Source organism: Medicago sativa, chromosome 7 (genome assembly GCF_051527215.1).
Source record: "Medicago sativa cultivar Bolivia chromosome 7, Bolivia_mono, whole genome shotgun sequence".
NCBI classification, from domain to species: domain Eukaryota; kingdom Viridiplantae; phylum Streptophyta; class Magnoliopsida; order Fabales; family Fabaceae; genus Medicago; species Medicago sativa.
Genome location: NC_140755.1, coordinates 24,768,837 through 24,830,785, shown reverse-complemented (window position 1 = coordinate 24,830,785; position 61,949 = coordinate 24,768,837). Strand labels below are relative to the sequence as shown.

Genomic DNA, 61,949 nt, shown 5'->3' with positions numbered 1-61,949 from the left:
AGGAGAATGTTGTGTTAAAAATGTTGTAAGACTATCTTAAAAAATATGGTTAAAACTCGGTGTTGGTGGTTTGGGCATGCAGAAAAAAAACCTTCAAATTTTGTAGTAAGGAAAGATAGTCAAATCACTAGAGGTAAATGAATGTTTAGAAAAATTGTATGAGAAACTATAAAAAAATATTTAGAGAATCTGGTAGATAGATATGTGTGGTTTTGTCTGATGTGCACAAGCAACTTAGTATTGTACCATGCACAAACTTATTTTTCATCGTTGGATCATCAAATTTCAACATATTTCATTTAGTTTAATAGTATTGATAAAATAGTAGAAAACTTTATATATTGTGCAAGTCATATGTGCTTTTTACATCGTATGTTGTTATTTGATCGCGCTACTTAGTAGAGTAAGATTTGAATGTTTTGGTTCCTTTCCAGAGCATGTTTTATACTCTCTCGTTCTTATTATAAGGAAAAACCAAAAAATCATCAAAATTAATGCTATCATTACTTATTGTAACTTTTAAACATTTTAACAAATATACCCTTCTAAAATGTTTTGAAACATTAAATACATCCACTAATATTAAAATGACAATCATTAAATGAGGGATAAAAAAAGTAATTTAAGTAATTACATCTTAAAACTTTTGACATTTTCTTATAAATAGAATCAAAATGTTATTTGAAAATTTTCTTATATTAAACACCGCAGGGAATATTATCGTAATAATCTACTAATCACGGGGCAAAATGTTTCGACAAGAAAAGAAAAATAAGAAGAACAAACCAAGAAGATCCTTTGTAAAGCATAATAATTTTAGTTCTTTGAATAATATTAAAATAATCAATGGGTACCCTTTGTTTAAGACATTCAACAAACCACCACGTCCAATAAATTATTTCCAACCTACTTTACTCGTTTGACAATCAATTGACATACACTAAAACGAGGGAATTAGTCTTCCAACGCTGACTTCCCGACGTGGAGTTTCATTGCTTTGCAAATAATATATTTTAATAGAAAATTGAGCAAGAAAATATTTTATTAATTAAAGCGACGCTAATTATCATTTTACAACAAATCTCAAGTGAGTTTGAACTAAATACCTTGAGGTTACGAGATTAATATTTTGCCAATACGAGATAGAACGTAAGTGTTTTTTTTTTTTTGTTAGGTAGTCTAATAAGTGAAATATTCGAAGTTTGAAATACGCCTCATAAATAAATTATGCAATGTACCTACCAACTGAGTTAAGTTTACGGCACAGATAAAACGTAAGTGTTATAAATAATGGTATTCATATCATCATATCTATGGTATATCTGTGGATTACCGACAAGGAAATTCCAACCATCAGGATCCAACAGTTGAAGAAAGCATCCAATTTAAACGGTTGGACTAAAAAATAAACTAATAGATGCAAGATACACAAAAAGCACATGGTTTCTATACCATGTTAGTAGTTAAAGAATATATTATTCTGGAAGCAATTGCTAATGGCTATATATACATGGAAGAATCCAACTCTTCTCATCAAATTACAACCATTTGCAAACACAAAACTCTAATTGTCAATACAAACTACTTTCCATTTTTGACATCAAGTAGAAGAGAAAGATGAGTGTAGAAATTTTGGATGGTGCCACAATTGTCCACTTCCTTGAAGATGAAGAAGCATTTAATAGCTCGGTAGGAAATCGGTTTGCTCGGCTCGACACAAATAAAGATGGTATGCTCTCCTATGATGAGATGTTGAAGGAGCTCAAGAGCTTGCGGGTTTTTGAAACACACTTTGGTATTGATGTGGATTCAGACCCAAATGAGCTTGCTCGTGTTTATAAATCTTTGTTCATACAGTTCGATCACAACTTGAATGGCATAATTGATTTGGAAGAATTCAAGAAAGAAACTAAGCAGATTATGCTTGCAATGGCAGATGGGATGGGTTTCATGCCAATTCAAATGGTCTTGGAAGAAGACAGCATCCTCAAAATAGCTGTTGAAAGAGAGTACAATAAAGTGGCAGCTTAAGTGCTACTCCAATCATGCCTAGATTTTTAACTTATTTTGCTTGTATTGTAGTATTATAATATTCTGCTTAATTTGTTGTTATATTGATACCTTTGAAACTCCTTAAACTGTTTTGTTATGGATTCCGAATGTATTCATGAAATAAACCATCATAATCTGAGCTTTTACATCTTTGTTATATGGATTTCAAATGTGTATTGTCAAAATAAAAGTTATGAAGAATTTTGACAATTTTTTTATTGACTATTACTTTTTCCACCCTGCTTGTTTCTAGCGCGTCTTTTTTTTTTCAAAAATACCCCTCGTCCGAATTATATTATCTGAACTACTTTTGAATTATATAATCCGAAACTTTTCGAGCCTTTTGGAGCTTGTAGCACCTTGAAGGATCGTTATACTAAAGTGCATTCATTGGGTTCAGATTATATAATTCGAACTAGTTTTACACATTCTGGATTATATAATCTGAAATGTGTCAAACACCTCAAAAAAAGTCAACATTTGGGGTTAAAAAGGAGGTTTCTGGATTATATAATCTGGAATGTGTAAAACTAGTCTGGATTATATAATCCGAACCGCATCAGCACAGAGGCAGAAGTGATATGTTTTGGTTGAAACATGTTTGTTTTGGCGCATTTAGGTTGCTTCTAAACGACATACCATGCATTGACCATATTCAAAACAAAAAATTTAATTCAAAACAGAAACTAACAACACAACGTAATTTTCAAACACAGCATTAATCAAAAATAAAAATTATCCAAATGTTACATCACCAAATATTCAAACATAACATAATCAAAAATAAAAATTATCCAATGATTACACCCCTGCCCCTAACATTACGCCTACGACGATAAACCTTCCTTCCATGAACCTCTCTCAAGACTTCCTCCAAATGACGTGATTCCTCAGACCCTTTCGGCACCACACCACTGGACATAACAACATATACATGGTCTCTGATACGGTCCAACCTTCCGCCCAACACCAAGAACCCATGCTTTCCATCCTCCTCAACAGCAATCTCATAAAGGGCATCTCGCTCTGGTGGTTTCGGCACCTGAACCTCCTGGTTTGGAAGAATCATGCGTGGATGAGAGACGAGATAAAACCATCTAATGTATTCCTCTTCCGCCTCATTGCCCTACATTGCACGGTGACCCAACTGCTAAGGAGTCAGCGCATGATCAAGATGGTGCTAAAAGCGGTAGGTGAGATCCACTAAGGTTGCCTGGCGAGGTTCACTCTCATGTGGATGTTTGGGGACGGTCTTCTAGTACCCAAACTGACAAAGCACCTGCGTCGGCATATATCTCACCTCGCGGTTACCATATCTGAGCCATTCAGAGTAAACACTGACCCGCTCAAACGAACATGCCTGACGGTGCTCTTCAGATGGAGTCATGACAACGCCCGCCAGATCCAGCCAATCCGGATGCCCTTTGTACTCGTCTGGTGCAGACATACCCACCCGTGCTACAAAAAGCACGGTGTGTGGATGTTGATGTTCCTGATATCCATCCCAAGCATCCTTGTTGCCTATACCCCTGAAATGTTGATACACTCAAGCCTGCAACAAATACAATCACATATAAATATACAAACAATCAACACTAACAAATGAAAAAACAAACATAATTAACAAATTCATGTATCTTGACAGATGTTTGGTGTTGTAATGGGAAGCATTATTAAGTTCCATATACAAGTGTGATAGTGCAGCAGCTCCCCATGAATAAAAGCAACCACCTCCAGGTCTCTGAAGTACCTCAGATAGACAACATCCACATAGTGAACGCTCTTGTCAGTGAAGAGCGTGATCTCGACCAAGTACAACAAATATATACGGATAGCATGCGCCCGTAACTTTTGCACCTCCTCCTTGATATCACCGTCATTATCAGCCTCCAACTGCTGCAATAGACGTTACTTGAAAATTATCCTTAAGTACTAAAACAGTACATGTGCACCTCTGGTGTCATTCACCTCCTCAATAGTATCTCCCAAACTAGACCCCAAATACCGAATCATCATCTCCACCACATCGTCCCTTGAAATACTCTCAAGGGACAAAAGCATACCATCAATGGGGAGATGCAGCAGATAGGACACATCATCAAGTGTCACTACCATCTCCCCAAACGGAAGATGGAAGCTCGAAGTCTCTTCGTGCCACTTCTCCACAAATGCAGAACATAGGTCGTGGTCAATCTGGTTGTAGCTGGTATCCTGAAGCCAAGTAAGATCGGTGACACTCAGTCCATCGCGCCAACACTGTGCTGCCATTATCCTCTTATTCTCGTCATCATGTATGCATCAATCTTCTTCCTGTTTTTGATGCATTTAAATTGCGTCACCACTGCAAAAAATTAAAAACAAAACATTAACAATAGTTTATCATCATTAAAGTATCACATTAATAGGTACCTCGCCCTCAGCCGCCTTCCTGGCCACATGAACATGGTACCTCGTCAGCAAAGTAGTGTCGTGTAGGCCATCGGGATAGTCATCAAGAGGCTCAGGCTCCGACACATGCTTCCCCGCCGTCGCTGCTGCTGGCCATCATCCACATCCTCCTTAGCCTCAGCATCACCCAAATCCTCCTCAGCATCATCCTCCACCTGATGCTTAATGTCCATGTCCATCTGATCCTCCACCTGAGGCTCAGACTCGTCGTCATCATCAACACGACGTGCCCTGCCACCCCTACGCCTGGGTGAAGGTGAGAAAAACACAAGAAGGGGGGTTGAATTGTGTTTTAAAAAATTCTTCGTTTCTCCTAAGTTGAAACACACTGATCAGAAGCAAAGTGAGACTGCTTCTGATGTGGGATTCAAAACTAAGATGCAGCTGATAAAAACAGATAGAGAGAAGAAGAAAGACACAAAGCAATTATACTAGTTCCTTCCACAAACCGGAAGTAGTCCAGTCCCCCTTGCACTTCCAAGGATAGTTCACTAAAATGTAATGTCAAATGACAACTGCTCACTGTTACAACTAGCAATAGACTTCAAATTGCTCAAGCACACAAGCAAGAGACTTCCTATGCTCAAGCACACAAGCAAGAGACTTCTAATCAAACAAAATTACACAGAAAAATGTTTGAGATTGAACACTTGATATACAATCAGAGGTGCTCACAATACAAAACAGATACAGACTCTTAAGACTTTAGAATTTCTAAGATTTGAACTTGAAAACAGAAATTCTAAGTGAACTTTTGAAAGCAGAACAATTTTAGCAGAGTTTTGGCACTTGTAAATTGTAGTTGAGTCTTGTGTTTTGCATTACCAAACTCTAAGTCTTCACTCCTTTATATAGAGGTGTGAAAGAGACGTTGTGAAATTGCCAGCACATCAAAAAGAGTCCTTTGAAGCTTTGATCAATAACCAATGATCTTTTGCCTGATATGGTTGATGTCATATGAAAAACCAATTTCAAATCCATTCCCATTGTGAAGGAACATCGTTGCAGGCAGAGCTGTATTCTGTAGCTGTTTTCTTGTCTTGTAGCGTGGCACTGCAGAGTAGTGGAGATAGTGGTTGTACATTTCGTACAATTGTACTTTCTCAACGCCTATTGAAGATAAGCATCCAAAGCCTTCAAATCTTCACAAAAACATTGTTGCTTTATATTCCCATACTTCTGCATTGCTTTCGAAGCCATTGAACAACTTTTGAAGTATTAAATCTTGAATCTTCAGCTTCTGGTGATTTTCAGCTTCTGATGAAGTCACTTCTGAACTTGCTTCTGATGAACTTCAGCTTCTGATGACGTCATCACTTCAGGAGTGCTTTGTCTTCAGGAGCACTTTTTCACTTCAGGAGCACTTCTCTTCAGATGCTTGAAGCTTCCTTTTTGTTGATTTTTAAGCTCTCTTTTGTTCTTCAGAACCCATATATGATGTAAAATTTTTAACTATGGTCTTGTACACTTGAACAAATATTAGCTAGTCCAATTGACAATTTTTAATACCTTGTTATCATCAAAACTCTTAAGGTTTATTGTTAAACACATTTTGTTCCAACAATCTCCCCCTTTTTGATGATGACAAACAATAGTATTTAAAAATGTGCAATTGTTGTTAATCTAATTAACAAGTTGACTTTAAGGGTTTGAGGTTTGCAAGCTCCCCCTGAGTCTAATATTCCTTAAGGTGAGTTTTGTAAGCTCCCCCTGAGTTCTATCCAAGTTAATTAAATTCATCATTAACAACGTAATAACTCTCAGAAATATTCTCACATTGAATTATACTAAGAGATAAGAAGATGGTCCTATTAATTTAAATTTTTAATTATAAATTAATGGGGCTCAGAGCCTATAAATACTATACATACTACTCCCCCTTTTGTCATCAGCAAAAAGTTTTTAAAGAAAAACCAAAGACAACAAGAAAGAAGTAAAAAGAATAGTGAGAAAAACAAACAAATAGAGAGCATAAACACAATAACTAGAGCATAACACAATCAGAGCATGAATATGTATACGTATATCAGAGAAAGCGAATATAAAGAGCAGTGCAATATGAATTCAGAAGCATATAAATATATTCAGAAGCACGCAGATGTTCAGAAGCACAATGAAGTCAGACGCATAAAAATATTCAGAGCGAAGATTAGAACAAGATATATAAACTAAACAAGCTAAATGTGTGCAGCTAAGGTTGGACTTGTTTGTTCATCATATCCATCATCATCTGCAACATCAAGTTGGTCTGCTCTTGCTGCTTCTGCATATCCTCTTGTTTCTTGTGCATAGCTTCCTGCTGACTCTTCATCTCAAGCTTGAACTCTTCATTACTCTAAATCAGATTGTCCTATCTGATTTTAGCTTCCCTCAATGCTTCTTTAGCTTCTTCTAGCTTGGCTTCTGTAAAAGTCTTGTATTCTAGCATGAGTAGCTTCTACTCTATCAAATCCTTATCTAGCTTCTTGACATGCTTTTCCAAGATAATGTTTCTTTGAACCAAAGCTAGATCAGGAGATGCAATCTTCAGATTTAGCTTGTTAAGGAATGACATATCAAGTTCTCTTGGATGCACACTTGAAGGGATGAAGTCTGTAACTTCTCTACCCTTGATACTTGGAGGACTCTCTACCCAGGACCTAAGAACCTTGACTTCCTGCAGACTACTATCAATACCCTTCAGCCAATCTTGAAGCTTCTGCTGAGCTTGAGCTTGAGAATCTATGCATGTTGATTGGAGTGCAGACAAAATATTGTCAACTCTTTCCTTAAGTTTGCTCCATCTCTTCTCATAGCTCTCTGTATGCACCAGATCCTCTCTTGACTGGATAAGTTGAACCAATTCATGTCTAATATTCTCACAAACATTTTGTAATAATGTAGAATCAAGAAATATGGTTGGAGGTGTGGGTAGCTTTGTAGGTTTTGGTTTAGCTACTGGTACAATGGCTAGAATTGATGATGATTGTCCATTTGTAGTTTGAAAGTTGCTGGATGAAGGTTGATCAGAGACAGTCTCAGTAACTTCGGTGGATAAGGAGTGATCAATCTCCATATCAGTTGCCTCTGATGTGGTTATGTTTTCAGGTGACTTTGATGAAGATGGTTGATTAGGGTTAGGTTGTGGATTGATGTGATCATCTTCAGAGTCAGAATCCATAGATGTGGTTATAGAAACTGTTTTATCAATGCATGTTGGTTTAATGAAGGTTAGTTTGATGAAGGTTTTATGTAAATGAGTGGTTTGCTCAGGTAAGATTTGATCAGAGTTAGTTGAAGAGGCCATTTGTAGGTTAGGTGCTTGTTGTTAGGGGCTTTCTGAAGCAGCTTCCTCATAAGCAACTTCAGAGGCTTTCTCTGTAGTTTGGCTAACCTCTGGTAATTCACCAGAATAGTGATTTACCAGATTGTCTAGGACAGTTGTGTCGTCTGTTTGGTTGGTTGAGATGATGAAGATTCAACATGTACTTCATCAGGAGCAACCATGTTCAGGGGTTGAATGACTTGAGGTTGGAAAAGGTGATGGAGGTGTAGTCTTTCACAGATTTGGTTTCTCATCTCAGACATTTCACCTATCCTTTCATTAATAGTAGGGTACATAGGCTCAAAGGGAATTGTCTGAGAGGGCTTTTTGTAAGTTTTGGTTGTTGTTGGCTGGCTTTTTATGAGTTTTGGGTAACGTTGTCCTAAGGGTTTATCATCATCAGAATCAGTGGATGATGATGATGAGGATTGGGAGGATGAAGGTGAACTTGATCCTACATCTATAACAGAATTAGTAGGTGAGACAGGATTACCTGAAGTAGCTTCTGGTTCAGTAGATTCAGTCTCAGCAGCATTCACAATCATTATTAAGTTCCCAACTTCTGAGGTCACTTGCTGTTGAAGATCCTCAGTAGTTTGAATAGCTTCTTCAGCAACAACAGCTGCATCTTCTCTAACAATGTTAGATGCAGGAACCTCAATCTTCTTTGAAAGCTCCAAGGCCTTCTGAAGAGCTTTAGCAGTAACATCTTCAGCCTTCTTCTTGTTCATCTCCCTTATAACCAAGTATGTTGAGGCTTCAACACCTTCCACTTCCTCAACAACATAAGGAGACTCTTTAATCTTCCTTAAAGCAGGCTTCCTTTTCTTCTTAGGTACTGAAGGTTGATCAGGAGCAATCACATTTGAAGAAGCAGCAGCCTTCCCACTTCTAGTTTTCATGTTCAGGACCACATCAGTGTCCAGGTCCTCAACCTCTTCCTCAATTGATGGCATTCCAGAGCCACCAATCTTTAATTTGTCAGAAGCAACTTTCCCTTTCTTTGCTTTCTTTGCAGGTTGTTCAGCTTCTAGGTACTCTTCCTTAGTGGTTGCTTTCCTCTTGGACATTCTGCCTTTTGCAAGTGGCAGAGCACCACCATACATTTCTTCAGGTACATCTTCCAACCTGATGACCTTATTATATGTCTCATAGTAATCCTTGATGAAATGTATCTGCACATCAATAGGATCCTTCTTGCAGATGGGTGGAAAGTCTCTCATTAAATCAGACTTAGCTCTGGATTCACTCAAGTCAGAATTGAGCTTGGTGATAGAGTTGATCAGCTTCATATGCTTGAGTGTATGAGCATTGATGAACTTCCCAGTCTTAGTGTCAAGCAGCTCGTCTGAGAAGGCTTCAACACTACTGAGTAAGTCCAAAATCCCTCCTTGATGAAGGATTTCTGATATGAGTCTTCCATAAGGCACCCAACATCTTTTCTCCGTTTGACTCTTCCTCAGCTTATTAATCATATACTTGAAAAGGTACTTAGGCACATTCACCTTTTCCTTCTTAATAAAGTGATGAAGGAAGACTTTCTGCCCCAGTGAAGGTTGATCACTACCTCCACCTTTTGGAAGCAGATTCTCATTCTGAATCTTCAGAAGAGGCTTCTTTTCTATGCTCAGGTCAGCATACTTTCCTGGCAACTTGGAGTTGTACATAGTCATGTTTACTTTTTCGTTCCAGGGGCTGTTCCTAGCATCTGGAATATCCATTCCCGAGTATTTATCAGAATCATCTAATCTGAGTACAGATGCTATCTGCCATTCATCAATAAAAACTGAAATTCCATAGACGCTTGACCTAATTTCCATGCCAATGTATGGTTCAAGTCCATTTCTTCTCTTGATTTCCCAGCCAAAGTAAGGTCAAGAAGGATCTTCTGCTTCTCTTCAGCTTCAAAAGCAGCTTTATCATAAATTGATGCTCTTACCCAGAAGTGCCTTACCAAAGCTTCGTATGTTGGTCCATTCAACATATTGAAGTACGTCATGAGCCCTTGTGCTTCGTAGTAACCTTTAATATCACACCCATGGTATTTTAAAGAATCAAAATCCACAGGATTCTCTGTTTGAATCCTTAAATCCCATTCTTCTAATTACATGGTTCTTCCCTTAGATTCTTAGGCAGGAGCTTCTTGTGAAGTAGATTCTGGAGCCCCTTGTTGCATGTTGGAAGTTGATGCCATTGATGAAGATGATGATTTTAGGGCTCTAGGTTTGAAGATGCAGAGAGATTGCGCTTACTTCGCAAAGAGAGGTTGAAAGAAGAAAATGTTTGTTGTGAAGTGAGTAGTGTGTGAATTGACTAAGTGTTTTGAGTAAAAACGTTTGCAATTCAAAAACGACAAACAAACACAACATTAATTACAAAGGGGGCGCGTGTAAGTACATTCAAAGCTTATAATCATCATTGCCCTATTAAGTTATACACCAATACAAATAAGCCACGTCAGAAGTTCTCAGAGTAACTGCCAAGTTAGTGGGCCAGATGCTACCATAAAGTAACTTCCAACGTTTCCACTAACTCTGATATTCAGAAGCACAAAATCCAGCTTCTAGACTTCAGATGTTGACGTCATCATCAGAAGCACATTTTCCTCAAAACCTCAATAAAGAGCTTCTGATGGACCACAGCTTCTGAACAGACTTCAGAACCTAAAATCCTATTCAGGAGCAAGCAAGCTTTTAATCAGACACAAAGTGCATGTTCAAATTTTTCTTTATAAAATCAAATTTTTCAACAGTTAAAGGCTTAGTAAATATATCAGCCCATTGACTCTCAGTATCAATGAATTGTATATCTAAAATTCCTTTTTGAACATAATCTCTGATAAAATGGTGTTTGATTTCAATATGTTTAGCTCTTGAATGCAAAATTGGATTTTTAGACAAACAAATAGCAGCAGTATTATCACAATAAATGGGAATACTGTTAGCAATAATTTGATAATCTTCCAACTTATTTTTCATCCAAAGTAGTTGTGTACAACAACTTGCAGCTGAAATGTATTCTGCTTCTGCTGTAGACATAGCAATAGTTGCTTGTCTCTTGCTAGCCTAGGATATAAGATTATCACCCAGAAATTGACAATTTCCACTGGTTGACTTTCTTTCAACCCTATCACCAGCATAATCAGTATCACAAAATCCAACCAACTGATAATCTAAGGATTTCCTATAGAGGAGTCCAAGATTAGTTGTTCCTTTCAGATACCTAAAGATTCTCTTAACAGCTGTTAAATGAGATTCTCTTGGATCTGATTGGAATGTTGCACACAAACATACACTAAATAAAATATCTGGCCTAGATGCAGTGAGGTATAACAGAGAACCAATCATACCTCTGTACAGATTCTGGTCTACTTTTGTTCCAGTATCTTCTTTGCTTAAAAGGCAGGTTGGATGCATTGGAGTGTTCATTACTTTACAATCCTCATGCGTGAACTTCTTCAGAAGCTCCTTAGTATACTTTGTTTGATGAACATAGACTCCATCTTTGCTTTGATTAATTTGAATCCCAAGAAAGAACTTCAGCTCTCCCATCATGCTCATTTCAAATTCATCCTGAATTAACTTAGAAAATTCCTTGCAAAGAGATGCATTAGTAGAACCAAATATTATATCATCAACATATATCTGCATAACAAGAATATCTTTCTCAAGAGTCCTTCTGAAGAGTGTTGTGCAACTTAGCCTCTTTTAAAATCATTTTTAATCAAGAAATTACTTAGTCTATCATTCCAAGCTCTGGGAGCTTGTTTCAAGCCATATAGTGATTTCTTAAGTTTATAAAAATGATCAAGATGCATAAGATCCTCAAAACCAGGAGGTTGTTTGCATACACTTCTTCTTCTATGACACCATTAAGAAATGCACTCTTGACATCCATTTGATATAATATTATGCCATGATTAACTGCATAAGAAAGAATTAACCTGATTGCTTCCAATCTTGCAACTTAAGCAAATGTTTCAGTGTAATCAATACCTTCTTGTTGACTATAACCTTGTGCAACAAGTCTTGCTTTGTTTCTTGTTACTTCTCCTTGCTCATTCAACTTGTTTTTGAATACCCATTTTGTTCCAATAATGTTTTTATACTGAGGTTTGGGTACCAGATCTCACACATCATTTCTTTGAAATTGATTCAACTCTTCTTGCATAGCTAAGATCCATCCATCATCTGAAAGTGCTTCATCAACTGTTGTAGGTTCAATCATTGATATCAGTGCAATCATTGACTCTTCTTGTCTGAAGTATGATCTTGTTCTTCTAGGACTATCTTTGTTTCCAATGATTAGATCCTCAGGATGTGAAGACTTGTGCTTGAATGTGTTCCTGGATTGAATAGCTTGCTGAGAGCCATCTTGAGCTTCATCAGAAGCAACTTCATCATGTGCTTCTGAGGTGGGTTCAGCTTCTGGACTATCTTCAGATTACGCTATCTGATCAGGTTCTGGAGTATCTTCAGGAACCTGTATCTCTGCAAAACTTTCATCTTGCTTTGGAGTTTTATCCCCAAGCTCTTTGTCATCAAATTTAACGTGCATAGATTCTTCAACACAGAGTCTCTGAATTATACACTCTGTATGCCTTTGACCCTTCAGAGTATCCTAAGAAGATTCCTCTTTGGGCCTTGGCATCAAATTTCTTTAGGTAAAGCTTATTTTTCAGAATGTAACATGTACATCCAAATTGATGAAAGTAAGAGATATTGGGTTTTCTTCCTTTAAAGAGTTCATATGCTGTTTTCTCCAGGATAGGTCTGATATAGATCCTGTTCTGGACATAACATGTTGTATTCACTGCTTCTGCCCAAAAATGTTTTGCTAAATTGTTTTCATGAATCATGGTTCTAGCCATTTCTTGTAAAGTTCTATTCTTTCTCTCTACAACCCCATTTTGTTGTGGAGTTCTAGGAGAAGAGAATTCATGGACAATTCCAAGTTTTTCACAAAAAGCTTCAAATGGCTCTGTTATTCTGGCACGTTAGACTTACGATGTTCCAAACAATGTTCCAACACAGGACACAGATACACAGATGTTGTATATGATGTTTAGAACATTAAGCTCACAAACACAAACATAATAAAGCAAATAATAGACAGGAAAGAAAAGAGGCACAGAGAAAATGTTAACCCAGTTCGGTGTAACGTCACCTACATCTGGGGGCTACCAAGCCAGGAAGGAAATCCACTAGTGCAGTCCATATTCAAAAGCTCTCAGCAAATCACGTTTTCACTTGTGACCTAGGACCTACCCCAACTAGACTTCAACCTAGGAACTCCTAGATTTGAGATCCCATCTCACTCCCTTACAACAGATCACAATACCCTGTGATTCCCAAATTATAGACTCAATTCAAATGAGGTTACCCTCAAAAATAACAACTTGCAACCTTGCTTAAAAGCTTAGATGCAGTTCACAATCTACCTAGCTCCTTGCTTAAAAGCTTCGGAGTAGTGCACAGTATTACAACTCAAAGCACAGTCCTAAACATGTACCAAGATGATACACGAAAGGCTCATAATATATAAGACTCAAAACCTAAACAAAACTCTATTTGTAAACCAATGTCTTGAATGATTCTTCAGGTCTTGCAGCCTTCTTTATATACCGAAGCAAGGCGTGTCAGTCCTTCAATCATGCTTCAGATCAGATCAGTGACTTATTGATTAAGCAATATGGACGAATATGGAAACTCCTTGATAGTATGGTTATTAAAAGTCACCTTAAAAACACTTTCCTAAGTCATTTTAACAATTCCTTAAGAAATCACATTTGTTCTGATCTCATCATAATTGCACACGGTTCATACCAACACATGCTGGTGTGGATTCCTTCAATTTAGCAAACGCGTGCGTAATCATAGGCAAAGCACAAAACGTACAGACCAGGTCTGGATGTTGGAACATTGTGTTCCACATCTGAAGTGAATATTTGTTTTAGGCAAAAGTGAAGCCAACATATAAATATCCAACAATCTCCCCCTTTGGCAAATTTTTGGCTAAAACAAATTCAGCCCACACCTGTTAAAACAGAGAGATAGCACACGCAACCTTTCCTTCAATCTTCACAATTAAAATCTTCCTTGAAGAAAGGTTCACATTCTCAGACTTCCAAAAGATACCAAAATATAGTTCTTCAGTCATCACACATAATCTTCAGGACTAGAAGAATTAAATTACAGGTCTCAGATTCTGCTTCCATTATTTTCTCACAACAATTAACATATGGAATTATGCAGACAAGAGAAACTAAAAGGTATCAGAGAGAAAATCAGAGTCTTGCAACAGAGGACGTATAAGGAAAAATAAATTCCTGTACATCCTAAACAGACAGTCAACTGTCACAAACACGCTACTTAGAGAAATATAGGAATACAGTAATCAGTAGCTCAAACCATCAGGATGTTCCAACATCCACAGGAACATTCAGGGACAAAATTTTACTCCCCCTCAAGGAGCACAAACAGATATCTTTTACTCCCCCTGAATACATGCACAAATTTTTTTTATTTTTTTTATTACACAAACAAGAAGGCCAGAAAACCAAAATAACCAGAAGGCCAGAACCGGATGTCTCAACATCCTCAAGCACATAGTCAGTTAATAGTCAGATACAGCAAGGACATACCTACTCCCCCTTTTTAGCCATAAAATATGCCAAATTGAGATATGGTAAAAGCATAAATTATAGCTAAAAGTACCTGACACTTTGAACAGTGGTTGCTATTCCTCATGGATGCAAACACCCAGCTTGCTCCGTAGTTTCTCAAATTGCTTGATATCTAAGGCTTTTGTGAAGATGTCAGCCAGTTGTTCTTCAGTTGTTACATGCTCCAGAGTTACAATTTTGTCTTCAACAAGATCTCTAATGAAGTGATGCCGTATGTCAATGTGTTTTGTTCTGCTATGTTGTATAGGATTCTTGGAAATGTTGATAGCACTTAGATTGTCACAGTACAATGTTAGAACATTTTGTTGAACATCATATTCTTCCAGCATTTGCTTCATCCAGACTAACTGAGAGCAGCTACTACCTGCAGCAATATATTCTGCTTCTGTTGTTGATAGAGACACAGAATTTTGTTTCTTGCTGAACCAAGACACCAAATTGTTTCCAAGGAAGAAACAGCCCCCTGAAGTACTTTTTCTGTCATCTGCACTACCTGCCCAATCTGCATCACAATACCCAATCAACCTGTAGTTTCCACCGTGAGAATAGAGAATCCCATAGTCTGTGGTGCCATTTATGTATTTCAGAATCCTTTTAACTTGAACAAGATGACTCATTTTAGGATCTGCTTGATATCTAGCACAGACCCCTACAGCAAAAGTTATGCCAGGTCTGCTTGCTGTAAGATATAGGAGACTTCCAATCATGCTTTTGTACAGGCTTTGATCAACAACTACACCATTTTCATCTTTGGATAGCTTTACATGAGTGGCTGCTGGTGTTCTTTTATGACTGGCATTATCTAGCCTGAACTTCTTCACAATATTCTTGGCATACTTGCTCTGAGAAATGAAGGTTGTATCTTCCATCTGTCTGACTTGCAGACCAAGAAAATAAGTCAGTTCTCCCGTAAGACTCATCTCAAATTCAGACTGCATCTGATGAACAAAATGTTAAACCATTTGATTCGACATTCCTCCAAACACAATGTCATCAACATAGATCTGTGCAATCATGAGTCGTCTTTTGTCCTTCTTAACAAACAAGGTCTTATCTGTACCTCCCTTCTTGTATCTTTGATGTGTCAGAAATTCTGTGAGTCTTTCATACCAAGCCCTAGGTGCTTGTTTTAGTCCATACAGTGCCTTCTTCAACTTGTACACATGATCAAGAAAATTTGGATCAACAAATCCTTTTGGTTGTTCAACATAGACTTCTTCATGGAGATATCCATTTAAAAATGCACTCTTCACATCCATCTGAAACAATTTGAACTTCACGATACAAGCCACTCCCAAAAGTAGCCTAATAGATTCCAGTCTGGCCACAGGTGCAAATGTTTCATCAAAGTTTAATCCTTCTACTTGTGTGTAACCTTGTGCTACCAGTCTTGCCTTGTTTCTGGTAACAGTGCCATTTTCATCTGACTTGTTTTTGTAGATCCATTTTGTTCCGATGACATTTATGTCATTTGGTCTAGGCACTAGGTCCCATACTTCACTTCTTTTGAACTGGTTGAGTTCCTCTTGCATGGCTTCAATCCAGCAATCATCAGTGAGAGCTTCCTTAACATTTTTCGGTTCAAATTTTGACACAAAACAAGAGTTGGAGACAACCTCATTAGATCTCCTGGTTCTGATTCCCTGATCTAGATCTCCAATAATGAGCTCTTGAGGATGATTCTTTTGAACTCTGATTGAAGGTCCTTTACTTGATTCTGCATTCTCTAGATCAATATCTTCAGAGTTAGTCTGAGGTTCTTCATCAGCTTCAGGCCTTACTTTCTCTTGAACAGATGTTTCAGGATATGCTTCAACACCAGGTACAACTTCAAGCATTGGTTCTTTAACCATATCATCTACCACTACATTGACGGATTCCATAACAACTTGAGTTCTATTATTAAACACTCTATAGGCTCTACTGTTAGTAGAGTAACCAAGAAAAACTCCTACATCACTCTTTGGATCCATTTTTCTTCTGTAGTCTCTATCTGCTAGAATGTAACATTTGCTACCAAAGACATGAAAGTAATTTACAGTAGGCTTTCTCTACCTGTTCTTAGTGTGACTCTGTTATGAACATGACAAGCTGTATTCATAGCTTCAGCCCAGAAATAAAGAGGTAGGTGTTTAGAATGTAACATGACTCTGGCAGATTCTTGTAGAGTCCTATTCTTCCTTTCCACCACTCCATTCTGTTGAGGTGTTATGGGAGATGAGAATTCATGCCTGATTCCTTCTTCTGCACAAAATTCATGAAACCTGGAGTTTTCAAATTCTGTTCCATGATCACTTTTTAACCTGACAATACCTCTATTTTTCTCTCTTTCTAGTTGGATACAGAGTTCCTCGAGTGATTCAAAGGTATCAGATTTTTCTCTGATGAAGTTCACCCAGGTAAATCTTGAAAAGTCATCAACAACCACCAGAACATACTTCTTTCCACCAGTGCTAGCTACTTGCATGGGTCCCATTAAATCAATATGAAGAAGCTCAAGAGTTTTTGTGGTTCCATGATGTTCCAACCTAGGATGGGACATCCGAGTCTGTTTACCAACTTGACATTCACCACAAATATTTCTATCAGTGATTTCCAGTTTGGGTATACCTCTGATTGCTTCTAGAGAGATAGCTTTCTTTATTCCTTGCATATTCAAGTGACCTAGTTTTTGATGCCACAGTGTTACCTCTTCAGCTTTGCTCAGCATGCATGAAGATATGAGAGCCTGTTCTTGAGAAATGCATAAATAGCAGTTATCCTTAGACCTAGTACCCTTCATACTCACCTTACCCTTTTCATCTATGATCTGGCACTCAGTTTTACTAAAATTTACACTTAGCCCCTGATCACATAATTGACTAATACTAGTCAGATTTGCAGCCAGCCCTTTGACCAACAAGACATTATTCAGTCTTGGTGATCCTTCACTAACTAAGTCTCCAATCCCCACAATTTTTCCTTTAGCACCATCCCCAAATGTGACATAACTTTTGGAATAAGGTCTGACATTTCCTAGAAAATTGTCCATCCCTGTCATGTGACGAGAACACCCACTATCAAAGTACCAATCTTCACTGGAGGATGCTCTCAAGGAGGTATGGGCTATTAGACCTAAGCATTTAGGTTTCCACTCCTTCTTGACCCCTTTCCAGGTTGAACTAGGTTGATATTGTCTAGGTGCACCATACAGATCAAAACAAACAGATGTTTTAAGACCCTGTATGTGGCAAAAATGACACTTCCAAGGGAGATTCTCTTTTACTGAGTCAGTTTTAGGATGTTGTACCAAATGTTCTAACATTGGACCTCTATCAGTGATGGTATCTGCTTTAACTGAGGCTACAAACTTAATTTTCTTAACAGGCTTTCCCTTCTTGGCCTTATGATAGTGTTCTAAGGCCTGAATATAGCTACTATTTTGTTGTTCCTGTTTCAGGTGTTCATGTGTAAAGCCTATGCCATTTGGTTTGCCTATCACTTGACCTTCTAACATCCTATCTAGAACATCAGTTCCAGTGGTCATCATTCTAACTTGTTTGAGGACATTATCAAGTTGAGAATTTAGTAACATTACCTCTTTGTTTAGATCAGAGATTTTAATCAGATGACTAATCCTTTCTTCCTGGAGATGATCAATGATTTCTTCCTGCTCCATCATACGCCTGGAAGTGCTGCCATCATGAATGTCTTGATAACCACAAGACACAGTTACTTTCTCATAATCAGAATCTTCATTTTCAGATTCAGGTTCCACTCTCCCAGTCATAGCACTGACACGTTTAGCAACATCACTATCAACATCTCCATCTGTTCCTTCATCATCAGACCAGGACACAATCATCCCTTTCTTTTGCTTCTTAAGGAAAGTTCCACATTCAGTTCTGATGTGACCATAACCTTCACACTCATGGCATTGCACACCTTTGTATCGACTGTTTTTCTCTTCATTTTTCTCATACCTTTGATTAGCTTGTTGCCTGTCAGTGTTCCATCTGATGTTTCGCCCATTCCCTCTGGATCTGCTACTTACTTGTTTGAGAATTTTGTTAAACTGTCTCCCTAGCATCACAAAGTCCTCTGGCAGATTCTAATCCTCAATGCCTTCTTCCAGTCCTTCATCATCAGCAGTGTTTGCTGTGAAGGCTATGCCTTTTCCCTTCTTCTCAGATCTGTTATCAACCACAAGCTCAAAGTTTTGAAGAGAACCTATGAGCTCTTCCACCTGCATGTTGGATACATCTTGGGCTTCCTCAATGGCCGTGACCTTCATGTCAAATCTCTTTGGTAGAGATCTGAGAATTTTCCTTACCAACTTTTCATCTGATAGTTTTTCTCCAAGAGAATCAAATGAATTGGCAATGTCAAGGACATTCATGTAGTAATCCTGTATAGTCTCATCCTCTTGCATTCTTAGGCTTTCAAATTTGGTTGTCAGGAGTTGAATCCTTGAGCTCTTCACCTTGGAGGTACCTTCATGAGCGGTCTTTAGGATGTTGTTATACCCTAATTTTGGACCTAAAAATACTTGTTCAATTCTTCTTTTCTTGCATTATAAGTCATTTGATATGTCTCTGATCAATTGCATCTTTCTCTGCATTTTATTTCAATGTTATCTGCAAAATTCATGTAAAAGGGTATTTTAGTCATTTCCTGCATTTAACTCATTTTTATCCTTGAAAATTGTTTGAGTCTTTTAAATTGGTTTGTATAAGTCCTTGTTTCAATCTCATGTCAAAATTCATTTCAGAAAAGATTCGGTTGAGTCATTTTTTAGTCATTTTAGCCCCTAGGGGCATTTTAGTCATTTCATATGTTAAAATTCTTTCAGTCTTTTAAAAATTTGTTTGAGTCCTTTCAAATAGTGTGAATAAGTCTTCATTTCAATTCTATGTCAGAATCCATTTCAAAAATTGCATTTAAAGTCATTTCGAGTCAATTTTGCCCCTAGGGGCATTTTAGTCTTTTCACATGTTAAAACCCTGTTTAAATCCTAAAAATTGTCTCTGAGTCTCTTAATTTTGATTGTATGAGTCTTTGCTTCATTTTCTTGTAAAAAATCCATTTTAAAATTTCATCTGAGTCTTTTTTAGTCGTTTTAAGCCTCCAGGGGCATTTTGGTCATTTCACATAATATTTCCGATTCGTTTTAATCTGCTTTGTTGTTTTTAATCGTCTCGCTTTACGTTAATTTTTCAATTCACTTTTTCAATTCAATTTTAGTTTTAATTTTCATTTTAGTCCGCGCACTTTTGTTATTTACGTTTTAATCCCTTTAAGTTCGTTAGAGTCCAAGTGCCATGTGTCCAAATGTTATTGGTTCTTAAGAGTTTGTTACAAGTCTAGTGCCACATGTCTCTATCCTATTGGTCCAAGGTCTATGACTTAGCCTATAAATTGGTCAAAGGGTCAATTCATTCATTCACCAATCATTTTTTCCACAAAATTCATAAAAAATCACAAAATAATTTTTTTCCTTCCCTCTTTTTCCTTGCTCAGCCGTAACAAATTAGCACCACCACCATAACAACCTTCTTCCACCACACCTCCTCCCTAACAACCCTCTCTCTCACCTCTAACTAACTCAAACCACCACAACAACCTCTTTCTTCCACTACCAACCTTCAAATCCACCACCCTTTCCACCATAACCGATTCATTCATCCTTGTTCAAGCCCCAATTTCGGCCAAAAATCATCACAACACTGCTGGTTCCTTCAAAATTTCTACATCCACGGTTCAATCAATCCATTTCCGATCATCCATACCACGCAATAGCAAGTCCAAAATCGCAAAGAACACGGAGCAGAAATTGTGAAGCAAGAAGGAACATACCAGTAGCGATTTTGGCAAACAACATCAATTTGCTAGATCGCATTTTCGAACGGTAAAACTGCAGAAAACGGAACGTGCTTGGATTGAGCTTTCATCGAAGTTTTTCAGCGCCAATTGCATCGATTTCTCCAATTTTGATTCAGGTATTCTTTCTTCATCAATTGTTATATGCGCATGTTTCAAATTGCTGCGTTGATTGCTATCTGTTCCTTTTCTTTGCGAATTTTGTTTGAGCTGTTTCGGTGAGTACGCGTACGTTTGGTGTTAGCGAAAGTGAGAGAAGATCAGATTCGGAGGAAGTTTTAGCGAACTCTGTCGCGATGGTGCCTGCGGCCACCACCGTGCCGGAGCTATAAAGCTTCGCCGGATTCTGGCTTTTCTCACGGAGAGGTCAAATCAGTTTTTAGAGGTGAGGAAGAAGAGGTTTAGATTTAATTTAAGGATCTTAAAAGAAAGAGGAAGTTCAGGCGGCGGCGCCGCCACCCCTGGCCGGCCAACCGCCGCCGAATATGGGTTGGAGAGGGACGAAGTTTAGAGTGGTGAGGGAGGGAGTTCACGCGAGAAGGAGAAGAAAGAATTGGCTTCAGGAAAACGTACATCCACACTTCTTTCAATCATGTGTACCAAAGTCTTAATCCAGACCCATGCCCATGGGTCCAACCCGCCCCAGCCTCTTGCAGCCCATTCCTGCATGCCTGTGTTTTTTTTGATACGCGCACCCCCCTGTTCCTGCATTTCTTGCTGTAAAATTGCTACATACACCCCTATTTGCTTAATCTTTTCATAAAAAGTTCCTAAAAAATTCCTATGTGTTCTTAATCATTTTCTTGATATTTTTGTGATATTGTCATATATTGAATCTTGGTTAAAAATGTGTGTGATATTCTCCTTGACAATTGTTTACTATTTTGGTTAAAAATTGTGCAATTTTATATGATTTTGTGTCTAAAAATGCCTTAAAAATTCTAAAAATTCTCATACACATTCCTTGATAGTTTTGTGGTATTTTTGTGATAATTGTTGCATGATAAAATTGATAAAAATATATGTGGAGTTTTCTTGTGATTTTATGTTACTTTTTTGTTAATTTCTTGTGAAATTCTTGCATGTTCTTGATCCCAAAATCTTGATATGGTATATTGACCCTTGATATGAGAATTTACAATGTGTATGCCTCTGATTTGGTGCTATTCTTTACTGTTTTGGAGTTTGATTTGTTAATTTCTTGTTTTACAAGTCATGTAAATAATTGTTTATGGGATTAAAGTGTGAAACATGCTTAAAAGATGTCATAATTCTTGGTTTAATATTGTCTTATAAATTTTCATGTCATAGCTGAAATAAAATTCTTTGAAGATTATCATGGCATGAAAATTATAGGCCTTATATTTGTGGGAATTTTATGACAAAGTTTAGGCATATTTTACCACTTTTGTGTGCTAAGATTTTGTTACTTTTTTGTCAAGTTTCATTACTTTCCTATGCTATTTGCATCTATTTCAATCCTTATTATTCCTTATGCCACTAACCATTTTGTTTCATGTTTCATGCATCACCACAAGCATACTTCATTCTTCCATTATAGTTTCATTTCTTGCACTTTAATTCCCATATTAATGCTTAGAATGTAAAGGTTTAGGAATTCTTGTAATATTTTACTTTCATGCTTTTAATTTCTTGGCAAAGAGGCCATAGAATGTATCTAGGCCAATGATGTAATAAGGACAATGGACTCTAATAATGTACACCGACACAAGCACCGACACATACACACACACCACTTTAGGTATATAGCTAGAATATGCATGTTTAGATGTATGTTTAGGATTGTATGTTTAGATGAATGTTTAGGCTCTATACTTAGAAAAAACCAATTTTCCAAAAAAATATAAACAATATCACTCAAGCTTTTTTCTTAATAAACCTTGGGGTCAAAACCCCATTGATTTTCCTTTTCATTTTCTTAATCAAATTTCAACAAATTTTAATCATACTTTGACTTGTTTTTGCAAATAACTAATCAAACCTCACCTTTTCTAAATCTCATGCCCTTGAGGCCTCTTTCTATTCTTCAAACTCCATTTTCAAACTTAAAATCAACCAACAAAAACAAAAACATTTTTGGAAGAGAACTACGGTGGATTTGATCCCTTAAACGGGTACGTAGGCAAGGAACAAAATTCCTTCAATTCAAATAAAATAAAAATCCAAAAACATTCTTCTCCCTCCAATTCTTCACTTAGAAACTCTTAGGTTTAATAAATACTTTTCAAAATAGCATTTAAAAATAAAGCGCGCGCGTAGAAATTAAAGACGGTTCCTATAGGATACTATAGTCGTTATGGGTGCCTAACACCTTCCCGTAGCGAAAACAACTCCCGGACCTCGATTCTCAAGGGTTTTGCTTACTTTTTCCCTTCCCAAGAAAAAATAAGATATCACCGGTTAGAAAGGTTCAAACGTAATCAATGTTTGACACCCGAAAACCAGGATAAAACAGCTGGCGACTTCACTGGGGAGATTCGAGAGTTACGCCTAGTCTTTATTTCCACGCTTGCGCTTGTATTTTTACTTGCTTCTTTTACTTGCTTTCCTATGTGAATAAATGTTTAAATTCTTGCAAACGTGTGGGGTGAGAATATCAAAAGCCCTGCACCCGGGCTGAGTGAACTTAGGATTTAGGAGGGATATAGTCGACAATTCATTCCGGGGGTTGCCTCGTGTTTTGGATTATGCGATCAATCCCACATAGCTGAGGCATTTTGGGGGTGATGTTGTCGGCGCGTGTTGTCGCGTTTAGGCACTTTACTTCTAATTGCTCTATGACGCTATGAACCGTAGATAACCAAACCCATCCATGGCCATTTTCTAGGACGTAGTGCGGAGGCTAAACCGAGTGTTGTCTCGAGTTTTAGTCGTCACGCGATACTACACTCAAGTTAGACCTTCCACGTATAATCTTGGAGCGAGTGTTGTCTCGTAACACCATGATATACGTCGGAGAGGTTGCAGCTTGGGAATCTTTTTAGAACCCGGTTACTATTATCCTAAAGCCCTAGTTTCACCGGACACCGTGTCCACCCATGACTCCTCGACTTTGAACTTCAACCCACCATGTTTTCTCCGAACTTGAACATAACCATGCATTCATGCATACATGCATACATGCATAAACTTTTTCCATGCATTGTTATCGAAGGGCTTAGACAAGTTGAATTTGTAAACATTGTAGGGATGAAGATGACTAAGTCCTACAAGTTCAAGGAAGTGGATTTGGCTAGTTTGAGAGATTTGGCACTCAAGGTTAAGGATCCGACCGGTTTCCGACATCGTTACGGGGCTTTACTTCCTATTCTTCATACTAATGTGGATGAGAAGCTTGTGCACACTCTAGTGCAATTCTATGATCCGAAGTATCGGTGCTTTACTTTTCCAGACTTTCAGTTGGTGCCTACTCTAGAGGCTTATTCTTCCTTGATGGGTTTATCTATTGCTAAGGGGGTACCTTTCTCAGGACTTGAGCCTCCTCTTACTCCATTGGTTATTGCTAAGGATCTCTATCTCAAGACCACCGATGTCTCCAAGAATCTTGTCACTAAGGCTCGTATCCGAGGGTTCACTTCAGAGTATCTTCTTGGGAAAGCTCACCTCAATACCACTTGTCAGGACACTCTCGAAGCTATTCTTGCACTTCTCATCTATGGGCTTATTCTCTTTCCGAATCTTGATGGCTTCGTGGACATGAATGCTATTATGATCTTCCACTCCAAGAATCCGGTTCCTACTTTGCTAGCTGACACGTACCATGCTATTCATGATCGTTCCGGCAAGGGTCGTGGCTACATCCTTTGTTGTGTGCCTCTCCTCTATAGGTGGTTTATTTCGCACCTTCCGGAGTCTTTCCATGACAATCCGGAGAATTGGTCTATTTCACAGAGGATTATGGCTCTCACTCCTAATGAAGTGGTTTGGCTCACTCCCGCTTCTAGGGTTAAGGAAATTATCTTTGGTGGTGGAAAGTTTCTTAATGTACCTCTTCTTGGTACTCGGGGTGGAATCAACTATAACCCGGAGCTTGCTTTGCGACAATTTGGTTTCCCGATGAAAGATAAACCCATCAATCTTGCTACAGCTCCCTACTTCTTTCACTACTCCAATGCTCCCACGGGAATTAGAGAGGATTTCATGGAAGCTTGGACTAAGCTTCGGAAGAAAGAAGTGAAGCATATGGGTGTAAGGTCCGGTATTGCTCATGAGGCCTATACACAGTGGGTGATAAACCAAGCTGAGGAGATTGGTATGCCTTACCCCCCTATGAGATATGTGTCTGCATCAGTTCCTACCATGCCTTTGCCTCTACTCCCACCTACCCAGGAGATGTATCAGGAGCATCTAGCTATGGAGAGTCGGGAGAAACATCAGTGGAGGTCTAGATACTATGAGGCTGAGAACTTGATCATGACTTTGGATGGAAAGGATGAGCAGAAGACTCATGAGGTCTTGACACTGAAGAAAGAGTTAGCTAAGGCTAAGAGGGAGATTGAAGAGAAAGATAGGTTGCTTATGAGAGACTCCAAGAGGGCTAGGGGTGCCCGTGACTTCTATGCACGATACTGCAGCTATGAGTCTGAGTCTGAGGACGATGCTTCCACTTCCTTTGCTTGAGGATCTCCATTTCCTGTTGTTATTTCCATTTTGTGATTGATCTACATTTCAAAGTATATCCCTTGGCTTAGCATTTCAAAGGGAATCGTCTTGTAAAAACTATATGTTGGTTATTTGTTTCCCGTTCATGTTAATCGTTGTTTAGTAATGTTTACAAGTTTCTAATTTGTCTAAAAACCCTTCGATAACACGTAAAAAGAATCTTTTTGCATATGCATTTACACATTTCATGCATCATATGCATTCATTGGTTACAAAAAGCTTCTCTCGTGCTCATTGCCTCCTGGTTTTGTCTGCCGCAGTCTGAAAAGTGGCTCGTGGTCGCAAGATTTACCAACCAGATAGAGTGCATCAAACAAGATTTCACAAGAGAAGGATTATGGCTAACTTTGAAGAAGAAAATGCTCGGCTCCTTGCCGAATTGGCTGCTATGAAAGAAGACTTGGCTAAAGCTCATGACACTATGTCTGCTTTGCTGGCTGCACAAGAACAACCAGCCACATCTGTCCCAGTTTCTACTGAAGCAATTCCATCTATCCCACTATCTACTGTGGCTACTGATGCTCGTTTTGTTATGCCCAATGGGCGTCCTTATGGTCTCTCAGCTTACTATTCTCCCAATACTGCTGCTGGTGTCTCTGGTTTTGCTGGACAAGGACAGATTCCTGTATCTACTGCTATGCCTCAGGTGACTACTGTTGTTACCGACCCTGTTGTACACACTGTGCAACAGGTAATTGATGTCGATACTCCGCGTGGACAAGATCCCGCAATGGAAGCTATGAGAAGACAGTTGATGGAGTTAGCTGGAGAACTCCGTGAGGTCAAGGCTAGCCGAGGAAACAATGGTGCTCCTGCTAAAGCTCGTGATCTATGCTTGGTGTCCCGATTTGAGGTTCCTAAGAAATTCAAAGAGCCAGAATTTGACAAATACAATGGAACTTCTTGTCCGCACAACCATGTTATCCGGTATGTCCGAAAGATGGCTAACTACGCAGACAATGATGCACTAATGATCCATTGCTTCCAGAGTAGCTTGACAGATGATGCAGCAGATTGGTACACTAGTTTGAGCAAAGACAACATCCATACTTTTGAGGATCTGGCTGCTGCTTTTGAAGGTCAATATGAATTCAACACTCGTCTGAAGCCAAATAGGGACTCTCTTAAAGCCTTGTCTCAGAAATCAGATGAAACCTTCCGAGAATATGCTCAGAGATGGAGAGGGGCAGCTGCCCGTGTTTCTCCTCGACTTGATGAGGAAGAGTTAACACAGACATTCCTGAAGACTCTGAAGAAGGAATATAAGGAGAGAATGATAGTCTCTGCCCCAAACAACTTCTCTGATATGGTTACAATGGGAACGCGTCTAGAGGAGGCCGTCCGAGATTGTATTATTGTCCTAGAGAAAGGTGAATCTTCAAACAGTGCATCAAAGAAGTATGGTAATGGTCATCATAAGAAGAAAGAATCTGATGTGGGGATGGTGTCTGGTAACCCATCTGCAGCTGCCACACAATTACCTATGCCTTATCATTACATGCAGTACTCTCAGCATCCTTTCTTCCCGCCATTCTACCAGCAATATCCTCTGCCACCGGGCCAACCACCAGTGCCTGTCAATGCCATCGCCCAGCAAGTGCAACAACAGCCTCCTGCTCAACAGCAGCAACAACAGGGTCCCCGACCCAAACCTTCCTTTCCACCAATACCAATGCGGTATGGTGAGCTGCTCCCAACTCTACTGGCCAAAGGACACTGTGTCACTAGACCAGGCAGGCCTCCGCCTAATCCATTGCCTCCCAGGTTCCGACAGGATCTAACATGTGAATTTCATCAGGGTGCTCAAGGCCATGACGTTGAGGGTTGCCTTGCTCTGAAGTATATTGTGAAAGACCTAATAGAAAAGGGACGGTTGACTTTTGAGAATAATGCTCCTCATGTCCTCGGCAATCCACTTCCAGACCATGCTGCTGTCAATATGATTGAGGCTTTTGAAAGGATTCCCGCTCCTCAAGAGGATCCCATGTTGGATGTCCGCAATGTCGTTACTCCCTTGGTGCCATTACATGTCAAGCTCTGCCAGGCCTCTTTGTTCAAACATGATCATGATTCTTGTTCAGAATGTCTGCAAAATCCCATGGGCTGTTGTGTTGTGCAAGGTGATATCCAGAGCCTGATGGATGACAAGCACTTGATTGCCAGTGATGTATGTGTGATTGTGCCAGTGTTCCATGACTCCCCTGTTGAAAATGTATCTCAAATAAGAAATGTTGAGCCTTTGGTGATCAGGTTACCTGGTCCGGTATCTTATACCTCTACCAAAGCAATTCCTTACAAGTACAGTGCAACCATGATTGAGAATGGAGTAGAAGTGCCTCTGGTATCCCCAGCTACAGTTGACAATGTTGCCAGTGAAGTTACAACTCTGAGAAGCGGAAAGGTCCGTCCACCCTTGTTTCAAAAGAAGGTAGTTACACCCATTGCCACGGTAACTCCACCAGTTGTTCCTCCTGTTGACAAAAACACTGGCCCAGCAGGCCAATCTATTGAAGAGTCCAATCTGGATGAAATCCTGAGGCTTATCAAGAAAAGTGACTATAAGATCGTTGACCAGCTGCTACAAACTCCATCAAAGATATCCATCCTGTCTCTGCTCATGAGCTCAGAGGCTCATAGGAAAGTGTTAATGAAGATACTTGAGCAAGCTTACGTTGATCACGAAGTCTCTGTAGAGCAATTCAATGGAATAGTGGGTAATATCACTGCTTGCAACAGTTTGGGATTCGGTGATGATGAACTCCCCGAAGCAGGGAAGCACCACAACTTGGCTCTACATATCTCAGTACATTGTGGATCTGACATGATATCCAACGTGTTGGTGGACACTGGATCGTCTCTGAATGTAATGCCTGAATCCACACTAAGGCAATTGAGCCATCACGGAATTTCTCTGAGGGGTAGCAGCTATCTAGTTAAAGCTTTTGATGGATCTCGCAAGGATGTTCTCGGGGAGGTGGACTTGCCAATTACCATTGGTCCCGAAACATTTCAGATTACCTTCCAAGTCATGGACATCAATGCTTCCTACAGTTGTCTCCTCGGAAGACCGTGGATCCACGACGCTGGAGCGGTAACTTCTACATTGCATCAGAAGCTCAAGTTCATGAGGAATGGTAAGATTGTCACTGTGCATGAGGCATTTCTAGTTAGCCAAGTATCATCGTTCTCTTGTGTTGAAGCAGGGTCTGCTGAAGGGACATCATTTCAAGGATTGACTGTTGAGGGTGCGGAACCCCGGAGGGCTGGTGCTAGCATGACTTCATTGAAAGACGCCCAGAAGGCTGTTCAAGCAGGACAAGCTGCTGGCTGGGGCAAGGTAATTCAGATTCTGGAAAACAAGCGTAAAGAGGGTCTTGGATTCTCCCCGACATCTGCTGTTTCAAGGGGAACCTTCTACAGTGCTGGGTTCATCAATGCTATTGCTGAAGATGCTGCTGAAAGAAGCCATGTGCCTACATTTGTTATACCAGGAGGCACTGTGAGAAATTGGGAAGCCATTGATGTTCCTTTAGTCATGCATGCTTCCATGTAATGTGTCTTGTTGCTCATGTTTTTTTCGTTTTCAAAATAACAATCCTTTCGCTCTGCCCAAGGCGAAAGTGATATCATTGTAAGGGCATGTTTGTTTCGGCATTGCCGTTATCAATAAAAGTTGTCGTTTTTCTCACGACTCTTTGTTTTTTTTTACTTTTTAGTGCCTTTTTCTTGGAAATAATGGTAATGCCAGAAAAAACCAAAACATCTGTATTTTTCTTATTAATTTCAAAAATCTGCATGAAAAACTTTTTCTAAAATCATCCCAATCATATTATGCAGATTGAACCATAATAAACCCGTTGAACACAGTGACCCTATGGTTCATCCAAATTTTGAATTCCCTGTATATGAAGCTGAAGATGAGGATGATGATGAAGAGATACCATACGAGATCACTCGACTGCTTGAGCAAGAAAGAAGAGCCATTCAGCCTCACCAGGAAGAGATTGAGCTTATCAACCTGGGTACTGAAGAAAACAAGCAAGAGATCAAGATTGGTGCTGCACTTGAGCCAGAAGTGAAAAGGAAGATTACTCAGCTTCTCCACGACTATCCAGATGTCTTTGCATGGTCTTATGAAGATATGTCGGGTCTAGATCCCCAGATTGTGGAACATCGGATACCGACAAGACCTGAATGTCCTCCTGTCAAACAGAAATTGAGAAGGTCTCGTCCAGACATGGCTCTTAAGATCAAGGCTGAAGTACAGAAGCAAATTGATGCGGGTTTCCTCATGACAGCTGAATACCCTGAGTGGATTGCCAACATCGTACCAGTACCAAAGAAAGATGGGAAAGTTCGAATGTGTGTTGATTACAGAGATTTGAATAAAGCCAGTCCAAAAGATAACTTCCCATTGCCTCATATTGATGTGCTTGTTGACAGTACTGCTCAATCCAAAGTGTTCTCCTTTATGGATGGTTTTTCTGGTTATAATCAAATACGAATGTCTCCTGAAGATAGAGAAAAGACGTCCTTCATCACTCCGTGGGGAACATTCTGCTATAAAGTGATGCCGTTCGGCTTGATAAATGCTGGTGCTACCTATCAAAGGGGTATGACCACTCTGTTTCATGATATGATTCACAAAGAAATTGAAGTATATGTTGATGATATGATTGTAAAGTCAAGTGATGAAGAGCAACATGTTGTGTATTTGAAAAAGATGTTTGAAAGATTGAGAAAGTACAAGCTGCGATTGAATCCTAATAAATGCACATTTGGTGTAAGATCTGGAAAGTTGCTAGGCTTCATTGTCAGCCAAAGAGGCATCGAAGTTGATCCTGACAAAGTCCGAGCCATCAGAGAGATGCCGGCCCCTCAAACTGAGAAGCAAGTCAGAGGTTTCCTCGGACGTCTGAATTATATTTCAAGATTTATATCTCACATGACTACTACTTGTGGTCCAATTTTCAAATTGCTCAGAAAGAATCAGCCTGTTGTATGGAATGATGAATGTCAGGAAGCTTTTGATAGCATTAAAGAATACCTGTTAGAGCCACCTATCCTTGTCCCACCAGTGGAAGGAAGGCCTTTGATTATGTATCTGTCAGTGTTGGATGATTCAGTGGGTTGTGTTCTCGGTCAACAAGATGAGACTGGTAAGAAAGAGCATGCTATCTACTATCTGAGCAAGAAGTTCACCGACTGTGAGACTCGGTACACAATGCTTGAAAAAACTTGTTGTGCTTTAGCTTGGGCTGCCAAACGCCTGCGTCATTATATGGTGAATCATACCACTTGGTTGATATCCCGAATGGATCCAATCAAGTACATCTTTGAGAAGCCTACTGTTACTGGAAAGATCGCACTTTGGCAAATGTTATTGTCCGAATATGATATTGTGTACAAAGCTCAGAAAGCAATCAAAGGAAGTGTCCTTGCTGAGCACCTTGCTTGTCAACCTCTTGATGATTACCAGCCGGTTAAGTTTGATTTCCCTGATGAAGAAGTTATGTATCTGAAAGCAAAAGACTGTGAAGAGCCACTGATCAATGAAGGGCCAGATCCCAATAGCAAATGGGGATTGGTGTTTGATGGTGCTGTTAATGTTTATGGTAAAGGAATTGGGGCCATCATTGTAACTCCGCAGGGGCACCACTTTCCTTTCACCGCTCGAATAACCTTTGATTGCACAAACAACATAGCTGAATATGAAGCATGCATCTTGGGCATTGAAGAAGCCCTCGATCTGAGAATTAAGCACCTTGACATCTATGGAGATTCTGCACTTGTTATCAATCAGATAAAGGGTGAATGGGAGACTCATCATGAGAAGCTGATCCCATACCGTGACTATGCAAGACGTCTGTTGACATACTTTACAAAGGTTGAACTGCACCACATCCCTCGGGATGAAAACCAGATGGCTGATGCTCTCGCTACTTTGTCTTCCATGTTTCGTGTGAATCACTGGAATGATGTGCCCGTAATCAAAGTGCAGCGTCTTGATAGACCCGCTCATGTGTTTACCATTGAAAATATGCCAGATCAAGCCGACGGAGATGTGAATGATAAAAAGCCTTGGTATTACAACATCAAGCAATTCTTGCAGAACCGCGAATATCCACCTGGTGCTTCCAACAGGGATAAAAAGACTTTGAGACGATGGGCTAGTAGATTCTTTCTGGACGGAGAAATCCTATACAAGAGGAACTATGACATGGTCTTGTTGAGATGTGTTGATAAACAAGAAGCTGAGAAGTTAATGCATGATGTACATGATGGTACCTTTGGGACCCATGCTTCGGGTCACGCCATGTCAAGAAAACTGTTAAGAGCCGACTATTACTGGATAACTATGGAACGTGACTGCAACAGACATGCCAAAAGATGCCACAAATGTCAAGTTTATGCTGACAAGATTCATGTGCCTCCACATGCTCTCAATGTTATCTCTTCCCCATGGCCTTTCTCTATGTGGGGCATTGACATGATCGGAAGAATTGAACCAAAAGCTTCCAATGGACATCGTTTCATCCTAGTGGCAATTGACTATTTCACCAAGTGGGTTGAAGCTGCCTCCTATGCCAATGTGACCAAGCAAGTGGTTGTGAAGTTTATCAAGAATAACATCATCTGTCGATATGGTGTTCCTAACAAAATCATCACTGACAATGGTTCCAATCAGAACAATAGCATGATGCAAGCTTTATGTGAAGAATTCAAAATTGAACATCACAATTCTTCTCCTTATAGACCTCAGATGAATGGTGCAGTCGAGGCCGCTAACAAGAACATCAAGAAGATTGTTCAGAAGATGGTCACTACTTACAAAGACTGGCATGAGATGCTACCTTTCGCCTTGCATGGTTACCGTACTACGGTACGCAGTTCAACCGGGGCAACTCCTTTCTCTCTTGTATATGGTATGGAAGCAGTTCTTCCTCTGGAAGTGGAGATTCCATCTCTTCGAGTGATCATGGAAGCAAAGTTGACTGAGGCTGAATGGTGTCAAAGTCGGTATGATCAATTGAATCTGATTGAAGAGAAACGTATGGATGATATGACTCATGGACAGTTGTATCAAGTGCGAATGAAGAATGCTTTTGACAAGAAAGTCCGACCTCGAGAATTCAAGGAAGGCGAACTTGTATTGAAAAGAAGGATAAGTCAGCAACCCGACCCAAGGGGCAAGTGGACACCTAACTACGAAGGTCCTTATGTTGTCAAGAAGGCTTTCTCTGGTGGTGCTTTGATTCTTACACACATGGATGGTGTTGAACTCCCAAATCCTGTTAATGCCGATATAGTCAAGAAATACTTTGTCTAAAAAGAAAAGAACAGCGTGGTAGGTCGAAAACCCGAAAGGGCGGCCTAGGCAAAAATGCGCTTCCCGGTGGATCGAAAACCCGAAAGGGCGATCCAGGCAAAAGTTAGGGACAAAAAAAAAACAAATATATGAAAAAGCTCGCTGAGATTGTACGCAACTCAGGCAAGAATGAGCGCCTCGATGAGCCGAAAACCCGAAAGGGCGGTTCATGCAAAAATGAGGTTGACAATAAAAGACAAGTAACTATATCTGGCAAATCACCATCACCCCTTGGGGCATCTGCAACTGTCAACGATCATCTTCATCAGAGGCTTCTGTACTTGTGAATTCAAAATTTCTATGAAATGTAGCGGTCATCGTGTTCAATGTATCACCAACCAATAAAATTACCATTTTCCAAGCTTTGTAAATCCGTGAAGTCATGCCTTTGGCTGACTCTCACTCTCTTACATCAAGTTGAGCCTGTGCTATTGTTTGAAACTCTATTCTTCTTTCTACTTTCAATACTATATACAAAATATTTGCTTTCTATTTGATAATGTCGATGTCTGAAACAAACATCTTTTGAAAATCGAAAAATCCTTTTTCTGTCTATTTTGAAAGCAAACCTGAGCAATATGATACATTTCAATGAAACATGCATGAATAAATGAATGTCAATGTCTATTTCAATACACGTTACAAGCAGGTTACCCCCCAGGATGATCTGTGGTCAATGGCAAGAATGAAAAAACGGAATGAAAGAAAAAAAAAATGAAAAATGGAAAAATGAGAATAAAAAGCTCGCTAAGTTGAAAACCCGAAAGGGCGGCTTAGGCAAAAATGAGCTCCCCGCTGATTGACAACCTATGAAGGCAATTCAGGCAAAAATGGGGCAATGAAAAGAATCTTTACTCCCCGGTGAATCGAAAACCCGAAAGGGCGGTTCAGGCAAAAATGGGGTTTGAAAATGAAAAAATGAAAGAATGAAAAATTGAAAAGCATTGACCACAGATGCGAACATCCAATGTTTACCCAGCACTAACACGCCTAGCAACGGCGACCTGTATCCAAGAACCTTCCAAGGGTCCCTTCTTTACAAGTTTTGTTGCCCTCAGCCATGGTTTTGATACGTCTCTCAAACGACGGTCTCTCTAAAGAGTTTTTCCCCTGTGAATATGTCGCAGCACGAGCCACTACGTGCCCAATCTTCCAATGTCTTGTCTGCCTTTGTGAAATTTCTCTGCCAAATTGCCAACCAATCATGCATTTCAAGCATTCATACATGCATAATCATGCATTTTATGTGCTCATACATCCAATAATCTTGCTATACCATGCATACATGTTGCATATCCAACTGTCAAATGTCAATATCCAATGTCAATGTCAATGTTAATGTCAAATGCCAATGTCAATGTCAATGTCAATGTTAATGTCAAATGCTAATGTCAATGTCAATGTTAATGTCAAATGCCAATGTCAATGTCAATGTTAATGTCAAATGCCAATGTCAATGCCAATGTCAATGTCAATGTCAATGTTAATGTCAAATGCCAATGTCAATGTTAATGTCAAATGCCAATGTCAATGTCAATGTTAATGTCAAATGCCAATGTCAATGTCAATGTTAATATCAAATGTCAATGTTAATGTCAAATGCCAATGTCAATGTCAATGTCAATGTTAATGTCAAATGCCAATGTCAATGTCAATGTCAATGACAATGTTAATGTCGAATACCAATGTCAATGTCAATGTCAATGTCAAATTCAACTTTCAATTCAACTCAAATCAATGTCAATTTACTCTTGGGCCAACAAAAATGGTCATGTCTACTTACAAATCAAGTCAATGACAATTTACCCTCAATTGGTATCTTGTTAAACCAGACTTTCAATTTGTATTTTGTTACTGGTCAAGTGCAAGGTTCAATCCAAAAAGAACCACTTGTACCTGCTTATATGTCTATGTATCCGGTCAAACGGCAAGTTCGATCCAAAGAACAGTTTGTACCCTTTGCTTATGTTTTGTTTACGGTCAAGTGGCAAGTTCGATCCAAAGAACAGCTTGTACCTATCTTTTGTTTGTATTCTCTCGGTCAAGTGGCAAGTTCGATCCAAAGAACAGCTTGTACCCGTTTCTTGTTTGTATTTCCTCGGTCAAGTGGCAAGTTCGATCCAAAGAACAGCTTGTACCCGTTTCTTGTTTGTATTTCCTCGGTCAAGTGGCAAGTTCGATCCAAAGAACAGCTTGTACCCGTCTCTTGTTTGTATCTCTCAGTCAAGTGGCAAGTTCGATCCAAAGAACAGCTTGTACCCGTCTCTTGTTTGTATCTCTAGGTCAAGTGGCAAGTTCGATCCAAAGAACAGCTTGTACCCGTCTCTTGTTTGTATCTCTCGGTCAAGTGGCAAGTTCGATCCAAAGAACAGCTTGTACCTGTCTATTTTTGCCCGTTCTTTCTACCTTGATGTCTATAAATCCCTTGGTGGTGTGACACAGCCCGTAGATTCCGGTTCAATTGTCTTGCATTCATAAATGAAATGTTGCATGGCATTCATGTCTATGAAAATCTGAAAACGTATTTTTATGTCCAAAAGCAGTGCAAATGTTAATATTTAAGTATCTTCGTCCCGTCAACTCTAAGACTTCGTCTCTTGACTCTCCGGACAAGGAAACTTAAATAGGGGCAGCTGTTATACCCTAATTTTGGACCTAAAAATACTTGTTCAATTCTTCTTTTCTTGCATTATAAGTCATTTGATATGTCTCTGATCAATTGCATCTTTCTCTGCATTTTATTTCAATGTTATCTGCAAAATTCATGTAAAAGGGTATTTTAGTCATTTCCTGCATTTAACTCATTTTTATCCTTGAAAATTGTTTGAGTCTTTTAAATTGGTTTGTATAAGTCCTTGTTTCAATCTCATGTCAAAATTCATTTCAAAATTTCATCTGAGTCTTTTTTAGTCGTTTTAAGCCTCCAGGGGCATTTTGGTCATTTCACATAATATTTCCGATTCGTTTTAATCTGCTTTGTTGTTTTTAATCGTCTCACTTTACGTTAATTTTTCAATTCACTTTTTCAATTCAATTTTAGTTTTAATTTTCATTTTAGTCCGCGCACTTTTGTTATTTACGTTTTAATCCCTTTAAGTTCGTTAGAGTCCAAGTGCCATGTGTCCAAATGTTATTGGTTCTTAAGAGTTTGTTACAAGTCTAGTGCCACATGTCTCTATCCTATTGGTCCAAGGTCTATGACTTAGCCTATAAATTGGTCAAAGGGTCAATTCATTCATTCACCAATCATTTTTTCCACAAAATTCATAAAAACTCACAAAATAATTTTTTTCCTTCCCTCTTTTTCCTTGCTCAGCCGTAACAAATTAGCACCACCACCATAACAACCTTCTTCCACCACACCTCCTCCCTAACAACCCTCTCTCTCACCTCTAACTAACTCAAACCACCACAACAACCTCTTTCTTCCACTACCAACCTTCAAATCCACCACCCTTTCCACCATAACCGATTCATTCATCCTTGTTCAAGCCCCAATTTCGGCCAAAAATCATCACAACACTGCTGGTTCCTTCAAAATTTCTACATCCACGGTTCAATCAATCCATTTCCGATCATCCATACCACGCAATAGCAAGTCCAAAATCGCAAAGAACACGGAGCAGAAATTGTGAAGCAAGAAGGAACATACTAGTAGCGATCTTGGCAAACAACATCAATTTGCTAGATCGCATTTTCGAACGGTAAAACTGCAGAAAACGGAACGTGCTTGGATTGAGCTTTCATCGAAGTTTTTCAGCGCCAATTGCATCGATTTCTCCAATTTTGATTCAGGTATTCTTTCTTCATCAATTGTTATATGCGCATGTTTCAAATTGCTGCGTTGATTGCTATCTGTTCCTTTTCTTTGCGAATTTTGTTTGAGCTGTTTCGGTGAGTACGCGTACGTTTGGTGTTAGCGAAAGTGAGAGAAGATCAGATTCGGAGGAAGTTTTAGCGAACTCTGTCGCGATGGTGCCTGCGGCCACCACCGTGCCGGAGCTATAAAGCTTCGCCGGATTCTGGCTTTTCTCACGGAGAGGTCAAATCAGTTTTTAGAGGTGAGGAAGAAGAGGTTTAGATTTAATTTAAGGATCTTAAAAGAAAGAGGAAGTTCAGGCGGCGGCGCCGCCACCCCTGGCCGGCCAACCGCCGCCGAATATGGGTTCGAGAGGGACGAAGTTTAGAGTGGTGAGGGAGGGAGTTCACGCGAGAAGGAGAAGAAAGAATTGGCTTCAGGAAAACGTACATCCACACTTCTTTCAATCCTGTGTACCAAAGTCTTAATCCAGACCCATGCCCATGGGTCCAACCCGCCCCAGCCTCTTGCAGCCCATTCCTGCATGCCTGTGTTTCTTTTTGATACGCGCACCCCCCTGTTCCTGCATTTCTTGCTGTAAAATTGCTACATACACCCCTGTTTGCTTAATCTTTTCATAAAAAGTTCCTAAAAAATTCCTATGTGTTCTTAATCATTTTCTTGATATTTTTGTGATATTGTCATATATTGAATCTTGGTTAAAAATGTGTGTGATATTCTCCTTGACAATTGTTTACTATTTTGGTTAAAAATTGTGAAATTTTATATGATTTTGTGTCTAAAAATGCCTTAAAAATTCTAAAAATTCTCATACACATTCCTTGATAGTTTTGTGGTATTTTTGTGATAATTGTTGCATGATAAAATTGATAAAAATATATGTGGAGTTTTCTTGTGATTTTATGTTACTTTTTTGTTAATTTCTTGTGAAATTCTTGCATGTTCTTGATCCCAAAATCTTGATATGGTATATTGACCCTTGCTATGAGAATTTACAATGTGTATGCCTCTGATTTGGTGCTATTCTTTACTGTTTTGGAGTTTGATTTGTTAATTTCTTGTTTTACAAGTCATGTAAATAATTGTTTGTGGGATTAAAGTGTGAAACATGCTTAAAAGATGTCATAATTCTTGGTTTAATATTGTCTTATAAATTTTCATGTCATAGCTGAAATAAAATTCTTTGAAGATTATCATGGCATGAAAATTATAGGCCTTATATTTGTGGGAATTTTATGACAAAGTTTAGGCATATTTTACCACTTTTGTGTGCTAAGATTTTGTTACTTTTTTGTCAAGTTTCATTACTTTCCTATGCTATTTGCATCTATTTCAATCCTTATTATTCCTTATGCCACTAACCATTTTGTTTCATGTTTCATGCATCACCACAAGCATACTTCATTCTTCCATTATAGTTTCATTTCTTGCACTTTAATTCCCATATTAATGCTTAGAATGTAAAGGTTTAGGAATTCTTGTAATATTTTACTTTCATGCTTTTAATTTCTTGGCAAAGAGGCCATAGAATGTATCTAGGCCAATGATGTAATAAGGACAATGGACTCTAATAATGTACACCGACACAAGCACCGACACATACACACACACCACTTTAGGTATATAGCTAGAATATGCATGTTTAGATGTATGTTTAGGATTGTATGTTTAGATGAATGTTTAGGCTCTATACTTAGAAAAAACCAATTTTCCAAAAAAATATAAACAATATCACTCAAGCTTTTTTCTTAATAAACCTTGGGGTCAAAACCCCATTGATTTTCCTTTTCATTTTCTTAATCAAATTTCAACAAATTTTAATCATACTTTGACTTGTTTTTGCAAATAACTAATCAAACCTCACCTTTTCTAAATCTCATGCCCTTGAGGCCTCTTTCTATTCTTCAAACTCCATTTTCAAACTTAAAATCAACCAACAAAAACAAAAACATTTTTGGAAGAGAACTACGGTGGATTTGATCCCTTAAACGGGTACGTAGGCAAGGAACAAAATTCCTTCAATTCAAATAAAATAAAAATCCAAAAACATTCTTCTCCCTCCAATTCTTCACTTAGAAACTCTTAGGTTTAATAAATACTTTTCAAAATAGCATTTAAAAATAAAGCGCGCGCGTAGAAATTAAAGACGGTTCCTATAGGATACTATAGTCGTTATGGGTGCCTAACACCTTCCCGTAGCGAAAACAACTCCCGGACCTCGATTCTCAAGGGTTTTGCTTACTTTTTCCCTTCCCAAGAAAAAATAAGATATCACCGGTTAGAAAGGTTCAAACGTAATCAATGTTTGACACCCGAAAACCAGGATAAAACAGATGTCCCAAGCATCTTTGGCAACATCACATTTTTTGATCAGTCTGAACATATTTTTGTCCACTCCATTGAAAAGGGCATTTAAGGCCTTGGAGTTTGCAAGAGCCAGTTCATCTTCAGGCAGTGTCCAGTCATCTTCCGGCTTCAAAACCGTGGTTTTATTGCCATCTTTGTCAAGAACAACTGGATGTTCCCAACCTTTCATCACAGCCTTCCAAGTCTTGCTGTCAATAGACTTGAGATAGGCACCCATGCGTGACTTCCAGTAGTCATAGTTTGTTCCATCTAGTAACGGTGGCCTGTTAACGAAACCTCCTTCTTTCTCCATATTGCCAGAATAGATCTCCTCTGGATCTCACCCCAAAAACAGGCAGGTGTTATACCCTAATTTTGGACCTAAAAATACTTGTTCAAATTCTCTTTCATCTTTGATATATGTCTATTACTTCTGAAGAATTGCCAACTTTCTATTGTTTACATTGACATTTCACTCTGCTTTATCTCTCAATTTAGCTGTACAAATCTTTTTCAACTGTGTATTTTGTCCATGTTTTCTTGCATTTCAAGTCATCCAAAACATCTTTCTTGCATTTCAAGTCATTTGATATGTCTCTGATCAATTGCATTTTTCTCTACATTTTATTTCAATGTTATTTGCAAAAATCCATGAAAAAGGGTATTTTAGTCATTTCCTGTGTCCAAACTCATTTTAGTCCTTGAAAATTGTTTGAGTCTTTTCATGTGGTTTGAATAAAATCTTTATTTCAATTCTATGACAAAATCTATTCCAAAAATTGCATTTGAAGTCATTTTGAGTCAGTTTAGCCCCTAGGGGCATTTTAGTCTTTTCAGGTGTTAAAGCTCTGTTTAATCTTTTAAAATTGTCTCTGAGTCTGTTAGTTTGCTTGTATAAACTCTTGCTTTAATCCCTTGTTAAAAATCCACTTTTAAATTGCATCTGAGTCATTTTTAGTCGTTTTAGTCCCTAGGGGCATTTTGGTCATTTCACATGAAATTTTGGCAGAGAGGTTACTTTAAAGTACCTCATTTAAGTAGTTGGTTCGTTTTAGTCCATTTTGTGTCTTTTATTGGTTTCACTTTACGTTATTTTCCATTTACCAAATTTTAATTCAATTTTATTTTTAAATTTTCATTTTAGTCCTAAAAACCCTAAAAAAATTGCACTTTAGTCCTTCAATTTCTAACATTTGCATTTTAGTCCCTTTTATTATTTTTTCTTAGTCCTTTATTTTTTTAATAATTACAGAACAGTCCTCATTAGTGCCAAGTTTTGTTTTTAGCTTTTTTTTAAAATTGCAGAGTGGTCCTTTTATTTCTCAAAATTGCAAAAAGGTCCCAAAGTCCAAAAATAGTCCAGGGCCGAGCCAAGCAAGTCCAGATACACGTGTCAGATTGCAATTGGTCCAGTGGTACACATGGCAGCTTATAAATAGTCACAACAGTGCAATCACCATTCATTCAACGCCAACTCAACAAACACGTTTACACCAATTCTCTCTCCTCTAACAGAATCAAACACCACTTCTCATCAAGAACATGATGAAGTTCACGAAGAACTTCATCATCTAACAAACCCTAACCAACTCAAACCTTCACCAAATTCGTCACAAATTGCTCAAAATCAACGCAAATTTCCAGAAGATCCAAACAAAAACCCTATCAATTCAACAAGTGTTCGTCAAAATTCAATTGAGTTCGTACCAAGTCCTCAGAGATTTTCCATGAAAATCTTCATCATCGAACTGTTATTTCATCCTCTTCTTGCAATTCAAGCATAGAGCGATCACAAGAAGAAGATTCAGAGAGAGAAGAAGAGGGAACGAAGTAAGGTTTTGAACCAGCGAGAAAGGAGAAGAAGATTCACCGATTTATTTTCGGTTTCAGAAGTTCCGAACAACTTACCAGAGGAATCTAAAGCCATAGCGAAGCTTTCTGAAGAGTTATCTGTTCAAATCTCCAAATTAAAAGCCAGGTAAACACACGAACTTTTCTCATTTTGTTCCAACTCATCATCGAAAGTTCGTAACAAAAAATAAACGGTGAAACTGAATAGATCAACAAGCTTTGAGACTTGTCCTTTCGAAAAAAGTTTGAAAAAGATTGAAAAAGTTCAAAGTCGAAACCCTAACATGTAGATCTAGGATGATTCACCGTTTATTTCGTAAAATCAAGTTCAAATTCATGATCAGCATGAAAAATAGAATAGATTAGGGTTTGGATTCATTTGATTCGAGTGTGAAGCTCGCCGGAATCTGGAATTCACGGCGGAGTTGATGAAGATTCCGATGAATCTTCATCTTCTCCGGCCGTTTCGTTCCAGAAACTGGGAGGGAAGACGACGGAGGAGAAGAGAGAAGGAGGAGCCTCTCTCTCTAAGTTTAAACCTTGAGAGAGAGTGAGAAGGAAGGAATGAGGTGAACCGGCCTCACTCGTCTTTTATAAACGTTTTGAACCGTCTGGTTCACCCAAACCCTGCTGGTTCACTTGGTTCAGTCCACTCTTTCAATCTCAGCCGTTAATCTTGTTTGGTAATGAGGTGTACGGACGTGATTATCCCTTCCTGTGTATCCATTTCGTCTTATCATGCGCTGCGTGTTCCAGGCCTTTGGATTTAGGGTTTTGGTGAGATTGGATCAATCTAACGCCTCTGAGGCATTTGGATGATCCAGATCCATCAAGACCTTGGGCCTGGGTTTGTCCTTCTGCAGTTTTTCTATTTTCCCCTTGTTTGTTGCTATTTTCAACACTGTGCCTTGCTAGTTACACCCCTGTTTTGTCTAAAATTCACATAAAAATTCCATAATTTTTTTTTCATATGTTTGTGACATTTTTCTTAACCTTTTTGTGATATTTTTACGTATTAAACCTTGATAGAAATATATGTAGCATTTTTTTTAAAATTTGTTTACCATTCTTATCAAAATCTATGATTTTCTTGTACATTTTAAGTCCAAAATCCTTTAAAAATTCCTAAAAAAAATTCCTATGTGTTCTTGATCTTTTTCTTGATATTTTTGTGATGTGTTATGTGTTAAATCTTGATTAAAAAATATGTGTGGTATTTTCTTACTAATTGTTACTATGTTAATTGAAATTTGTGGAATTTTATATGTTCTTGAGCTTTAAAAATCCTTTAAAAATTCTATAAATTTTTTTTGTATGTTTCTTGTTAATTTTGGGATACATCTATGCATTTAGTTCACTGAAAATTTTGCCAAGAGGTGTTAACACATTTTCTTGCATTATTTCTTGTTCTTTTATGTGAAAAACCTCTAAAAATTTGTTCAATTCTATGCCATGTTCTTGATGGCTATTTGATATACATGATATGTGTTTCTATGAATCTTTAGCCACTGTTTGTACATAATTTTGATGCTTGTGTGTGGATCTTGGTTAGTTGCTTGGTTCACAAGTCACATTCGTGAATAAATAATGCATATATGTCTAAATTCACCTTAAAAATGTCAAGTCCATCATATTGCCCTAATTCTCACTTTAAGACTTGATTCTAAGCCTTTGAAAAATGTATGAGAATGTGAGGATTTTAGGCAATAGGATTCTTACATTTTGTGGGTGAATTTTAGTCATATTTTGCACTTGTTTTGGCTTTATTTTGTGTTAGTTTCCATACTTTTGGCCATAGTACTCCTTGCCTTATTTCCCTTTATACTATCATGTGCTACTAACCATTTTCTTGTGTTTCATGTCTCATACATTCCATAAGCATATTCCCTTTTTCAACCTTAGCTCCACCTCTTGCAATTTAATTCCTATGCTAAGACTTAGAAATTTTGCAATCTCCTTTATGTCTAAATTCTTGCAAGACCATAGAATGTATCTAGGGTATGATGTAATAAGGACAATGGACTCTAATGATGTACACCGACACAAGCACCGACACATGCACACACCTCATTTAGATATATGGCTAGGATATGCATGTTTAGATGTATGTTTAGGATTGTATGTTTAGATGAATGCTTAGGATTTACACTTAGGAAAATCAATTTTCCAAAAAAAATATGAACAACATCACTCAAATGTTTTTCTAAATAAACCTTGGGATCAAAATCCCATTGAATTTTCCCTTTCTTTTCTTAAATAAAAACTTAATGAATTTTAAGCATACTTAGACTTCTTTTGCAAAATAACTAATTCAAACTTCACAATTTCACAATCTTATGCCTTTGAGGCCTCTCTCTCTCATTCTTCAAAATCCGATTTTCAAACTTAAAATCAACCAACAAAAACAAAAATATTTTGGAAGAGAACTATGGTGGATTTGATCCCTTAAAAGGGTACGTAGGCAAGGAATCAAAATTCCTTCAATTCAAATAAAATAAAAATTCGAACGCTTTCTTCTCCCTCCAATTCTTCACTTAGAAAACTCTTAGGTGTAAATATCATTTTCAAATAGCATTTAAAAATAAAGCGCGCGCGTAGAAATTAAAGACGGTTCCTATAGGGTATTATAGTCGTTATGGGTGCCTAACACCTTCCCGTAGCGAAAACAACTCCCGGACCTCGATTCTCAAGGGTTTTGCTTACTTTTTCCCTTCCCAAGAAAAAATAAGATATCACCGGTTAAAAGGTTCAAACGTAATCAATGTTTGACACCCGAAAACCAAGATAAAACAGCAGGGTGCCTGCTCTGATGCCAATTGTTATTCTGGCACGTTAGACTTACAATGTTCCAAACGATGTTCCAACACAGGACACAGATACACAGATGTTGTATATGATGTTTAGAACATTAAGCTAACAAACACAAACATAATAAAGCAAATAATAGACAGGAAAGAAAAGAGGCACATAGAAATTGTTAACCCAGTTCGGTGCAACGTCACCTACATCTGGGGGCTACCAAGCCAGGAAGGAAATCCACTAGTGCAGTCCATATTCAAAAGCTCTCAGCAAATCACGTTTTCACTTGTGACCTAGGACCTACCCCAACTAGACTTCAACCTAGGAACTCCTAGATTTGAGATCCCATCTCACTCCCTTACAACAGATCACAATCCCCTGTGATTCCCAAATTACAGACTCAATTCAAATGAGGTTACCCTCAAAAATAACAACTTGCAACCTTGCTTAAAAGCTTAGATGCAATTCACAATCTACCTAGCTCCTTGCTTAAAAGCTTCGGAGTAGTGCACAGTATTACAACTCAAAGCACAGTCCTAAACATGTACCAAGATGATACACGAAAGGCTCACAATATATAAGACTCAAAACCTAAACAAAACTCTATTTTTAAACCAATGTCTTGAATGATTCTTCAGGTATTGCAGCCTTCTTTATATACTGAAGCAAGGCGTGTCATTCCTTCAATCATGCTTCAGATCGGATCAGTGACTTATTGATTAAGAAATATGGACGGATATGGAAACTCCTTGATAGTAGGCTTATTAAAAGTCACCTTAAAAATACTTTCCTAAGTCATTTTAACAATTCCTTAAGAAATCACATTTGTTTTGATCTCATCATAATTGCACACGGTTCATACCAACACATGCTGGTGTGGATTCCTTCAATTTAGCAAGCGTGTGTGTAATCATAAGCAAAGCACAGAACGTACAGACGAGGTTTGGATGTTGGAACATTGTGTTCCACATCTGAAGTGAATATTTGTTTTAGGCAAAAGTGAAGCCAACATACAAATATCCAACATGCTCATTTTCAAACTCTCCACCATGATCACTTCTGATTTTCAAAATTTTTGTTTCTTTTTCAGATTGTATTTGATTGCAGAAGTTACTGAATACATCATATGCATGATCTTTACTTCTCAGGAATTTCACCCAAGTCCATCTTCTATAATCATCAACAATGACTAATCCATATTTACTTCCATATAAGGATGCAGTACTGACTGGTCCAAATAAATCAATATGGAGTAGTTCTAAGGGTCTGGAGGTTGAAACAATGTCTTTAGTTTTAAAAGATGATTTCACAATCTTTCCTTTCTGCATGCACCATAGAGTGCATCTAAATGATAATATATATCAGGAAGGCCTTTGACAAGTTGTAACTTACTAAGCTTAGAAATTAATCTCCAGTTAGCATGTCCCAACCTTCTGTGCCACATCCATTTCTTATCATTCATTGACAGAAGGCAAATGACCTTCTGGTCAACCAGTTCAGAAAAGTTGATTTTATATACATTTTCCACTCTCTTTCCCTTGAACACAATGGATTTATCTTCATTGTTGATTACAGTACAGTTGGCTTTTTCAAATAACACATCATAACCATTGTCACAGAATTGACTGGTGCTCAATAGGTTATGTTCAAGCCCATCTACCAACCATACATTATTAATTGAGGTAGAGGAATTACCAATAGTTCATGTACCAATGATCTTGCCAGACTGGTTGCCTCCAAACTTCAAATTTCCTCCTTCTTTCATTGTTATGTTGAGGAACATGGACTTCTCTCCTGTCATGTGTCTTGAACAACCGCTGTCTAGGTACCATGATTTCTGCTTTGGCATTACTCTTAGACATATCTGCATTTTTCACAAGTTTAGATTTAGGTATCCATTGTGCTATGGGTCCTGGAAGGTTAGTACTGGAAGTTTTACTCTTCACTTCTTGTACTTTAGGCTGTGCTTTAGGTTGCTTCTGATTAACCATTACCTTAGGTTTAACACCTTTTGGTTTTGGTATTTCAGAAGCAGAAACTGCTTTGTTCTTCTGAATACCAGACTTCAGGATTTTAGATTCTAGTTTCAACAGACTCTGAGGAACAGACTCTAATCCCTTCAGAATCCTAATCTTTGAGATTTTGGATTCTGAGTTAGTCACAACCTTAGACTTAAGGTTCTTTGGCTTTGATACAATCTTAGCCTTAGAGCCAGAAGCTTCAGGTTCTGACTGAACCACAGTTTCACCTTTTACACCTTCAAGTACAAAAACTGTTTTCAGTCCTTCCTTGATGCATTCACAGCAGGATTTAAGATTGGTTTCATTAGTTTTTAGTTCTGAAAAACCAATTCCTCTGCCATTGTTCTTGTAAATGCTATAAATCATAGAAGCAACTCTGCTTCTGTTAATGCCAGACATGATAAAATCTTCAAGAGCTATCTCATGGTTGCTTAAAGGTTTTCCATTACACTTTTCTTGTAGCTTCTGACACAAAAACCTGAGCTTGTCTTCATAAGTTTTACAAATGAAGTCAAAACCTCTGAGTCCTTCTTCAGAAGCCTTCAGATCCAATAGAGTTGATTCTTGTTGTTTCATTAAATCAACATATTTTTCTTTTAAATCTTTCAACTCATTGGTTCTTACTTCAAAATGTGCAAGGAGTTCTTTAAGAGACTCAATCAACTCTTCTTTGGGAATTTTAGAATATACCTCATTTTCTTCTTCTGAATCTGATTCTGATCCAGCTTCTGAAGTTGTTGTAGCTACTAACCCAACAACTATCTTTGCACCTTCATCAGCTTCCTCTTTATCAGAAGCAGATTCACTTTCTAAATCATCCCAGGTGGCCATCAAACTCTGTTTGATCTGCTTCTTGAATTTTCTTGGTTTGAAAGTTGACTTCTTTGACTTGTCCTTTGACTTATCTTTCTGAAGATCAGGGCAATCAGCAATGAAATGTCCAGGCTTCTTACAGTTGAAGCAACCCTTCTGATCTTCTCTCATTGATCTTCTGAAGTTACTCCTTCTGGTCAGAAACTTTATATTCTTCTTGGCTAGATATTGCAGTCTGTTGGAGAGCATAGCCATCTCAGCAGCATCTTCTTCAGAATCTGAACCAGATGGTTCTTCTTCTTCAGATTCAACTACTTTGAGAGTTCTTGATGACTTGCCTTTGGATGGAAGAGCTATTGATTTACTCTTCTTAGTAGACTCATGTTCATTAAGACTTAACTCATGAACTTTGAGTGAACTAACAAGATCTTCAACACTTAAAGTGTTTAAATCTTTAGCTTCCTCAATGGCAGTCACCTTTGGTCTCCATCTAGCTGGCAAGCTTCTTAGTATCTTGCTAACATGATCAGAAGCAACATAACTCTTCTTCAGTATTTGTAGTCCAGATACTAAGGTTTCAAACCTTGAGTACATCTCCTCAATAGTTTCATCATCCTTCATCTTGAACAACTCATACTGATGTACAAGCATAAGAGCCTTTGCTTCTCTAACTTTCTTGTTGCCTTCATAGTTAGCACAAAGAGAAGCAAACATTGCCTTAGCAGTTGACTTGTCACTCATCTTCATGTATTCTGCTTTAAGTATATCAGTGACAAGTACTCCTCTGATAATATGATGCATCTTCTAGATTTTCTTCAAGGCAGAAGTATGTTTCTTTCTATCAACAGCAGCTCCTTCTTCATCAAGAACCAAGTCACCAACTCCTTCTTCAAGTATATCCTATAGTTCTTCATCTAAACCCATGATATAGCTGTAGAAGTTGGTTTTCCACCAAGAAAATTCTTCAGGATCTCCATTGAACTTAGGAATCTTTCCAAAGTAAGATTTCTTGTTGTCACCATAGTCATATGGAACAGAGTTGTGCGCAGGTCCAGCATTGGAGGATTCACCAGACATGTTTTTCTCAGATCTTTTTCTGTTAAGTGTTGAGATAGCAGACCAAGGCTCTAGATACCAATTGAAGGTGAGAAAAACACAAGAAGGGGGGGTTGAATTGTGTTTTAAAAAATTCTTCATTTCTCCTAAGTTGAAACACACTGATCAGAAGCAAAGTGAGACTGCTTCTGAAGTGGGATTCAAAACTAAGATGCAGCGGATAAAAAGAGATAGAGAGAAGAAAAAAGACACAAACAAATTATACTGGTTCCTTCCACAAACCGGAAGTAGTCCAGTCCCCCTTGCACTTCCAAGGAGAGTTCACTAAAATGTAATGTCAAATTACAACTGCTCAATGCTACAACTAGCAAGAGACATCAAATTGCTCAAGCACGCAAACAAGAGACTTCCTATGCTCAAGCACACAAACAAGAGACTTCTAATCAAACAAAATTACACAGAAAATGTTTGAGATTGAACATTTGATATACAATCAGAGGTGCTCACAATACAAAATAGATACAGACTCTTAAGACTTTAGAATTTCTAAGATTTGAACTTCAGCTTCTGGTGATTTTCAGCTTCTGGTGATTTTCAGCTTCTGATGAAGTCACTTCTGAACTTGCTTCTAATGAACTTCAGCTTCTGATGACGTCATCACTTCAGGAGCGCTTTGTCTTCAAGAGCACTTCTTCAGGAGCACTTTTTCACTTAAGGAGCACTTCTCTTCAGATGCTTTAAGCTTCCTTTTTGTTGATTTCTAAGCTCTCTTTTGTTCTTCAGAACCCATATATGATGTAAAAAATTTAACTATGGTCCTGTACACTTAAACAAATATTAGCTAGTCCAATTGACAATTTTAACCTTTGTAACACAATTTTAGTGACGGAATTTTTTATATTGGAGACGGTATTTTCCGTCTCCACAGAGACGGATACTTCTTAACTTACTGAAAAGTTTGGGCGACGGATTCTGTTTGTTAGAGACGGACTTACTCCGTCTCTGATCAGAGACGGAAAATGAAAATCTGTCTCTAAAGAGTTTAGAGACGACAAAAACAACGACACACCTTGTTCCGTCTCTGACACGCATAGAGACAGATTTTTTTTTTTATTTTAGAGACGGATTTTGCCAGTCTCTATTCACAATTTTTCTAGTAGTGACACATTTTGTTCCAACACTGGGAACTAGACCCTCCGCCTCCATCTTCTGTCGACGCTCTCTCCTAATGGAACCAACATAGCTAAGTTCTCACCCCTTCTGCAATCAACATGATCCATACTTGTAACATGCATAATAGGGTAAGACACAATCAACATAAAATGCACAACACAAGGAAAAAAAAAATAACACTGGTACAATTCAGATTATATAATCCAAACTGCAACAATACAGTTCAGATTATAAAATCCGAACAACTTCAATGTGCAGGAAAAAAAATTGACCTAATTAACTTGCATGCATAAGGAATCAGTATTAACCTTCATTTTGATGTTTGTTAAAGCTTCAAATGCGGTGATTTTGAGCAAAAAAAAACTCCAACTTTGAACACATTTGTGTGGTTCGAATTTTGGGATAGGGGGGAGAGGGAGAGAGAGAGAGAGTGAGAGAGAGAGAGAGCGAGAGGAGAGAGAGAGAGAGAGAGAGAGAGAGAGAGAGAGAGAGAGAGAGAGAGAAAGATAAAAGTTGATTGTAAAACTGTAAAATAGGAGGGGTGGTTTTCCTTATATACTCCCTTCGTCCCATTTTAAATGACTTACTTTAAAAATATGCACTATTCACCTAACATACTTTGACCATATTTTTATACTAATATACAAGGACGAATTATAGCATATAAGATGTTGTTGGATTTGTCTCGACGAATATTTTCAAAATATCAAATTTTCATAATTTTTTCTAATATATTATTCAAGATATTTAAGCTCAAAATTATGCATTGGCATGCGTTATAGGGTCAATTGTGCCATGTATTATGGATGAAGGGAGTATATCGAAGCAGTTCGGATTATATAATCTGAATTGCGTTTCATATATTTTCGGATTTTATAATCAAACGGGCATTTTGGGAATTTTTGCAGGGTGCGTGGGTATGGCATAGGGTGGGAGAAATAATAGTCTTTTTTATTCGGTATACGGAAGGTTGTTAGACCAAACAACAAACAGACACGACGACTAAAATAGACATTGACTACATCTTACCGTACAAAGGTTAACACAATCCAACGGTGGATGATCTAAATAATAAGTACTATCACCCAACATCTAAAGCATCAAAGCAAAGTTCACGTTAAAACCAAAATTTGATTCACCAAAAATAAAGTTATACATTTTATACCAAGTGGTATTTGAATAGTCTATTCTTTAATTATGAAACTTAATGTCTACAAAAAATACAATCTTACCCCTTCTTAATTTTTTGACACGTCATCAAAATTATATCCTTTTGTGTCTTTTGTTTCAACCTCCCTCTATTTTTTCTCTTTTAAAAACAAATTAAAACAAATTCACTTGATAAAACACACTAACTTAATCTTTTTTTATATAACAAACAAACTTAGTCTTTTATTTCCTAATATCTATTCTCTAATTATAAAACTTAATGTATACCAAAAATACAATATCTTACCCCTTCTTAATTTTTTGAGTCGTCATTAAAATTATATCCTTTTGTGTCTTTCGCTTCAACCTCCCCCTATATTTTCTCTCTTAAAAACAAATTAAAACAAACTCACTTGATAACACTCTAACTTAATCTTTTTTTTAAATAACAAACAAACTTAATCTTAATCCCAATCAAAATAAATTTTTCTATAATTCAACTTCTAAATATCTAAAGAGTTAAAAACAATTTACAATCTATTATCTTTCTCTAATTATTAAAGTTGATATTTCTCTAATTATTAAAGTTGATATAATTTTGTAACAAAAAAAAATCCATTTTTTTATAGTTAATTTTGTAACAAAAACATGTGATTTTAGTTACAATAACCAAACAAAATAAATCATGATTTATTTTTATAAATTCTCTTAATTAATAGATATCAAAATCACTTTTATTTTAATTTGTAACAAAATGGGTCCTAATTTTTTTTAAAGAGGTGGTTTTTATCATGATAAAAAAATCTATAAATTATTGAATGTCGTTTTTTTAATTCGTAACAAATTTGTCATATATTTAATTTACATTTACTAAAAATAAACTTTATGACGTACATGTGATTTTATCTCACCGTGTGTTTCTAATAAAAAACATTAATAAATACATTTCACTTATGAATAATATAAAAAATATAGGAAAAACATTTTAAACCAATACTTAAAAAAACACGGGAAAAAAAAAAGAGTAAATAAAAAATAAAAAAGCACAAGAATTATTTTTGACAAAAAAAAAAGCATATAGGACTATTTCTCACTTATACATATTTTTACATCTAAATTTAATCAATTATATCCAATTGAATGATCACAAATAAGATAACTTTGAGAGAGTTACAAAATCTTTCTCATTTATAAATTATACACGGGTTAGTATTTATTATGAGAAATACAACTACTTTACATAAATTTACACATCTTCAAGATTATTTCTTTTGTATAAATGATTTTCATACATTTTTTGGTTTATCTTAATGTCATATTATAAAATTATTATTTTTAATCGTTATTCATTATTAAGCATTATATCGTTTCAAAGAATGACTATAAAAAAACACAAGACAAACATTACTCTCTAATTAATTAGACATTAACCAATATAGTTGTACAAATCATACATGGGACAGCAATCAGTCACATAATAATTAGTTAAATTGATTTTTTTTTATGTATTGTATCTAGGCATGGCAACAAAACCCATACCCGCGAGTACTCATCAGAACCAAACTCAATTTGACGGATTTTTCTCCGCTTTGACTCGGTTTGAGTTTTCCCCGATTTCAAAATACGGGTACGGGATGAGTAACGGGGATATAGGTATACCCACCCTGAACTCATACCCAAACTTGTCCTGAATGTAGAAAATCATTTTATTGCCCCCTTTTATATAAAAACAAACTCAAACCATAAATCATTTCAGTCACATAATCAGAGTCTCAGTCTATCAGATGACACTCACTTCTCATAGTTCTCTCTATTCTCCATCACCATAGCCATGATCTATCGACTACCGTCGTCATTTCTTTGCAAGATAATGCATTGCAACATTGTGTGTTAGGTAGAAAATACCTCTATTTTATTAAAAGAATATTATCCATTGCGGGGATGGGGTGGGGATACCCGAACCCGTTGGAGACGGAGATGAGATTCGATTTCTTATCCCCACTGGATATGGGTAGGGTAGCGGGTAAGTATATGGTATTAGGGTATGTGGACGGGGAAGGTAAAACTTGTCCCCACCCGCCCCATTGCCATGCCTAATTGTATCTTCTAAATAATAGTGGGAGTAATTATAATATACTAATTAGAATTTGATATAACAATCTTGCATGATATACATATTTATTGTTTATAAATTCATATAAAAATAAAAAAAATGCTAAAAAAATTACAAATATTTTTCAATGATATATAAAAATCACGGGGCTTATTAATGTCCCCGCTATCATTATTGTGATTTTATCATTTATAATATTTTCACACATTTTTAGTCTACCACTTTATGATATTTAATAACAACTATTTCAATGATTTTATTATTATCTTCATCTTTACCATTTATTTTTTTTTCTTATTTCTCAATGTAAATAATATTGTAACAGCGTTGTGACGCATAAATCACGATTTAAGGAATAGCCCGTGCGGAGCACGGGCCCGTGCTTAGCACGGGTCTGTTGCTAGTTAAAAGTAAATGATCTTCCAACACAAGGTTTTAGGGGGATCGTTCAGAGATTCACAATGTAGTGTAAATGATATATGAGACAAGATGGCACAAGGGATTAATAGCAAAAGTGATGTTGCGAGAATCAAAGAGGTTATGGATTTAAGGATAAAGAATTTTGGTGGTGGAATGAATGACTGCAGAATAAAGTTAGAATAAAAATAAAATATTTTAAAGTTTAGTTTATGTGTAAGCATGTTAAAAGTTGGAAAAACATATAAGGAAGCTAAGAAAGAGATCAAGAAGACGGTGAACGAGATTAAAAACTAGAGTTTGTGAAGGTTATACCAATCCTTTAATAACTAACATCGCAAAGAAACCATATGTTGTTTGTGGATCCCTTGTTCTTAGGTGTGTGTTTTTCTTTATTCTTTGGTCAAACCGACTCAATTGGATGCTTCCCTCAACCATTGGCCCTTGATTGTTGGATTTGAATTGTTTCTTTTTTAGTAATCCATATATATACAAAGTCTATTTAAATTGAGTATCCTTCATGTACAATCGTAGAGGTAAATTCTGAAAGTGAAAGGAAAGAATGTAACCGGAATAAATGGAATCGAAAGTTAGATGATTTTTTAGTTATTCGACATGAGTAAAATCGAAAGTGAAAGGAAAGAAAGATGAAAGAAGTGTAATTTTAAAAATGACATAAACACCAACAAGTAGTGATAAAATAAGTTAGAGATTTTAAGACAACTAAATAAGTATTTTAAATACTCATATAATATCTACTCATATAAATACTCATATAATATATACTATTTATATATATATACACAAAAATATTACTTCTAACATATATGCTTGTTGAAGGGAGGGAAAGAAAGACAATAGATTTGCATCAAATGATGTGTATGAAGGATGAAGAAGATAAAGGTTTGGTTCAGGTAAAAAATGTTAAGGATAGATGGAATGATTATTTCCACATTCAAGGGCCGGCACCAAGATGCACTACTAAAAAAACAAAAATTAGTGAGGAAAATTTAGAGAGGGAAAACGTGAAATCCCTCTCTAATTCCGTCACTAAATTTTGCGACCAAGGAATTTGTGAGAGATTTTATTTTTTCCGTCGCTAATTTCCCTCCCTAATTTTGCTTTTCCTAGTAGTGATGCATGTTTTTAAAGATGATATAGTCATAGTTTGAGAGTCGGGTGAGAATTAAATTGGAAGTTAGAGACTTGGAAACAAACCTTAGAAGCAAATGACTTTCGCATGAGTAGAAGCTATACATAGTAGATGGAATGTGATTTTAGCAAAAGACAGAACATTTTTAACGCAGAGGTATAAGTTTGAGATCATATCCTACCACAAGTTACACAATTTATATATTCGATCCATAGTCCAAAATGATAGAGAAGTAAAATATGTAAACAATCGGCTTCAAGATGGGTGTCTTAAATGGATGAAGGTCTGATGTGTTTCATAAAATACAAAAGTACCTTTCAAGATAAAAGAATTTTTTTTATTATATAACAATAAGGTCGAAGATGTAGTATGCAACAAAGTGTTGGATGGTAAAGAACCAACACAGGAATAAAATAGGTGTAGCATAGATGAGAATGTTGTGTTAAAAGTGTTGTAAGAATATTGTTGAAAATATGGAGAAAACTCGACTCTAGTGGTTTGGGTATGTGGAAAGAAAACCTTCAGATTTTGTAGTAAGGAAGGATAGTCAAATCACCAGAGGTAAATGAATGTTTAGAAAAATTATATAAGAATTTCATTGTTATGCAAAATAAATAATTTAATTTTCATAACCAATATAAATAAAATAACACGTTTAAAAAAAATGAAAGAACTTTTTTATTAAACTACTAGATGCAAGGGACACAAAAAGCACATGGTTTCTATACCATGTTAGTAGTTAAAGAATATATTCTTCTAGAAGCCATTGCTAATGTCTATATATACATGGAAGGATCCAACTCTTCTCATCAAATCACAAGCATTTGCAAACAAAAAACTCTATTTGTCAATACAAACTACCTTCCATTTTTTACATCAAGTAGAAGAGAAAATGAGCGTAGAAATTTTGGATGGTGCCACAATTGTCCACTTCCTTGAAGATGAAGAAGCATTTAATAGCTCAGTTGGAAATCGGTTCGCTCGCCTCGACACAAACAGCGATGGTCTGCTCTCTTATGATGAGATGTTGAAGGAGCTCCGGAGCTTGAGGGTTTTCGAAACACACTTTGGTATTGATGTGGATTCAGACCCAAACGAGCTTGCTCGTGTTTATGAATCTTTGTTCATACAGTACGATCACAACTTGAATGGCACAATTGATTTGGAAGAATTCAAGAAAGAAACAAAGCAGATGATGCTTGCAATGGCAGATGGGATGGGTTTCATGCCAATTCAAATGTTCGAAGAAGACAGCATTTTGAAAAAAGCTGTTGAAAGAGAGTACAATAACGTGGCAGCTTAAGTGCTATTCCAATTTTGTTTGTATTGTTATATTGTTACCTTTGAAACTCCTTAAAACTGTTTTGTTATGGATTCCGAATGTATTCATGTAATAAACTATCATAATCTGAGCTTTTACATCTTTGTTATGGATTTCAAATGTGCATTGTCAAAAAAAAAATTATGAAGAATTTGACAATTTCCAACAAGCATTTAGTACTATCACCCAACATATCATAACAAAGTTCACGTGAAAACCAAAATTTGATTCACCAAAAAGAAAGTTATATATTTTATACCAAGTGTTTTTTTTTTTTTTTTTGAGGAAATACCAAGTGGTATTTGAATAGTGAAAAATAAATGATCTTCCCACACGAGGTTTTAGAAGGATCTTTCAGAGATTCATAATGAGTAAATGATATATGAAACAAGATGACACGAGTGATTAATAAAGTAGCATAAGAGACGTTGCGAGAATCAAAGATGTTATGGACGTAGGGTCGGGTAAAAAATTTTGGTGGTGATGGAATGAATGGGTCCAGAATAAATTTAGAATGAAAATAGAATGTTTTAAAGTTTGGTTTGTAAACATGTTAAAAGTTGGGAAAACATATAAGGAAGCTGAGAAAGAGACCAATAAAGCGGTGAGTAAGGCCAAGAACTAAAGTTTGTGAAGGTTATACCAATCCTTAAGTATCAAGAAGGGAGGAATTATATACGTATATATGCTTGTTAAGGGTTGAGAAAGAAACACGGGAGATTTGCACCAAATGAAGTGTATGAAGGATGAAGAAGATAAAGATTTGGTTCACCTCGGGGAGACTATCTTTGGCCAGGACCTCCAGTATGAGGTTGAAGTAGGTAGCCCCATCAGAACCGTGTTTCATCGCTTTCGCCAGAACCTGTCTGATTCTTTCCAAATTAGGACGAATTTGATGAAGCATGAAAACAGCTATCACCACACTTCAAAAGGGATGTCCACTACTAGATATCCTGAGCACGAATCGACATTTAGCTAGGGACGAAATGGGATCGACGATGTACCACAAACAATCTCTATTCAACGCCCTAAACACCGCCTTTTTGTTAGCAAGCTGATGGTGGAGCTTGGATGTGGCACCAAAATTCAGAAGGTCTTGAGTTTCAAAAGAAGCAACCTTTTTGGTGATAACCATGATGAGATCGTTTGGAAGCGTTTCCATCTTTAAGGGATGAGAAAGATAAAACTTTATGAGACGCTAATGCAGAGTTCATAAAGCAGAAGTGGAGAGACACTTTGGGAAGCAGGACCCAAAAGTTTTATAGTGGGAAGCTAACCATAGAGCAGTTTCTCCAAACAAGAGGGAGATTTCCTTTAAAGGGGTTAAAGCCCATGTCTCCTTGAAAAACGGTACCTCACTAACACCACAAAGAGGGTTTTCGGATAACGGTTCATCAAGGCATTAACGCACGACTAAAAAAAAAAAAAAAAGGAACCCACTAAGACACGAAGTAGCATTGGCTGTCCAATATGGAATAATGGTCTGGAAGGTGTGGGATATCTTCAAAAATTCCAATCTTCTCCTTTCTTGAAAAGTTTCGTCGAAAATGGCATTTTTGGTGGGCAGTTTGTTAGCCTGTAATTTTGACAGGCTCATTTAATGTGGTCCACATTTAGTTGACTTTTAACTTTCCAGGAATTGAAGGCTTTCTCATTTTAACTTGAGAATCTCGACAAGATAGCAAGTCTAGCGCACATGGTCAAGAGTTCAACAGAGTAAGGTTGAAAGCATAATTGCGTCGAAGTCAAGCAATCAAGGCGGGAAAGATTCGATTTCAAGCTAAAAGGCAGTTTCCTTAGTAGAAACGTGGGGACAAGCGATTGTCCAAGATGGAGGAAGTGTTGATCATGGGATTAGTCTTTTCCAGTTATTTTCCTTATGTATAAATAAGAGTTTCTTAGTCGAAAAATGGGACGCAAATCATTTATAGAAATTCTATAACACCTAAACTACAGGCGCATAGGGAAACGAGTTATACAGAATGTATGTAAGCTAATTTGTAGACCATTTTACTTTTAATGTAATGCATTTTACATTTCCTTTAATTTTATGCGTTTAAGCTTTTACCATTTTCTATAATTTTATTTTGCTTTTACTTGCAATCTCAAACCTGTCGAGAGACAATGCCTTTTTTACTCTAAAACCTGTCCTGCTCTCTAAGTAACCTGCGTGCATTTTGCGGCCTTTTTCAAAACGTTTTCGATCAAAACCTTTGCACAACATGTCCTGAGATTTCTAGTTCGGTCTTGCTTGTAATAATCAGAACTAGACCGTAGTTTGCCGAAAACACCGGTAAACACCTACAAATCACATCCAATGCGGTCGGCACCAAGTTGCATGTTATTAAAGATGATATAGCCATGACTTGAGAGTTGGATGAGGAATTAATTGGAAGTCAGAGACTTGGAAACAACCCTTAGAAGCATATGACTTTCACATAAGTAGAAGCAATACATTATATATGGAATATTATTTTAGCAAAAGACATTACATTTCTAACGCAGAGGTAAAAGTTTGAGATCATACCGCAAGTTACATAATTTATATATGTTTGATCCATAGTCTAAAAATGCGGAGAACTAGAATATGCAAACAATCAGCTTCAAGATGGGTGCCTTACATGGATAAGGGTCGCATGTGTTTTATGAAATACAAGAGTACCTTTCAAGATAAAGGAAATTTTTTATTGTACAACAATAAGACCAAAGATGTAGTATGCAACAGAGTGGTGGATGGTGAAGAACCAACACAAGAATAAAATAGGTGTAGCAAAGATGTGAATGTTGTGTTAAAAGTGTGGTAAGACTATCGTAAAAAATATGGTGAAAACTCAGATATGGCAGTTTGGGCATGTAGAAAGAAAAGCTTCATATTTTATAGTAAGGAAAGATAGTCAAATCACTAGAGGTAAATGAATGTTTAGAAAAACTATATGAGAAACTATTAAGAAAGATCTAGATGGTAGATAGATATGTGTGGTGGCTTTGTCTGGTAGATAGATATGTGTGGTAGATAGATATGGATGGTGCAAGTCATATGTGTACATCATATACTTAACATTATGTTTTTTTTTTTGAAGGAAATACTTAACATTATGTTGTTATGTGATCGCTGACACTGCTTAGTCGAATGTTTTGGTTCCATTCAAAAGCATGTTTTATTTTTTTATTTTTTTTGAGGGATCAAAAGCATGTTTTATATTATCGTAATTTACTACTAATCACGGGGCAAAATGTTTCGACAAGAAAAGAAAAAGAAGAAGAATAAACCAAAAGATCTTTTTTTTTTTAAGGAAAACCAAAAGATCTTTTGTAAAGCATAATAATTTTAGTTCTTTGAATAATATTAAAATAATCAATGGGTACCCTTTGTTTAAGACATTCAACAAACTACCCGTCCAATAAATTATTTCCAACCTACTTTACTCGTTTGACAATTGACATGCATACATACACTAAAACGAGGGAATTAGTCTTGCAACGCTGACTTCACGACGTGGAGTTTCATTATTAGGCAAATAATATATTTTAAAAGTAACTTGAGGAAGAAAACAATTATTAATTAAAGTGGCGCTAATTATCATTTGCAATAGTATAGTGAATTTAAACTAAATACCTTGAAGTTAAGAGACTAATTTTTTGCCAATATGAGATAGAATGTAATGTGTTTGGATTGAGGGTTTGGGTGGGGAAGGGAGGGGAGGGTTTACTTTTCGTTTTTAAATTACGCACTATATAACATGTTTTTCTAAAATAAATGAAGTGTGATTGAAGTATTATATGACTGTTTAACAGGTTAATTAATATGTTAACTTTTTATAAAACATTTTATAGTGTCTGTAATTTAAAAATAAAAAGTAAACCCTCCCCTCCCTTCCCCTTCATCCAAACACATCTAAGTGTTTCTTTTTTTGTCAAGTAATCTACTGAGTAGAAATTCACCTTTTTGAGATGAATAAGTGAAGCATTTGGAGTTAAAAATACAGCTCATGCATATATTATGCAATGTACCTACCAACTGAGTTAAGTTTACGGCATAGATAGAAAGCAAGTGTTATAAATAAATGTATTCGTATCATCATATCTTTGGTATATCCGTGGATTACCGACAAGGAACAATTCCAACCATCAGGAGCCAACAGTTGAGGAAAGCATCTAATTTAAACGGTTGGACTAAAAAATAAACTAATAGATGCAAGGGACACAAAAAGCACATGGTTTCTATACCATGTTAGTAGTTAAAGAATATATTCTTCTGTAAGCATTTGTTAATGCCTATATATACATGGAAGGATCCAACTCTTCTCATCAAATCACAAGCATTTTCAAACACAAAACCCTATTTGTCAATACAAACTACCTTCCATTTTTTATATCAAGTAGAAGAGAAAGATGAGTGTAGAAATTTTGGATGGTGCCACAATTGTCCACTTCCTTGAAGATGAAGAAGCATTTAATAGCTCGGTAGGAAATCGGTTCGCTTGCCTCGACACAAATAATGACGGTCTTCTCTCCTATGATGAGATGTTGAAGGAGCTCAAGAGCTTGAGGGTTTTTGAAACACACTTTGGTATTGATGTGGATTCAGACCCAAATGAGCTTGCTCGTGTTTATGAATCTTTGTTCATACAGTTTGATCACAACTTGAATGGCACGGTTGATCTTGAAGAATTCAGGAAGGAAACTAAGCAAATGATGCTTGCAATGGCAGATGGGATGGGTTTCATGCCTATTCAAATGGTCTTGGAAGAAGACAGCATCCTGAAAATAGCTGTTGAAAGAGAGTCCAGTAAATTGGCTGCTTAATGCTACTGGGATAATGCCAAGGATTTAAGTAATTCTACAATTATTGAATTTTAACATTATGCTGTTATTCATGTTACCATCAAAACACCTTAGTTAAACCGTTTTTTGTTGTGAATTTCATATGTATGCATGAACTAAACTATCTTGATCTATCACAAAAGGAATTGTATTGTACTTGTGAGAATGATTGAAGTTATTGCTGCAATATAGAATTTGACATTTTACACAAACATTACATTCAATACCTATTGAGGTATGGTAAACTCTTAAACATAGACATTGGATGGCTCACAAAGTTTTAACGAGATTAAGAGGTCGAAGAAAATGTCAGATGAGTAGAAAAGAAACACTTTCATTCTGATTTATAAGAACACTCGAGATATACAAAATTGTACAAATTATAGGAGAATTAAATTTATGAGTAATGCCATGAAATTATGAAAAAAAAAAGTGCTTGAGTAAAACTTAAGAAAAAAAGACTCAAGATAATGACAATCAATTTGATTTTATATCTTGGAGGTCAACATGGAAGCGTTTTACTTTTTTTTTACAAACATGGAAGCATTTTACTTATTGTAGCGTATGATGGATCAAAAAGACATATTTTTTAGTTTTTTTTTTTTATTTGAAGATGATATGTGATAGAGTAAAAAAGGATATTTCATATGAAGTCATAGAAAATAAAGATATAAGAAGGGGCCTCGACTAGTGTAAGGACTCGGAGTGGGGACAAAATATTTTTCCATAACTATAGGACTCACCAAGGGTCAAGTTAAAGTCCTTATATTTTTACTTTTCTTTTGGACATACCTACGAATCACATCCAAGAGTTGGCATCAAGATGTATTTTTTAAAGTTGATACAGTCATACTATGAGAGTCGGATGAGGGATTAAATTGAAAGAGACTTGGAAACAAGCCTTAGAAGCAGAACACTTTTAGCGACTTGGAAACAAGCCTTAGAGACTTGGAAAGTTAGTATATGGAATGTGATTTTAGCAAAAGGCAAAACATTTCTAGCGTAAAGTAAAAGTTTGAGATCTTATCATACCACAAGTTACAGAGTTTATATATGTAAGATAAATAGTCCAAAATGAATGGAGAAGTAGAATATGTAAACAGCTGGCTTCAAGAGGGTTGTCTTAAATGGATGAGGATTTCATATGTTTTATCAAATACAAAAGTACCTTTCAAGATAAAAGATTTTTTTTATTGTACAACAATAAGACCAAAGATGTAGTATGCAACAAATACTGGATGGTAAAGAACCAACACAAGACTAAAATAGGTGTAGTGATGTAAGATTTTTCCTACATGTCATATAACTATGTACACGTGAGTATATATAGGATCGTTTCCACAGGGAGTTACGTTATTCATAAGCATTTTCACAATCGTTCAAGTTAAGGGTTTGGATATAATTTGTTTGTTTGTAACACTATATCCATATTTGACACTAAAGTAAAAACGAGAGGGGATCGAACTATTTCGCTTGCGGTATAAGATAACGAGCAAGCATAACAGCAGCAATCTCTCGATCGATTAACAGACTCTAGCTTTATAACCAATATTATTACAATCATTTCTACAATATCCTTCGTGTCCAAAGCGATATCGTTATTTCCAAGTTAGCGTTTAAACATTCGTGTCCAAATTCCTTAAACGATAACAAAGTCGATCGGATAACTTAATCGACCGTGTCCAGCCTGATTAAGTATCCAAAAGCATTAAAATCTTGATTAAAAGTAATTATCAAAGGTTTACAAACTTGTCAAGAGTGATATAACATAAGATAGATTGTTATTCTAGTTCTAGATTCAAGAGTTTGTGTCCAAATCATCTTGAATCTCTTTGAAAGCATTAAAAGCAAGAATAACAACAATATTGAATCATTAAGCTAGAACCTTATATATTAAAAGATCAAAAGATTACATAATAGCTTGATAGTTACCTCAATACTACAAAGAAGGTGATAGTTACATATAGACATGTAAACTAATGCAAGGAATGAAGGAAAGATGAAGATTCCATGCCAAGATCCTTGATGTCTCAATGAATCTAGGGTTGAATCTACTCCTTAATCACTTGCTTTGTGTTTCTCTCTATGAAATAGCTCTAACCTCTCTCTAGAAATGTATAAAATGTTTCAATGGAATAGTGAATAATGTTAGAGAGAGGGAAGAATGCTATTTAAATGGGCCTGCATTTATGCACCTGCGCTAATAGCGCAACTCACGCTAATAGCGTGGTAAGGCGGCCTATTTTCTGGCCAATAGGAGTTTGCCACGTTGGCCCTGCCCTGATGCTACGCTCCAGCCACGCCATTAGCGTAGCTCTCTGGAGTATTTACGCTAATAGCGTAGATTACGCCAATAGCGTAGTTCTTCATGGTTGCTACGCTCCAGGTACGCATATGGCGTAGCTCTCTGGACAATGTACGCTAATAGCGCAGTATACGCTAATAGCGTAGCCTTCAAGAGTGCTCCAGATCCTACGCCCCAGGTACGCTAATGGCGTATCTCTCTGACCTTGGCCATTTCTTCATCACGCTAATAGCGTAGGACACGCTAATAGCGTGGGACCTTGAACTTTGACGTTTCTTGCTCCTTGCTTGTATTTTCCTGCACAAAAAGGGTAGAATAAGGCTCAAAAGCATAAATGACATATTTACACAATAATTGGAGTTTTCCATAGAGAATCTTGCAAAACAAG

At 37.2% G+C, this 61,949-nt stretch overlaps 3 protein-coding genes and 2 pseudogenes across 3 annotated transcripts; 3 read left to right on the top strand and 2 right to left on the bottom strand.

The window, feature by feature from the left end:
- Nucleotides 1–1,350: 1,350 nt before the first annotated feature.
- On the top strand, nucleotides 1,351–2,209 carry LOC146905099 (uncharacterized). Its single transcript, XM_085730385.1, has one exon. It carries the CDS (start codon nucleotides 1,618–1,620, stop codon nucleotides 2,029–2,031), a length of 414 nt encoding a protein of 137 aa, XP_085586511.1. The 5' UTR covers nucleotides 1,351–1,617; the 3' UTR covers nucleotides 2,032–2,209.
- A 5,702-nt stretch (nucleotides 2,210–7,911) lies between these two features.
- LOC146905098 (uncharacterized) lies at nucleotides 7,912–9,998 on the bottom strand (annotated as a pseudogene).
- A 4,544-nt stretch (nucleotides 9,999–14,542) lies between these two features.
- Nucleotides 14,543–15,196, bottom strand: LOC146905097 (secreted RxLR effector protein 161 pseudogene; annotated as a pseudogene).
- Nucleotides 15,197–53,919: 38,723 nt separating this feature from the next.
- Nucleotides 53,920–54,601, top strand: LOC146905096 (uncharacterized). Its single transcript, XM_085730384.1, has one exon. The coding sequence runs from the start codon at nucleotides 54,004–54,006 to the stop codon at nucleotides 54,412–54,414; it is 411 nt and encodes a 136-aa protein (XP_085586510.1). The 5' UTR covers nucleotides 53,920–54,003; the 3' UTR covers nucleotides 54,415–54,601.
- Nucleotides 54,602–58,689: 4,088 nt separating this feature from the next.
- On the top strand, nucleotides 58,690–59,471 carry LOC146905095 (uncharacterized). The gene has a single exon (XM_085730383.1). It carries the CDS (start codon nucleotides 58,825–58,827, stop codon nucleotides 59,236–59,238), a length of 414 nt encoding a protein of 137 aa, XP_085586509.1. The 5' UTR covers nucleotides 58,690–58,824; the 3' UTR covers nucleotides 59,239–59,471.
- The last annotated feature ends 2,478 nt before the right edge of the window (nucleotides 59,472–61,949 follow it).

Excerpts from the sequence above, each read along its gene's own strand:
- LOC146905099 (XM_085730385.1), top strand. The coding sequence starts at position 1,618 with ATGAGTGTAGAAATTTTGGATGGTGCCACAATTGTCCACTTCCTTGAA.
- LOC146905096 (XM_085730384.1), top strand. The coding sequence starts at position 54,004 with ATGAGCGTAGAAATTTTGGATGGTGCCACAATTGTCCACTTCCTTGAA.
- LOC146905095 (XM_085730383.1), top strand. The coding sequence starts at position 58,825 with ATGAGTGTAGAAATTTTGGATGGTGCCACAATTGTCCACTTCCTTGAA.